Here is a 63,652-nt window from a genome sequence, read left to right as displayed (position 1 = left end):
CATCAAACAGTACATGTCCGGTGTGCACCGGACACTCAGGAGGGCCCACAAGTCAGAAGCTCCAACGGCTAGAATCCAACGGCAGTGATGACGTGGCAGGGGCACCGGACTGTCCGGTGTGCACCGGACTGTCCGGTGCGCCATCGAGCAGACGCCCCCAGCCAACGGTCAAGTTTGGTGGTTGGGGCTATAAATACCCCAACCACCCCACCATTCTTTGCATCCAAGTTTTTCCACTTCCCAACTACTACAAGAGCTCTAGCATTCAATTCTAGACACACCAAAGAGATCAAATCCTCTCCAAATTCCACATACGCCATAGTGACTAGAGAGAGTGATTTGCTTGTGTTCTTTCGAGCTCTTGCACTTGGATTGCTTCTTTTCTTTCTCACTTGTTCTTGAGATCACACTCCATTGTAATCAAGGCAAGAGGCACCAATTGTGTGGTGGCCCTTGCGGGGAAGTTTTGTTCCCGGCTTTGATTTGAGAAGAGAAGCTCACTCGGTCCGAGGGACCGTTTGAGAGAGGGAAGGGTTGAAAGAGACCCGGCCTTTGTGGCCTCCTCAACGGGGAGTAGGTTTGCAAGAACCGAACCTCGGTAAAACAAATCTCCGTGTCTCACTTGCTTATTCGCTTGGGATTTGTTTTGCGCCCTCTCTCGCGGACTCGTTTATATTTCTAACGCTAACCCGGCTTGTAGTTGTGTTTATATTTGTAAATTTCAGTTTCGCCCTATTCACCCCCCCTCTAGGCGACTATCAGTAAGCGCAGCAGCCACTGGATCTGAGATCCACGGCCAAGATTCGACCACGCCTGCGCCCACGCACAGCCCTCCGATTCAAAATTGACGGCCAGATTTTTATGCGATGAAGGGGTATGTTTACTCTAATCGCGGCCGTAGATCCAAACGCGTGCGGCCCAGATCTCGCTTGCACCCGATCAAATCCCAGCCCTCCAGTTTGGATCCGAGGACTCACGAGCTTCTTCTCCCCCCGGCCGACCCACAGGCGGGGCGCGCGCACACCACGCGACGGCGGCCATGGCAGGCACGCCTATCCCCCGCGCTCGCACCCAAGCTTTGATCCGAAGAGCGCTACACAAAGCAGGGGCCAAGGCGAACATGATAGGAACAGCTTACCGACGTTTTGGACTGACAGGAGACCCGACCATGGCACGGGGCGGTCCCGCGGCGATGCCACACGCCTGGCGAGCAATTCCAGCGCCACAAGCGTCCAATCCTTGGTGAAGCGGCCACGGCTGCCCTTCCCCGAGCCCGACGAAGATCCCAGGCACCCTCGACGGTGCGGACGACGATTGAATCGGAGATTCCCCCGCGACAGCGATGCTTCTCCCTTATCCGCCCCTGAGAAGCCAACCGGGTTTCGATGTTGGGTCAAGGGTGTCGCGGAGCTTGACTTTTATACACCACGGACAAGTCCGCGCGAGGGGGGGGGGAGTTCGACTGGCGAACCTATCGGCGAGGATCACGCGCGGAATTCTCCTGGTTGTTACGGCGGAGAAGACGGTCTGGCAAGGAGGCCCCACCAGCAATCACCCCAAAGGCGGACGCCATCACAGCTCTGGCGAATATGGCCCACCAGTCAGCGAGAAAAGAGAAAGAACCAGGCAGGCGGGGTGGGTGGAAATGGGTTGGGCCGACTGAGAGGTAGTTGGGCCGAGATAAGTAGAATTCGGCCCAGGCGCAGGGAAAATCTTTTCTCTTTTTTTTTATTATTTCTTTTTCAAGCTTTCAACTCCTATTTCAAATTCAAACACGATTTAACTTTGAATTTCAAACATCATTCTAATGTGAACCCAAATCCTAACTTCATGTTTACTATTATTTATATTATTATTATTATTTATCTTCCCCTCACCATTTAATTAAATGATTATCATAATTATCTTTCTCAATTCTTTTCAAATCCATGTTTTGATCTTCAAATTTCCAAGTGTCTAAATTCACACTAATGTGAATATAACTTATATCGTTTACAATGTTATTATTATTAGTTTTTTTTATTCTTCTCATTGTTATGTATTCATGTTCTTTTCTTCTTCTACTATTTATTATTTATTTTCTTCTGATGCAAATTTTGGGCTTTACAGGCTATAAAAGGGACCCCTAGGTGCATGGAGGAGGCACCCAAGCATTTACTAAGCATTCTAAGTCTCCCACACTCCGTCTCTGCACACTTGATCGATTGTGTTAGTGATTTGAGCTCCATTCTAGTTGTGAACTCTTTGTGCCTCATTTTGAGCTCAAGTGTTGGCTTGTGTGCGTGTGTGTGCTGCGGATTTGTGTGTGTTGGTCCCCACCTTACTCTTGTACTTACATTGTGATCTTTGTTGTAAGGGCGAGAGACTCCAACTTGTGGAGATTCCTCGCAAACGGGAAAAAGAGATAAGGAAGAAAAGTCGTGGTATTCAAGTTGATCATTGGATCACTTGAAAGGGGTTGAGTGCAACCCTCGTCCATTGGGACGCCACAACGTGGAAGTAGGCAAGTGTTACTTGGCCGAACCACGGGATAAAATTGTGTGTCTCTTGTGATTGTTCCTTCTTTGATTGTTTGTGTTCGCAAGAGCTCGTCTCATTAACTTGATTAACCCGCACTAATATTTTTATAATCAAGGTTGTTGGAATTTAGTGTTGAATTCTACAGGATCCCCTATTCACCCCCTCTAGGTGCTCTCACAAATGCGCGGAGGCGGAGTGTGGGAGTCTTAGAATGCTTAGTGAATGCTTAGGTGGCTCCTCCATGCTGAAAGGGAAATAGGCTTACACCTTTTCCTAATTGATTTTGGTGGTTGAATTGTCCAACACAAATAATTGGACTAACTAGTTTGCTCTAGATTATGAGTTCTACAGGTGCCAAAGGTTCACAACAAACCAATAAAAATACCGAGAAAGGATTCAAAGATAGAGAGCAAAAGTCAGCCTAAGTGTGCCCTGGTCTGGCGCACCGGACTGTCTGGTGTGCCACCGGACAGTGTCCGGTGCACCAGGGACTCTAACTCCGAACTGCTCACCTTCGGGATTTCTGGGAGCCACTCCGCTATAATTCACCGGACTGTCCGGTGGCGCACCGGACAGTGTCCGGTGGCGCACCGGACTGTCCGGTGTGCCAGCGGAGCAACGGCTACTTCAGCGCCAACGGTCGCCTGCAACAGCATTAAATGCGCTACAGTGCGCGTAGAAGTCAGGCACGTGCCAGAAGGCGCACCAGACAGTCTACAGGACCTGTCCGGTGCACCACCGGACTGTCCGGTGGCCCAGAAGACAGAAGCTCCAACGGTCAGAATCCAACGGGTGGGTGACATGACAGGCGCACCGGACTGTCCGGTGCGCCATGCGACAGCAGCCTTCACCAAACGGCTAGTTTGGTGGTTGGGGCTATAAATACCCCCAACCACCCGCCATTCATGACATCCAAGTTTTCAGACTTCCTACACCTTACAAGAGCTATAGCATTCAATACAAGACACACCAAAAAGATCAAACCCTCTCCCAAGTCCAAAGATCATTCCCAATCAAATAGTGACTAGTGAGAGAGTGACTTGTGTTCATTTGAGCTCTTGCGCTTGGATTGCTTCTTTTCTTCATTCTTTCTTGTGATCAACTCAATTGTAACCGAGACAAGAGACACCAATTGTGTGGTGGTCCTTGCGGGGACTTAGTGTCCCGTTTGATTGAGAAGAGAAGCTCATTCGGTCTAAGTGACCGTTTGAGAGAGGGAAAGGGTTGAAAGAGACCCGGTCTTTGTGACCACCTCAACGGGGAGTAGGTTTGCAAGAACTGAACCTCGGTAAAACAAATCCTTGTGTCTCACTCTTTATTTTCTTGCAATTTGTTTTTCGCCCTCTCTCTCGGACTCGTTTATATTTCTAACACTAACCATGCTTGTAGTTGTGCTTAAGTTTATAAATTTCAGATTCGCCCTATTCACCCCCCATCTAGGCGACTTTCACATGCGCCTAGGGGTCCCTTTTATAGCCCCATGGCAGCTAGGAGCCGTTGGAGATCAACATGAAAGGCTATCCTTGCCTTCTGTCGAGTGGCACACCGGACAGTCCGGTGCGCCACCGGACAGGTCCTGTAGACTGTCTGATGCGCGATCTCCTTCCAAATTTGGCGTATCCGACCGTTGCTCCTCTGGGCTGATTGGCGCACCGGACACTGTCTGGTGCACCAACTGACCATTGGAGCAATCCACGTGTCGCGCGAAGATTGCACGGCCGACCGTTGCTCAGGCGACCGTTGGCTCACCGGACAGTCCGGTAAATTATAGCCATGTCGCCCCGATGCTTTTCCCGAGAGCGACAAGTTCGCCGCGGACAACTCACCGGACAGTCCGATGCACCACCGGACAGTCCGGTGATTGTTAGTCGTACGCCGCCGTCGAATCCCGAGACCAGCACTTTCACCGGAGACCAGCCTGGCGCACAGGACACTGTCCGGTGCACCACCGGACAGTCCGGTGTGCCTAGTCAGTGTTGTTGTTGGCTGAACCTTTACCAACTCTTTTTCCTTCTTTTCTCTTCTTTTGTTGGCTCTGTTTCTAGCACTTAGATAACCATGTTAGTACATAAAACAATATACTAAGTCTAGAACCATACCTTTGTCTTTGATTTGCACTTCTCACATATTTTGCTCATAAGGACTTATTCAATGTGTTGGGCACTTAATCACCAAAATATTATAGAAATTGCCCAAGGGCACATTTCCCTTTCAATCGCCCCCTTTTTGGTGATTTATGCCAACACATCAAAAAGCAACCAAAATAAGTGCAACATCAATGCAAATGAGGACCAAATCATTTTTGCACAAGATTTGACATATTTGGATCATTCTTTGCCACCACTTGGTTTGTTTTTGCTAATCAAATTTATTTTCCTATTTCTAAGTCAAACACGCTTGTTTGGGCACAAAGAGAGATAATCCAAGAGTGAAATTGATCAAGTGTCAAAAACTCCCCCTTTTCCCATAATCAAAATTCTCCCCCACAAGAGACCAAATTTTTCAATAAGAGCATTTTGGACAAATCAAAATTTCTAACTCTATTATTTTTGAAATTCACAGGTGGTAGCTGATCCATTTGCTTTGGCCTTAATTTCTCCCCCTTTGGCATTAAGCACCAAAACGGGATCATTATTGGCCCTTTAACCTCATTGCCTCACCAAAAATGTCAATTTAGAGCAAAAGGCAATTAGAGCATAAGAATGAACTTGGAATTAATTACACTAATACCGGAGTGCAGTGGAAGTCTTTGCATCGTCCAACTCCACATTTTCCTTTCAATGCACCTTTTAGACTACATCAAGTATACTCAAACAACCAGATTAGTCTCAAAAGGTCAAGTTGTAGCACATCTCCCCTTTAATATGTGCATCACTTGCTAATGGACTTGTGAGGTCCGGGGATCACGTGTACAACTTGAGCACCACAATAATGGATTTAAATGTATAAAGTAACATGATCAAAGGCATAGAGCACATGTATGCTATAGATCAATCCAAGTTACGTGAATCTAAGACATTTAGCTCACTACGCAACCTACAAAAAGTTTTCTCATCCAATGGCTTTGGTAAAGATATCAGCTAGCTGGTTCTCGGTGCTAATATGGTACACCTCGATATCTCCCTTTTGCTGGTGGTCTCTCAGGAAGTGATGCTGGATGTCTATGTGCTTAGTGCGACTGTGTTCAACAGGATTATCCGCCCTGCGGATAGCACTCTCATTGTCACATAGGAGTGGGACTTTGCTCAGATTGTAGCCAAAGTCTCGCAGGGTTTGCCTCATCCAAAGTAGTTGCACGCAACACTGTCCTGCGGCAACGTACTCGGCCTCAGCGGTGGATAGGGCAACAGATGTTTGTTTCTTTGAACTCCAGGACACTAGGGACCTTCCTAGAAATTGGCACGTCCCTGATGTGCTCTGCTTATCAACCTTGCACCCGGCATAATCGGAGTCTAAGTATCCAATCAAGTCAAAGGTAGACCCCTTTGGATACCAGATCCCGAACCAAGGCGTAGAAACTAAATATCTAAGAATTCGCTTAACGACCACAAGGTGACATTCCTTGGGTCAGATTGATATCTAGCACACATGCATACACTTAGCATAATGTCTGGTCTACTAGCATATAAATAAAGCAATGCACCTATCATGGACCGATATGCCTTTTGATCAACTGACTTACCTCCTTTGTTGAGGTCAACATGCCCGTCGGTTCCCATCGGTGTCTTCGCGGGCTTGGCGTCCTTCATCCCAAACCGCTTGAGAAGATCTTGTGTGTACTTCGTTTGGGAGATGAAGGTGTCGTCCTTGAGTTGCTTCACTTGGAACCCAAGGAAGTAGGTCAACTCGCCTATCATCGACATCTCAAACTTTTGTGTCATCACCTTGCATGCTCTTGGGGCTTGCTTAAGTCCATAGAGTGCCTTAGAGAGCTTAAACCCATGGTCGGGGTACCTATCATCCTCAAAGACAGGGGGTTGTTCCACGTATACCTCCTCCTTTATTGGCCCATTGAGGAAAGCGCTCTTCACATCCATTTGAAATAGCCTGAAAGAGTGGTGAGCGGCATAGGCTTATAGAATGCGAATAGACTTTAGCCTAGCCACAGGAGCAAAAGTCTCCTCGAAATCCAAACCTGTGACTTGGGCATAACCTTTTGCCACATGTCGAGCCTTGTTTCTTGTCACCACCCCGTGCTCGTCTTGCTTGTTGCGGAACACCCACTTGGTTCCCACAACATTTTGTTTTGGACGTGACACCAGACTCCAAACTTCATTTCTCTTAAAGTTGTTGAGCTCTTCCTGCATGGCCAACACCCAACCCGGATCCTGCAAGGCCTCTTCTACCCTGAAAGGCTCAATAGAAGAGACAAACGAGTAATGCTCACAAAAGTTAGCTAATCTTGAGCGAGTAGTTACTCCCTTGCTTATGTCACCCAAAATCTGGTCAACGGGGTGATGTCTTTGGATCGTCGCTCGGACTTGAGTTCGAGGGACTCGTGGTGCTTCTTCCTCCATAACTTGTTCTTCTCGTGCTCCCCCTTGATCACGCTCCTCTCCTTGAGGTACCTGTCCATCATCTTGAGTTGGGGGATGCACCAGCGTTGAGGAAGAAGGCTGATCTTGTTCCTGTAGTTCTTGTGGTCGCACATCACCTATCGCCATCGTGCGCATTGTGGCCGTTGGAACTTCATCTTCATCTATATCATCAAGATCAACTTGCTCTCTTGGAGAGCCATCAGTCTCATCAAATACAACGTCGCTAGAGACTTCAACTAATCTGGATGATTTGTTGAAGACCCTATACGCCTTTGTATTTGATTCATACCCTAGTAAAAACCCTTCTACTGCCTTGGGAGCAAATTTAGAATGTCTACCTTTCTTCACCAAAATGTAGCATTTGCTCCCAAATACACAAAAGTAGGAGACATTGGGTTTGTTACGGGTAAGGAGTTCGTAGGAGGTCCTCATGAGGAGGCGATGTAGATAGAGCCGGTTTATGGCGTGGCAAGCTGTGTTCACAGCTTCCGACCAAAACCGCTCGGGCGTCTTGAACTCTCCAAGCATCGTTCTCGCCATGTCGATAAGCGTCATGTTCTTCCTTTCTACCACACCGTTTTGCTGTGGTGTGTAGGGAGCGGAGAACTCGTGCTTGATGCCTTCCTCCTCAAGAAACTCTTCAACTTGTAGATTCTTGAACTCGGACCCATTGTCGCTTCTTATCTTTTTCACCTTTTGCTCAAATTCATTTTGAGCCCTCCTTAGAAAGCGCTTTAGGGTCCCTTGGGTTTCTGATTTGTGCTGCAAAAAGAATACCCAAGTGTAGCGGGAAAAATCATCAACAATTACAAGACCATAATTACTTCCCTCGATGCTAAGGTAGGCAACGGGTCCAAAGAGGTCCATGTGAAGAAGCTCCAATGGTCTTGATGTCGTCATCACATTCTTGCTATGATGAGTACTTCCCACCTGTTTCCCTGCCTGACATGCTGCACAAGGTCTGTCTTTCTCAAAACAGACATCGGTTAGTCCTAACACATGATCTCCCTTTATAAGCTTATGAAGGTTCTTCATCCCAACATGTGCTAGACGGCGATGCCAAAGCCAGCCCATATTAGTCTTAGCTATTAAGCATGCATCTAGATCGGCCTTCTCTTTCGAGAAATCAACTAAGTAGAGTTTCTCGTCTAATACACCCTTAAAAGCTAATGAACCATCACTCCTTCTAAAGATAGATACATCAATGTTTGAAAAAAGACAATTGTAACCCATGTGACACAATTGACTTACAGACAGAAGGTTGTAACCAAGCGACTCTACTAGAAATACATTCGATATGGAGTGCTCGTTAGTGATGGCTATCTTGCCCAAGCCTTTGACCTTGCCTTGGTTCCCATCTCCAAATATGATTGTATCCTGGGAGTCCTTGTTCTTGACGAAGGAGGTGAACATCTTCTCCCCCCGTCATGTGGTTTGTGCATCTGCTGTCGATAATCTAGCTTGAGCCCCCGGATGCATAAACCTGCAATGAATTTAAGCTTGGGTTTTAGGTACCCAACTCTTGTTGGGTCCTACAAGGTTAGTTACAATAATTTTTGGAACCCAAATACAAGTCTTGTCTCCCTTGCATTTGGATCCCAACTTCCTAGCAACCACTTTATCATTCTTACATGAAAGTACAAACGAAGTGTTGCAAGCATGAAAAACGGTAGTAGGTTTATTACACATTTTCCTAGGCACATGATGCACAACATGATTTTTCCTAGGCCTACTTCTACCATGCACAAAAGTAGAGCTAGAGGCAAACATAGCATGTGAATCATTGTAGGCAGTATGAACATACCTCTTACTATGACTAGCAATTTTCCTATCATAAATAAAAGCATGATTCCTTTGAGGACTACTAGCCATAGGGACCTTCCCTTTCTCCTTGTTGAGAACGGGAGCCTTTTGGCTTGTTAAGTTCTTGGTTTCCTTTCGAAAACCAAGTCCATCCTTAATTGAGGGGTGTCTACCAATAGTGTAGGCATCCCTAGAAAATTTTAATTTATCAAAATCAATTTTGCAAGTCTTAAGTTGAGCATTAAGTCTTGCCACCTCATCTTTTAATTTAGTAATAGAAGCAATATGTTCATTACAGGCATCAACATCAAAATCCTTACATCTATTACAAATAACAACATGCTCTACACATGAACTAGATTTATTAAATTCCTCTAGCTTAGCATTTAATTCTTCATTTAAACTCCTTAAACTAGAAACAGATTCATGGCAAGCAGACAACTCAGAGGATAACATTTCATTTCTTTTAATTTCTAGAGCAAGAGATTTTTGAACACTAATAAATTTGTCATGCTCTTCATACAAAATATCTTCTCGCTTCTCTAGCAATCTATCTTTTTCATTTAGAGCATCAATCAATTCATTAATTTTCTCTACTTTGGCTCTATCTAAACCTTTAAATAAACTAGTGTAATCTACTTCATCGTCGGAGGATTCTTCATCACTAGATGAAGTGTACTTGGGTGTGTCCCGAACACATACCTTTTTCTCCTTGGTCATAAGACATGTATGGCGTTCGTTGGGAAAGAGTGAGGATTTGTTGAAAGCTGAGGTAGCAAGTCCTTCGTCGTTAGAGTCGGAAGAGGAGCAGTCCGAGTCCCATTCCTTTCCAAGGTGCGCCTCGCCCTTTGCCTTCATGTAGTTCTTCTTTTTCTCCTTCTTCCCACTCTTTTCTTGTCCCTGGTCACTATCATTATCGGGACAGTTTGCAATAAAGTGACCAGCCTTACCGCATTTGTAGCAGGAGCATTTTCCCTGTTGTTTTATTTCTGTTGGGGTACTCCTTGCGTCCTTTGAGTGCGGTCTTGAAACGCTTGATGGTAAGCGGCATCTCATCTTCATTGAGTCCGGCAGCCTCCACTTGAGCTACCTTGCTTGGTAGTGCCTTCTTGCTGCTTGTTGCTTTGAGAGCAACGGGATGCGGCTCGTAGATGGGTAGTGGACCGTTCAAAGCGTCATCCACGTATCGTGCCTCCTTCACCATCATGCGCCCGCTCACAAATTTTCCAACGATCTCTTCGGGCGTCATCTTGGTGTACCTTAGCATGAGTCGGACGACATCATGATCCGTCCATCTTGTGCTTCCGTAGCTTCGGATCTTGTTGGGTCTTGAGCCTATTGTAGGTCTGAGTTGGCTTCTCTCCCCTGATTATCGCGAACCTCCCCATCTCGACTTCCACTAGTTCCATCTTTGTGATCATAGTGGCATCATTTCCCTCATGTGATATCTTGAGGGTATCCCAGATTTTTGGCATTGTCCAAGCCAGTCACTTTGTTATACTCGTCCCTGCAAAGAGATGCTAACAACACAGTAGTAGCTTTGGCATTTTTATGGATTTGCTCATTAATAATCATAGGATTATCAGTGTTGTCAAAGTGCATCCCATTTTCTACAATTTCCCATATGCTAGGATGGAGAGAGAATAAATGACTACGCATTTTATGACTCCAAAACGAATAGTCCTCTCCATCAAAGTGTGGAGATTTTCCAAGGGGAATTGAAAGTAGATGCGCATTTGAATTGTATGGCATGTGGGAATAATCAAAAGAATAGTTTTGATTAACCGTCTTTTTCTTTGACGAAGAATCGTCATCGTCGTCATCTCTTGGTGAAGAAGAAGATGCATCACTGTCGTAGTAGATGATCTTCTTGATGCACCTCTTCTTCTTCTCATCCTTCTTCTTGTGACTCGAGCCTGAGTCAGTAGGCTTGTCTTCTCTTGGCTCGTTGAAGATGGACTCCTTTTCCTTGTCGTTGACCACCATCCCCTTTCCCTTAGGATCCATCTCTTCGGGCGGTTAGTCCCTTAGATGAAGAGTACGACTCTGATACCAATTGAGAGCACCTAGAGGGGGTGAATAGGTGATCCTGTAAAAGCAAATTTTAAATAGCCACAAAACTTAGATATTATAGCGTTAGCGTGACTAAGTAGTTTTGGAGCAATTTCTTGTGAGCACAACAATCACTGAGAATCCAACACAAGAGACACGCGATTTTTATCCCGTGGTTCAGCCAAGTAACACTTGCCTACTTCCACATTGTGGCGTCCCAATGGACGAGGGTTGCACTCAACCCCTTTCAAGTGATCCAATGATCAACTTGAATACCACGATCTTTTTGTTTACAGTTTCTTCCCGTTTGCGAGGAATCTCCACAATTTGGAGTCTCTCGCCCTTACAATAAGAATCACAAAGAAAGCACAGAGTAAGGTTTGGAGAAGCAACACACACACAACACAAATCCGCAGCACACACATGCACACAAGCCAAGACTTGAGCTCGAAACGTAGCACAGAGAGTTCACAACTCGAACGGAGCTCAAATCACTAACACAATCTATCAAATGCGCGGAGGCGGAGTGTGGGAGTCTTAGAATGCTTAGTGAATGCTTAGGTGGCTCCTCCATGCGCCTAGGGGTCCCTTTTATAGCCCCAATGCAGCTAGGAGCCGTTGGAGATCAACATGGAAGACTATCCTTGCCTTCTATCGAGTGGCGCACCGGACAGTCTGGTGCGCCACCGGACAGGTCCTGTAGACTGTCCGATGCGCGATCTCCTTCCAAATTTGGCGTATCCGACCGTTGCTCCTCTGGGCTGATTGGCGCACCGGACAGTCCGGTGCACCAACTGACCGTTGGAGCAATCCACGTGTCGCGCGAAGATTGTGCGGCCGACCGTTGCTCAAGCGACCGTTGGCTCACCGGACAGTACGGTGCACCACCGGACAGTCCAGTGAATTATAGCCACGTCGCCCCGATGCTTTTCCTGAGAGCGACGAGTTCGCCGCGGATGACTCACCAGACAGTCTGGTGCACCACCGGACAGTCCGGTGATTTTTAGTCGTACGCCGCCGTCGAATCCCGAGACCAGCACTTTCACCGGAGACCAGTCTGGCGCACCAGACAGTCTGATGTGCCTGGTCAGTGTTGTTGTTGTTTGAACCTTTGCCAACTCTTTTTCCTTCTTTTCTCTTCTTTTGTTGGCTCTGTTTCTAGCACTTAGATAACCATGTTAGTACATAAAATAATATACTAAGTCTAGAACCATACCTTTGTCTTTGATTTACACTTCTCACACATTTTTCTCATAAGGACTTATTCAATGTGTTGGGCACTTAATCACCAAAACATTATAGAAATTGCCTAAGGGCACATTTCCCTTTCAGTAATAACAACCTACTAGAGCTATCAACCTCTCACATTGACTCGGTGTTTACATTTATAATTGAGGGATTTTATGTTCAAAACTTAAGATTTTTACGCTCCAACCTGGAGATGCGTCCACCAGTGAACAATATGCCAGATTTTTTACGCAGTGTACCGCATTGTATAGATACTTACATCGTGTAGCATAATTTGTATAAGTATATATTATAAACTGGTCTAACGAGCCTAGTTGCATGGTTGTTGGAGCAATCTCATATTTATGGAGAAAATAAAGCATTTAAATAAGTTTTTTGTTTCCATGCATACCAATCGATTTCCTTTCAGCGCAAATCTTGTCATCCTAAATTTGTGCGCATGCAGCAGAAAACAAATTTTTACACAGTGTACCGAATTGCATAAATACCTACACCGTAAACTAGTTCTAACGTGTTTAGCTGCATGGCTGTTGGAGGGATCCTATATTTATGAAGAAAATAAAACATTAAATACAATTTTTTGTTTCTATGCATGCAAATTTATTTTCTTTCATTGCATATTCTTTCTATCATAAATTCGTGCGCATGCAGCTGTTAATAGCTTTTTACGCAGTATACCGAATTACATAATTATCTACACAACGTAGTATATTTAGTATCAGTATATATCATAAAATGATCCTTACGAGTTTAGCTGCATGGCCGTTACAGCGATCCTAAATTTATGGAGGAAATAAAGCATTTAAAAATAGATACTGCCACACATATCTTTTCTAAATTTACGCGCATGCAAGGGAACATGTTTGACTCACGCACACATTTCTTTTTTACGCGCACAGACGTGGGGCGGGTGGCACACCCGACAACCTGCTTGAGTCGACACGCTGGGCTGAACCAGGTTGCAGGGGTGGTCGGTCTTGGCTTCCTTTAACTATTGGAAGTCCAGGGCTCCCGTTATACCTGCCCTATATACACGTACGTTGCGACGGCTTACAATAATACTCACGTAAACTATCCACCAAAAATGTCTTAAGATCCTAGGAAGATGAACAAAACGTCCAACGACGGCGAAAGCGATGGCACGATCATGTTGTGAAACGTTTTCGTGGACGTGCAATAACCTCTACACGAGTCAGTGTCAGTGATGGTGTCAGACGAATACGGAGAGGATGCGCCTGCTCCCACGCCCTCTGTCGATAATGGGGGTGGCGCGGAGGCGGAGGCATGAGGGAAGAGAGAAAAGAAGCAGGATGACGAACGAGGTGGCGACAACTAAGGCGAGAATCATCATTATCGTTTGGAGGTATAGATGGCTAAATAGACCGTGTTTGGCGGGCTGGCCCGGGGCATGACCAATTTAATATTGTCTAGGCCAGCCCGGCACGAGCGTTGTGTCGTGCTTGGGCCGTAGCCTCGACCTGTAGTGCTGGCCTGACCCGGCACGATTATATTTTTTTATTTTACAAAAAATCGTATATATATGTACAATTTATATTCACTATTAAAAACACATGAGCATGATGTTCTACTGGTTAAACAACTTTACCCAGTGCCTCCTGCCCTTCTTTCATTAGAGCGTGGATTCGAACCCCATCTTTTGCATCGTTTTTTAACATTTTACGCTGATTTAACCAAATGGTCTGACGGGCTAACGGGTCGATGTGGCGTGCCTGGGCTGGAGCTGTGTCGGGCCGCCCATTTGACCATCTGCAGATGTGTGGTTTGGGACATAGAGGTTGGTTACGTGGAGGGGGTGGTTTGGGACATAGAGGTTGGTTACGTGGAGGGGACGCGTATGTAGCAGTTTATTTTTAAATAGATGTGAAGAGTTATTTATAAAAAGATGGCACAGAACGATCGTTTAAACTGATTTGTTAATATATATATATATATATTAATTGTAAAAGTGCTAACTATTATATACATCGATAAAATAGACTGCAAAAATCTTTATAGCCAGCAAACTATATTATTAAACTTGTTCTAATATTGCTCATGCCTTATGCTCTCCCATCTCCAGCCAGGGATGACATGGGAAGAGCACTTCGACATCGAAAAAAGATTTATGTTTCTGGGATTTTTTTAGAAAGTACGTTCTTTTTTATTTCTTCCCAGCGATTAGATCATCAAGGAAAATCCAAACAGAAGTTCATAACTTTTTCTAGGCATCCGAAACAGAAAAGTTGTACTCTATTTCTTGCAAGCGATTAGATAAAGGAAAAATCCAAGCAGAAGTTCATAACTTTTCTAGGCATCCGAAACAGAAAAGTTGTGGCCCTGTGAGAGAAAGCTTCGCTTCAAGAATTTTAAATCTATTTTAGTTTTTCTTATCAAACAGATCCAGCTCCACGTGCTCTAATTAAAAAAATAAAATTAGAAACTAATTTTACGAAAATTGTGAAGCTTCTTAAAGAGTACTTTAAAAACACTGTTTTCATAATTTCTCATAAAGTTGTACAAAAAATAACCATCATATTATTGGTTACATAACCTATCTATTCAGGTCTCTTTCTCCACCCGTTAATCATCAAAGTTAATTAAGAAAAATCATATAAATTAATTGTATTATAGAAGCGAGAGTCTGTATGAAAGTCAAATACTCTTAAACACCGTTTTATTAATTTATTGAAGTTGTTTTACAGTGAAGCTGAAAAAACAAAACTATAATTTTTAAAGTGCTTCCCAACAGAGCCGAGAGCAGTGACCAAGCACAGAAAGAGATCATGAGAAATAGAAAAAAGAGCAACACTACCAAGACTTAGGCCCCGTTTCAATCTCACGGGATAAACTTTAGCTTCCTGCTAAACTTTAGCTATATGAATTGAAGTGCTAAAGTTTAGCTTAAATTATCATCATTAGCTCTCCTGTTTAGATTATAAATGACTAAAAGTAGCTAAAATAAGCTGCTAAAGTTTATCTCGCGAGATTGGAACGGGGCCTTATCCATCCACACCACAGCCGTCGTGGGCCACCGTCCGGCTCCCCCGGTATACGGCCACCACCTGTCCTTCCGCACGTCCCCGTCGGCCATCGTCCACGGATCCTATCGGTCTCTCCTGTGTCCTCTTCAGTCTCCACGCCGTTCCAGAAGTCGCCAACCTTCCCTCGCCGCCGCGCCGCAACAGCCGCCTCCCCTCCAAGGTAGCCCAATCGAAACCACTCGCCCGGCCACCATGGCCTTTGCCAGCTCGCTGCTTCCCGTGCCGCCCTACCGCGTCTGCGCGACCCCCGCGTCGGAGGTCGCCGCCTTCTCGCCGGCCAAGAAGAGCGTCTCGCTCGCCGCTGCGCGCCAGCGCCGAGGATCCCGTCACGGAGGTAATCCCTGTTTGTGTTGCCCCAATACTCTTAGCTTAAGCCCGCACTTTCTTTCCGCTCCCGCTCGGTGCGCGTGCCCGAGACCTGCTTTAGTGTAGGGAGTAGGGTCTCTTTAGGCCTCGCCGCTCTTGATCATGCCAAATGTCTATTGAAATGCCAGAACGTAGGGCCATCTGGGGGGGGGGGTCATCCGAGTTCATTTGTCAAATTGAAGTTCATTCTAAGAACTTTTTGTCAGATTGGAAGTGGTGAAAGATCAGAATAGTAAAACAGGTTCTCTCTTAGTTCGGGTCATGTTGAACTGTGAAACTGAAAAACATGATTCTATTTAATTTCACAAAACTACAAATATTCGTGTCTAACTATCAAGGAACTGCAACTTTCTGAGATCAGTTTCCCAATCCTAAAACTATTTGTGCCCTTAGTGTCACACAAACTAAGGCTCTGTTTGTTTCCTTCCAGCATTATATAATCCAACTTATGGATTATATAAGCACCTATTGACCTGCTTATGAATTATCATAATCTAGTTATCTAGATTACATAATCCACCTAATAATATGTGTTGTTTGTTTACCTTTCAACTTATTTAAGTTGGATTATATAATCTAGTGGGTAAACAAATAGGGCCTAAGTCGGCATGCATGTCGATCACTCGGTCCACACTTGTGTGGCTGTAATATATGGGTCCACACAAAATGTCATAGGTCTGTGAACGTGATGGCACAAAGTGATTGTATTTCTGTGAAATTGGTTACGGAAGTTGTAGACTTGTAGCTCTCAAATAGCTAAGCACAGAAATTTAGTTCTGTGAAATTAACTACCTTTTAACTGTTCTTGTCTTGTCCAAGTTCAAATGAGCACCGATTTCATTGCCAGTTGTAGGATCATGCTCCTGTAGTCCCTAGATGAATATAGAGTTATGATTGTCATTTTTTATCTTCTGCATCATAATCATTTCTTCAGTAAAGCTGGCCTAATTTGATAACAGGAGTTCCATAAGTCAAATTGATTATTGCATGAATAAGTGCTGTTGAGTTGCTTTCGAGGAGACAATTGTAATAGTGGCCTAAATTTAGCTCATTTATGAATTGTTTTCTTTGCACACACATTGGGGAATATATGGGTCACTTTTCTTAGTTTAGATTTATTTGGGGATTAGAGGAAATCTGTTTGATTTCAGATTGTAGATTGCTTACAACGTGGACAAACAACAAACTTGAATTCCATATGGAGCTTGAGTGCCATGTGCCTGTGCGTCCTTAAGCCAAAGACAGTTTAAGGTAAATGTGGGAGGGCCAGACAAAAAAAACAGGGATAAATTTTGGCTCTTTAAATTAGGTATAGAAATTAGAGTGTTCCTTTATAATTTATTTTACTTGGTACTGTGAACCATTCATCAAGCCAAAGATACTACTGCTTAATACTTTTTTTTCTTCTGTTTGGATATTATCAGTGAGGGCAGAAGTAAATGAATCTGGAAGTGTTTTGGCTGTTGATGCACTCTCGCAAGTTAAACATGTTCTGCTTCCAGTCCTTGATCGCAACCCTTACCTTTCTGAAGGCACAAGACAGGTTCGTCTTTATCTTGAAAATCCTTAAACTGGTGAATAGTGTTCTAAATAATTTGTAAGGAGTTTGTAATGAATATGTATGGGATACATAATTGCAACTTCTTAATGTAGACACGGCTGCAAGATACTTCCTATTATTTGTTATAATCTTATTTGCATCGTTTAATATGGAACATCAGGCAAGCTTGACTCTAGGTCTCTCGCCACTTCTGATTTAGACTGACAGTCACTGTAAGGAAGATAGGTTGGAAAACCTTTTTCCTTTAGGGCTGGTTGTTTATGTTGATAATGTCCTATATCCACAACTTACTCTTCCATCGCTGGCAAATAGTTGCTTTGCCCGTAACGGTTTGTATGGCACAACAGGCTGCAGCAACAACCGCTTCCCTCGCAAAGAAGTATGGAGCAGATATTACTGTAGTTGGTACGTTCACAATCTGAAATGTTGTTATATATGTGGTTCATGTATTTCACATTTATTCTTACTTAAGAAATTAGACCTATTGTATGGTAGTATTCTAATGTCTAACTACGTCGTTAATTGTAGTTATTGACGATAAACCAAAGGAGTCTGTCCCAGAGCATGATACTCAAATGTCAAGCATTAGATGGCATCTCTCAGAAGGTTTTGTGGTGCCATTTGACTCATCAACACCGCCTTTTGTGTTATTTCTTTATACGGCAGTGCTGATATTCATTGCACATGTGCAGGCGGATTTTCGGAGTTTAGATTGATGGAGCGTCTTGGGGAAGGGCAGAAACCAACAGTTATCATCGGGGAAGTTGCTGATGAGTGGGACTTAGACCTGGTTGTGCTAAGCATGGAGGCAATCCACTCCAAGCATGTCGATGGGAATTTGCTCGCTGAATTCATCCCTTGCCCTGTTCTACTGCTCCCGCTCTGACATAGAGCTGATTTGCATCTGTCATGTTTTTTTGAGACAAATGATCTGTTTGTCCTTGAAGATGTAACTCCCGCATGTTCCCTGGATACGAGGGGTTTGCGTCAGCTGATGATTCTATTATGTTGATGCAGTTTTTTTCGAATTTGTGTGCCTGTGAATATTGCTAAGAAAATTATGTTACTCTTTTCTTTATTTCTTCTGAATGAGCAGTTTCAGGTATATGCTGCTGCTGTGGTTGGGTTAGGATGCGTTTTTTGGGGTGTTTAAAAGAACCAGCATGTTTAAAAGAATAAATCAGTATTAATGTCAGACAAACAGAGAAAACAAATAATAAAAACATTTGGAGATGCGGGGTATCGATCCCCGTACCTCTCGCATGCTAAGCGAGCGCTCTACCATCTGAGCTACATCCCCATTTGTTTACTAATAAGTTATAGTTTATATTAGTGGCATACCACTCTCCAAACTCAGGGTACAATGGCCCATCAAGGTGTGTGAGTAGAGGGCTTAGGCTATCCGCACTCATACTACTCTATTTCTCTACCTTAAAAAGGATATTCTATCCTGATCAGCGAGATTCTCTACTCTATCCAACAATTCTCCGCGGTCACAATTACCCTATATATCTACTCTATACCAACTACCATTTATTATATCATATTTTTACCATACTCTACACCTGCAGTGCATCAATATATATCAAACACATCTGCTGTGGGCCCCACCACCCACACCTGCAGTGCAGCACACCTGTCGCCATTGTGCACTATTGGAGTAGGAGCGAGTGAACTTCACAGATGAGGTTTCCTTTGCCACTCTAAATTTAGAGTATCATATAACGTACATGGCTGCACCATTTTTTCAACTGGATGTTCGTAGCGTTACCTGTGCAGTTCATCACTGCGGTCAGCGGTCAGCCTTAACGTGGATGGACCGAATCAATGGTGAAGAGCAACCTAAACCGATTGCACTAGATTAGCAAGCGGCATTGTTTTCCATACAAGCTACTTATATACTAGTCACTAGGTATAGACACATGATTAAAACTATATCTGAAAAGCCAAAAGTACAATTTAACGGAGGGAGTATTGGAGTATTAAACGATGAATGTGAGGCTACCCACCTCGTAATAGCCTCCATCCTGCCACAGCCCCCTGAAATCCATTGCCCATACCCACATCAGCATAGTCATTGTACCCGTTTCTTGAAACATAATATGTAAGGAACAATTGAACATGTGATGAACTTATGTTTTACTCAACCTCACGGCCTGCCCACGACCCCGACCCCTTCCTTGGCCAACAGGTGAGTGTAGAGATGGCAACAGGGACCCGATCCCCGATTCCCCGCGGGGAATTCCTCCATTAGGGGATGGAGATGGGGAAGAAACTTCCCCCGCGGGGATATAAACGGGGAAAATTTATCCCCCGACGGGTAAACGGGGATGAGGACGGGGAAGCATTCACCATCCCTGTTCCCCGCGGGGACCCGTTAAACTTGTACGTGACTATGTTTTGTGTACTAGTTAACGACAAAAATAAGTAATTACCTTATCAAGAGATCACTAATTGTACAAATGTGTTCATTTTGATGTATGCATAATGATTTCTTATATCTAACAATGTGTATAAGTGACAATATTTAACTTTAATAGCAAAGTACGTATGTATTAATTGTAATTTAAACTGGGATGGGGATCCCCGTTGGGGATTTATCCCCGCGGGGAACGGGGATGAGGAAGAAATGCTCCCCGCAAGCGTTCGTGGGATCCCCGCGAGGAAGTTTTTCGTCGCGGGGACGGAGATGGGGAGCTATTCCCCGGCAGGGAATTCCCCGTTGCCATCCCTAGGTGAGTGTGCATCTACATTGAATTAAATGAATCATGAGGCCATACAGAACTAGTAAAACATTAAGAATAATTAACATAAGTGAATCTCACACAATACCATTATCATTATCATATTCAACCAAAGGTTTCATTTCATCAGCAAGCAAAGGAGATTGATACCTACCTATCGGCCTTAGCCTCGGAGCAAACTCCGCCTCGCCCGAGCTCGGCCTCGGCCAATTGCCCTCGTGAATCTCGCAGAAGGCCACTGCTTCAACTGTTTCCTGCACGACCGCAAGCTCCAGAGCAGGCTCGACCATGGTCTCAGGAAGACTTCCGTCTCGCCCGAGTGTGGCTTCAACCTTGATAGTATCGACAAAAGGACACTCGACGTCACCAGAAGCTACAGAGCTGACGTCAGATACTCTACGGATTGCCAAGAGCTTTTTGCCATACTTATCACTACTTCAACGACTATGACTAGGACAACACGATCACCAGACAGGCTCGGGCACACGACCGAGCCCCAGACCTCGGCCTCAACTCTCTGAATTGTCAAAGATGCAAATACATGAACCAGACATCCTCTTCCCGGCTCAAGTCAACAACAAGTACAAAGACCATGCCGATGCCATGCTGGCTACAGGGGCTCGGACACGCCTCCTATCCCATATGCGACAAACTCCGACGCTCCTGGTAGCCCTCCTTGAGGCTATAAATAGAGGAGCCCAGGGCTTCAAGCTGAGGAGGACTTCACGGTTCTCACCTCCACGCAGATATTGTCACTTGCCTCAATCAACCTCAGGGACTTGGGATCCTCTCCCTCTCCCGACTAGCTTGTATTCCATACTACAAGCACTTAGGTGCAAATAATATAAGTCGCATCCCCTCTGTTGGAAGTAGGGACTTCTTTTGCCCGAACCAGGATAAAGACTTCTTTCTCTTTGCATTATTCATCTAGGCCTGGGCACGCAACACTAATTCATTAGTTGGTAGGATCCTCGGGTCAAAGCACTAACAGTTGGAGTGTCAGGTAGGGGCTCGCTACGTGCAGACACCACGTTCCCATCAAGGCTTCAGACGGCTAACCCCAGCACCCTTTGCGGCTCGACGTGGTGATCCGATTTGGGAGTCTTGAGTTCATGTCACTTGGAGTACACTACGACATGGTGCTCTTACCACATAGACACCCGGCTGATGCTGACTACCGCTTTTCCCAGCCACGGGGAGCGAGGCCACTCCTGCTCCCCTGGCCCATGGAGGAACGACCAGACTTCCGCCCCCGTCCTCCTCGTCACAGGAGACAGAGATGAAACAACCGCAACCGCGCCACAGGCAGCGCTCCACGCCCAGTCGACGCTCCCAGGCCAACTGACAATGCAGACTCCCTTGCGAGGGACTTATAGGGTGTTTGGTTTGAGGAATGACATATTTCATCATCTTCTCACTCCTCACTATTTTTGTTTGGTTTGTGTAATGGAATGAGTTGATTTATCATCACCTCATTCATCATAGTTACTTTGTTAGTACTAATATGAGGAATGAAGTCATCCCACCAAATTTGAGGAATGAACCCATGATGCATCACCTCAATTTAGATATAGTGATTCCTTAAACCAAATAACCCTTAACGAGTGTTAGCCTCACGCCCAAAGCATCGACATCAATATGTGTCGCCCCAACGCCGACTCCACTGGCTCGTTCCTCTCACTAGTACAGATAAGCTCTATACTGACGGTCCTAAACATATTTACAGTGACGTTTTTCGTAACCGCCAGTGCTAGAGGTCAGTAGAAATCACCATTTTTACAGGCGGGTAACTGAAGACCGCCAGTGAAAATCGATTTTCACTGGCGGTCGACGTAATAAAACCGCCAGTGCAAATCGTTTCCAGAAACAGATTTTAAACCGCCAGTGCAAGTCGCAAGTCGCGGCATTTTTCGCGCAAAATTCGCGCGCTACGCGGTTGTTAGTAGCGTACCCTCCACTACCACTCTGTCTATGACATGACTTGTGTCTAGTTTGTAGTTGTTTTCTCCACATATTACAAAGCATTTGAGTGTAAATTGCATATTTGAGACCCTAAACGAATTCAAATAAAAAAGTTGTCAACTACAAAGATAAATAACTTTTGAAGTTCTACAACTTTTATTTTGACACTTTTTTCATCCGAGGTAGTTTGCAAAATTTGAATTTTAAATTTGACATACTTAGATTCAATTTTTGAGAACCGAAATGAGTTCAAATAAAAAAGTTGTCAACTAAAAAGTTTCATAACTTTTAGAGATCTAGAACTTTTATTTTGGTGGTTTTATGATACGAGGTCGTTTGAAAAACTCGAAAAATTAAGGATAAAAATGATTTCTAGTGGCGGTTCCTTAAGAAAACCGCCACTAGAAATCGTATTTCTACTGGCGGTTCCTTAAGAAAACCGCCAGTAGAAATCCATGATTTGTAGTGGCGGTTTTCTTAAGGAACCGCCAGTAGAAATACGATTTCTAGTGGCGGTTTTCTTAAGGAACCGCCACTAGAATTAGCACAGTCGGTGGATAACCGGATCCGTCTGTAAAAATATATGGGTGCCGCAGGCTTTGAGCTTTTTTCTACTAGTGTCTGCAGCGTGGGAGGCGCTGGCCCCACTCTCCCTCCCATGGGTCGAGTGACGCCAGCTTCGTCGGCTCCCCCACCTGTGGGTCGCGAGGCACCAGCTTCACTAACTCCTCCTATGGATTGGGAGGCACCAGCTTCGCCGACTCCCCCTCCTACGGACCAGGAGGTACAGGCTCCACCATTTGCCAGGGGAGAACCATCGGTGTTCAATCCCATCCCCTTTCAAGCAAGCTTCGACATAAACACCTGCACCAGCATGTATGCTGATCTCCACTTCCCCTCGAGGTACCTAGACTCCGAGGAGGAAGACGGTCTCGGTCCTGGCTTGGACTTCTCTGGGTCCGTGATCCTGAGGCCACTCTGCGAGCTACACGCCAAGTTTGGATAGAGCAGCAATGGCTACAACAGCTTCGGCAAGTTCTTGAGCGGGAGGCAGCAGGTAGAGCTCTTGACGAGGGAGGTCGCGCCAAGGCACGCAATGTCCACCGCCGCATCATGGAAGATGCCGAGGTCGAAGTGTGATGTCCGTGGCGAGAAAGCTCTGGCGATCTCTGGAATAAGGAAGAAGAATAAAAGGGAGGCAGCGGGAGGAAGCAGAAGCGGGAAGGAGACAGGAGAGAAGCAGAGGTAGGCGGTAGAAATGTTTCTGTATTTTCTTTTCATTCCCTTTCTTCTAGTTTCAGTTCAGTATTTATACAGCCTAACCTTGGGCCAATCACTAGTTACAAGGCCGTATATGGCCCAACAACAAATCAAATCACCACACTTATCTTCTGTTAATCTCCAATCCTGTCACGCACCCTGGGTCATGACATTTTCCCCCCCTCGAGCAGCATCTGGACTCCAGATGATGGCATCAGGAAATCGATCTTTCAGCACTGTATAGTCTTCCCAAGATGACATCTCTGCTGGAAGACCGACCCATTTGATAAGTACTTGAACCACAGCGGCTGCGCCCTTTTGCACCAACCGACGATCCAGAATGACTTCAGGTTCAGGTGACACTCCTTCAGCAAAAGCAGCAGATGGCAATTGGGAGTACACTGGGGTATTGTTGGGAACATGAGTCTTCAGCTGTGATACATGGAAAACAGGATGAACAGCTGCTGATTCAGGCATATTGAGTTTGTAAGCAGCGGAACCAATGCGAGATAAAATCTGAAATGGTCCAAAGTATTTAAAGGACAGCTTGGCACAAGGTCTATGAGCAACAGAGGACTGAGCAAATGGTTGCAGCTTGACATAGACCATGTCTCCTTCTTGGTACTGCCGGAATGATCTGTTCTGGTCAGCATAATATTTCATCTTATTTTGTGCTGCCGCCAAATGTGCCTTGATCATCTCCAAGTAATGATGTCTATTCTGAAAAGTAATAGAAGCATCATTCTCCCTTTCCCCCATCTCGAATGGCATCATGCCCACATTAGGATCAACACCGTATAATGCTTTAAATGGGGAGCATTTCAGAGAAGTGTGGTAACTACTGTTATACCACAATTCAGCTGAATCCAACCACTTTGCCCACTGAGAAGGGGTGTCATGAACTGCACAGCGGAGAAACATTTCCAAACACTGATTAACGCGTTCCGTTTGTCCATCAGTTTGGGGGTGGTAGGCAGAGCTTAGATGAAGTTGGGTGCCAGTCAACTTGAACAATTCTTGCCAAAACAAACTTGTAAAAATTTTGTCTCGATCGGAAACTATGGACTTTGGCAACCCATGTAACTTGACCACATTTGAAAAGAATGTGTGAGCTATGCTGTGGGCTGTGTAGGGATGCTTGATAGGGATGAAATGAGCATACTTGGTAAGTCTGTCCACCACCACCATAATGACAGAATAACCACTAGATTTGGGCAACCCCTCTATGAAATCCATAGAAATGTCCTGCCAACAGTTTTGAGGAATAGGAAGAGGCTGTAATAATCCTGGGTACTTACAGTGCTCATGTTTAGCTCTTTGGCAGACTTGGCATTGTTTGACAAATGTTTCCACGTCGTTTTTTATGCCTTGCCAGTAAAACAACCTCTTAATTCTCTGATAAGTTGCTTGTATCCCAGAATGACCTCCCACAGCTGATGAGTGGAAAGCAGCAATCAACTTAGTCTGTAAGCCCACATTCTGTCCCACCATCAATTGATGATTCTTATAGATTAGCCCATCCTTAAGTCTGAAACCCTGAGAATTTGGGCTTTGCACTGCCAGCTCTCTCAACAGATTCTGAGACTGAACATCCAACTCATAGGACTTCACTATCTCTTGAATCCAGACTGGAGTGCCTACAGATATGGCAGTTAATTCCATGTTTGGAGCCACCCTGGATAAAGCATCAGCAACCTTATTTTCAGCTCCCTTTTTGTATTGAATCTTGAATTGCAGTCCAGCTAGCTTAGCCATTGCCTTCTTTTGCAGCTCAGTTGCTAGAGTTTGATCTTGCAAATGAGTTAAGCTCTTGTGGTCAGTCTTAATAATGAAGAGCCCCCTTTGTAAGTAGCACCTCCACTTGTCCACTGCCATCAATATAGCTAAAAACTCCTTCTCATATATAGAAAGTTTACTATTCTGGACTCCCAATGCCTTGCTGTAATAAGCTATAGGGTGTCCTTTCTGAGACAGCACAGCTCCAACGCCCTTATCACAGGCATCAGTTTCCACCACAAATGTTTCTGCAAAATTGGGAAGAGCTAATACCGGTGTAGTAGCCATAGCAGCCTTCAATGCCTCAAAAGCCTCTTGAGCAGCAGGTGGCCAAACAAACTGTTTTTGCTGCAGAACCATTGTAAGTGGTTTTGCCAATATCCCATAATGTTGCACAAATTTCCTGTAATAGCCTGTGAGTCCCAAAAAACCCCTAAGATCTGTGTGAGATGTAGGGATTGGCCATTTCTGCATCACTGCTGTTTTGGAGGGATCAGTGGAAACACCATTTTCAGAAATTACATGCCCCAGGTATTCAATATGCTTCACTGCAAAAGAGCATTTACTCCTCTTGGCATACAACTGATGCTTCTGCAACACACTAAAAACTTCCTGTAAATGATTAACATGTTGCTCCAAGCTAGAACTATACACCAAAATATCATCCATGAAAATGAGGACAAACTTTCTCATGCAATGCTGAAAAATGGCATTCATCAAACATTGGAACGTAGCTGGAGCATTAGTGAGCCCAAAAGGCATGACTCGAAATTGAAAATGCCCATGATGAGTTTTGAATGCTGTCTTCTCCTCATCACCTGCAGCCATTCTAATCTGATGAAATCCAGAGGCCATGTCTAGTTTAGAAAAACAGGTAGCTCCAGCCAACTCATCAAGAAACTCATCAATAATTGGCATTGGAAATTTGTTTTTAACTGTAATGTCATTCAGTTTCCTATAGTCCACACAAAATCTCCAGCTACCATCCTTTTTCTTTACCAGAAGTACAGGGGAAGCAAACGGACTCACACTTCTAGTAATCAGGCCAGTTTGCAACATCTCTTTAACTTGCCTTTCGATCTCATCCTTTTGCAATGGAGAATATCTATAAGGTCTGCAATTCACTGGAGCTGACCCTGGAAGTAGAGAAATAGCATGATCATAATCTCTGTAGGGTGGAAGAGAGTTTGGTACTTTAAACACCCCTGAGAATTGTTCCAATAGATCTTCAACCACAGGAGGAACTGTCTCAGCATCTTTTTTCTCTTCCACCTCCACCTTTTGTAATAAGGCCATGGCCCATATATCATTTCTTTTAGTCCAACCTTGAATCTGGTCTCCAGAAACTTCCAATATCTCCTTGTTTCTTTTGTCTTTCTCTCCTTGCAACCTAATTATACTTCCTTCATAATAGAATTCCACCCACTTCTGGTCCCATGCACACAACATAGGGCTGTACTGCTCTAGCCAGTCCATTCCCAACACCATATCATAAGCAGCTACTGGAATAACAAAAGCATCAGCATGGAAAGTTCTGCCACAACTCCACCACTCAAGTTGTATTGCCTTCTGGGTGCAACGCAAAACTTGTCCATTAGCCACCTTAACATCCACTGGTTCAATTTGTTGTAGCTCACAATGTAGTCTGGCTAAAGTCAGATTACTGACAAATGTATTGGAACTCCCCGAATCCAGCAACTGCAGTATCACTTGGTTGTTGATTAGTGCTCTGAGCTTAATGCACTTAGAATTATCTGTTCCTCTCATAGCATTGAGAGATAGAGTCACCTCATCCCCATCTTGGTGAATACCAGTTTCCAAATAGTCCAACACTTCATCATCCAGAATTGGACCCCCATCACCCCCTTCCTCTATGGCAATAACATTCAGCTGTGGTTGGACTGCAGTTTTACACTTGTGGCCTGGCACAAACTTTTCACCACACTTGTAACATAGTCCATTAACTCTCCTATACTCCTTCAACTGTTTGGCCTTCCAAACCTCTCCATGCAAATCAGATGATTCCCTGTTGTTCACATGAGAAACAAATGCAGGTTTCACCAGGCCAAACCTCTTGTTCCCTGTTCCCTGTCTAGACTGAAATGCCTCATGTTTCAGTGCAAGTTGTGTTGCCATAGAGACCGACTTGGGAAATTGTACTTCAACACAAGCCCTTAATTCCATTTTGAGACCCAACACGAACTGTGTGACCAAGAATGTCTCGCTAATGGATTTGTCAAACAGCCTGATGTGATACACCAACTTTTCGAATTGAATCTTATATTCCAATGCAGTTCCAGTCTGTTTCAGAGTGAGTAACTCCAACATCTTATCTGCATGTGTAGATACTTCAAACTCATTAAGAACAGCCAGCCTAAACTGGAACCATTCAAACAACTCTACACTCTCTCTACAAGACTGGAACCAATGTGCTGCTCTCCCTTTCAAGTGCAAATAAGCAGCACTAACTTTAAACTCCTCAGGAATCGAATATAATGCAAAATAAGCCTCGCAATGATCAATCCATACTCTAGCATCCTCTCCTTCAAATATGGGAAAATCCATTTTAGGTAGCCACACCCTCTTGTTTGCAGAATCCACTTCCCCAATATTCCCATGATCTTCCACCCTTTTAAATCCTCCTTCCACATTGAGTGTCTGCTTGGGTGGAACATTCTGCCATACCTGAGGGCCTGTGGGATGAGCTCCCATCAATCCGTCTCCAGCGGGGGATTTCGAGGTCGACGCCATTCCTCTTGCAGCATTAGTCACCATATTCGCCAACTTGGTCTGCTCCTGCGACACCTGAGCCAAGGACTTCATAGAGAGGTCCATCTTTGCCTGTAGATACTGCACCATCTTGTCGCTCTCCATTTGTCGACTCTCGATTTCTCCCAACTTGCTTGCCGGCACTCCAATGTCGTCCATCTTCTTAGATAGTTCCATCAAAGTTGTCGCTGAGGAATCCAGTGCTTGCTGGAACTTCTCGGCCAGGCGTTTCTCTACATCTTCCATCGCGGCAACCAGATGTCGCGCCTGCGCGGATGGCTTGTTAGGAGCCGTGTCTGCAACTTCTCTCCAACGCTTGACAGCAACCGAGCCACCCGCCTGGATCCAAGAACGAGAAGGATGGCGACGAGCCTCTGATACCAATTGTGATGTCCGTGGCGAGAAAGCTCTGGCGATCTCTGGAATAAGGAAGAAGAATAAAAGGGAGGCAGCGGGAGGAAGCAGAAGCGGGAAGGAGACAGGAGAGAAGCAGAGGTAGGCGGTAGAAATGTTTCTGTATTTTCTTTTCATTCCCTTTCTTCTAGTTTCAGTTCAGTATTTATACAGCCTAACCTTGGGCCAATCACTAGTTACAAGGCCGTATATGGCCCAACAACAAATCAAATCACCACACTTATCTTCTGTTAATCTCCAATCCTGTCACGCACCCTGGGTCATGACACGAAGCCCCTCCGACCTTTAACAAGGCCAGCCAGAACCTTACTGCGGCAACAATCTTGCTCCGAACAATGCCAGAATCATCCACCACCGAGGAACACCGAATCTACGGTGAAATCAGGGGTCTCCTAGAGTGCGCTGCGATCCAGCAGGCCGAGAGCTTTGCCTCTCGGCTTCGGGAGCCTGCCTCGGAACAACGAGCGGGGCCCTCTCACCAACGAGAGAGAAGCAATGCGAAGTATATATATCTGTGTATGCGAGCATCGTTATTCAATTATTCTATAAAATCAATACATCCTGAAGTCATATCTAATATGTACACAGTACATCCACCAGGTACATTATGAACGTGCAAAAAAAAAGGGCTATGGACTCATCCCGTGTTCTATCCTAACTCCTACTGGAACTGTGGACACAGGCCAAAAGAATGTGATACTATCACACTATACGTAACTCAATACATACAACGTAAACCAAGTTTAACTAAAATCTATCATATCTGTCGATTTGGTTTCTGAAAAGATTGTCATGGGGAGTTGAGGTGATCAAAGGATCACGAGGAACAGCAGAGCAGCGGCGACGAGGACGTTTCTGTTGCAACGCAGCTTCGGCGAAAAACTTGCAGAAGGCTGCAAGACATTGACTTGGGTGCCATTGGGCGAGGCGCCCTTGGTAGCTTCAGGAGTGTAGCTGTTAGGTCCCAAGGCAGGTTTAGGGGGAACACCAGAAGGATTTGGGTTCACTGGAAGGTTGCTTCTTGAGTTGCCCACACTGTAACCTGGCATGGCATGTCAGCAGCCACAACATGTAACGGCATTGCTCTAGTTTGAAGCTCTTGTAAATTTAATCTGTAAAAAAACGTCTAGATGGATATGATGGTGCTTACAATCAAAGTTTTTCCAGCCCAAGACCTTCCTCTCTCGATCAAACACGACCTTCAGCCCAGACATAAAATTCTCTGCATATAAAATGACCAGCCAAGGTACGAATGTTGAAGAGTTTAGTTGAAACAGAAGGTTGAAGAGTTTGAATGCAGAAGGCGCTTACCCCCTATTAAGTTAACACCTTCGCTCTTCATAACAGCCAAGCAATATGCCATCGGATTCTGAGAGAGATAGAGAGAGAGAGGTAGTTGCAAATTAACAAAATCATGTACATGGATAGCGATATAACCAAATAGCATAGAGTGACAGTTGTATCTTACAGATACAGAGTCCGTAATGGTAATTATTGGATCATTGACAGGAAACACGCTTCCACCTTCCGCCGTGAAGCTTATGTTCGGAGGATTGGTAGAAGCCTTTGGACTGGAGTGTGCAGCAACGAATCCATTGGGTACAGCATACAGTAAGTGTAGATATAACTATGAGAGGCTGTTAGTTAATAGATGAAGATACCTTATAGAGTAGCAAAATTCAAAGGGCAGAGAAGAGTCAAGCTGGCTTGGCTTATCCTGGACTTGTGAGTTGAACTGATCAAAAGAATGAACATGTGTAAGAAGAAAAGCAGAGCGAGAGATCATTTATAAATCCTTTTGCACACTTACGCTGCTAGTGATTTGAGTGTACATCGGATCAGACAGAGCTGTGAAAGAGGTGCCAGAGTCAACAATAGCGTTGAACTTGGTGTGAATGGATTTACTCCCCACCGTAGCACCAGTGATGCTTATGTTGTAGTATGGACTGCAGATGGAAGAACGTACATATGAGGTTGACGACGAGAAGAAAGGGAACACGTACGTACGTACTTACTTTTGTTTATACATGTTTAACGGGGTTTCCTGCTGATCTGAGCTTCCAGTGTCCCCAAAATTGATTCTACCATGGCCATCTTGTGCGAAGCACATGGAGAAGGAATTGGCAGCAGCAACTCCCTGACTTGCTAGCAAACTGGGGACCGATATGGTGTCCATGCCCAGGCCAAGTAGACCATTGGGTGCAGCAGTGCCCAGAAATGAACCCGTCTGAGTCCGTCCACAGCCGAACGTTATGGGGGCCGTAACGATTTTGGGTTGCCGCCCATACTCCGTGACCAGGTACAGGACATCCTCAACCAGCACACCGGTGGATGATGTGTTATCAGACAGGTATTGGATGCTGTAGGGGCAGCTGCTGCTTGCTGACCGGCATGCACTCTGTTCATCGCACAAATTGCTGCTGCATGGGACCTTTCGGCTAGTGCTCGACTTCTGAGGGCTGTAAGTGTCGAACTTGAGATCCTGTGCAAATTTACACAATGAAAATTTGGTGGTAGTACAGTCCATGGATTACAGACAATTTGGTTTGGTGGTAGTACCCTGTAGTTGGGTGAGACTAGTGGCGCGCAGTTGATGCAGTCGCAGGGCACCCAGAAGAGGTCGCTGCCGGTGTCCAGCGCCACCAGGAACGTCACGTTCGGCGTCCCCAGCGCCACCACCGCGTAATGCAAGCTGCGCAACCACCGCCCGCTTTAGGCTTCTTTAGCCGGTTAGCCCCCCAAAAAGCCAAAAGGAACAGCAGAGCAGCATGCTAATGATTCCATCCCTCTCCCCGATCCCAAGCCAAGCCAACTGAGAGGATTATAGATTGACGAGGACGGCAAGCGAGCGAGTCTGAGCAGAGTAGTAGTGGCTCTCACAATCCCAGTTCGTTGAGCCGGTACGTGTCGTTGCCGTCGGCGAAGGCCACCTCCCCCCCTCCCGCCAGCGAGCGCCGGCGGAGGTCGTGCCCGGCGAGCGCCGCGTAGTACTCCGCCGTCCCGGCTGGCGGCGCGCGGTGCCCCGCCCACTCCCGCACGGTGGCCGAGTAGCGGTGGTGGACGTCCAGGCTCAGCGCCTCCGCCGCGGACGCAGCCACGGCGGCCGCCTGCAACGCCACCCACACCCACGGCGCCATGGGAAGCGAAGGGGTAAAAGGGAAGCCTTGGAACTCTGGAAATGGAAAGGTCTCGGCTGTGTCCGCGGCCTGCTATTTATCCAGAGGGGGAGGAGAGGATGGAAGGAGGAAGGAGGAAACCCAACCTGCCTACCTGCCGCCTCCGAGTGCTGCGACTGCGAGGTGGGTTTCCGCGGGAAGGGTGGGTGGTGGGGCCCACGGAGCAGAGAGAGAGAGGGAAGGTTGAGGGCCCCGTCGGGGTCAGACGTCACGCGTCAGTGCGCTGGAAGTTTCGCTTTGGACTCCCTGCCGCCTGTCGCCTTTTCTTTTGTCTGTCTGTGTGATTTCGATTTTGCCTTGAAAAAAGATCTTGCCTTGTGTTTTTTCATCAAATTTGAGTTTTCATCATGACATGACACACACCCGTGGTGGTGGCTGAATGACCGCGATGGGTTTTTCTTTTCTTTCCATTTTCTTACATAGGATGGATATATTAAAGTCAGATCGGCCTGCTATATATATAATATATTACGTGTTCAATCAATCTGGGTTGCACCTGCGACGTGACATCGTCATCGTCACTGCCGGGGGTTGAGGCGGCTGCCGCCTGCGTTTTTGACTCTTGTTCAATCTAGCTTCTACAGCCGTTCCGTTGACAGGACGTCATGCGTGCTTAACCTGGCCCAATCCAAGTTACGCTGGATTGGAATCCGCGTCGTGAGCCTAGACTTCTTTCATGGTGATGGACCACCGGACGGTCCGTGGTGGCGATATAAATGGTTCGACCCTACACAAAATCAATTAGAATTCTGAATTTATAGCGTGATTTATTAGCAACCTCCATAGTCGATCTAATAACTCTACTTATCGTTTTTACCCTTATGCATTAGGAGTAGCCTTAGTTTAGCCTCCCTCTACTCAAATCTTCACCTCTTTTCAGCTCTATGTTGACTAGAAGCGTCTTGGGTGGCTTGACGACGCCAATACACACTAGGATCTCTACGCCCCGACGGGGTCCCTCCCGAGAGTCGAGATCTATGTCTACAAGCCGGTTGTTGAAAGCATGACGGTCGATGGGCAACAACAATACAAAGACTACATGCATGTTTGGTTTGTGGCTAAATGTGCCACACTTTGCCTAAGGTTAGTCATCCAAATTGAATAACTAACCTTAGACAAAAAAGTTAGGCAAAGTGTGGCAATTGAGGTAAGGAACCAAACATGCCCTACATGCGTCAAGCGAAGGAGAAATTCTTCTCACAATACACGGTGGATCGCCACCAGAAGGTTGTCGAACATGGAGAGACTGATGTCGCATCTCTTGTATCTTCGCTTCAAATCATCAACGTAAGTAAACCCGACGACATCCAATCTACTAAACAGTATGTAGATCAGCAGCAGAATCAAATGAAAAAATAGATTGGATGGTTAGAAGAATCAATTAGAAAATTAACACGTTCGTTGGAGAAATCCGTTGCTCCTAATTTTCCATTATTTGAAAATGGTAATAAGATGTCTATGTCTAATACGTCGTCAACAAATGGGGATTCGCAACACTGGCCAGTTACTAGCACACCTAGGCGATTTGGCTGATGGGGAAGTCTTTCGTGTTCGTTTATTTTTTTTATCCTTTATTGGTACCGCTTTTGCATGGTAAGTCATCCAGCCTCCTAATTCCATTAATTCCTGGAATGATTTGAAAAGTAAGTTTTATGAGCATTTCTTTTCTGGTGAATATGAATTAGGGTTGGTTGATTTGGCCTCAGTCCTACAAGGATGCGAAGAGTTGGTTAACGGTTATATCCGGAGGTTCCGGGACACTAGAAACCGACGCTTTGAAATCCATGTCGCGGACAAAGAGCTAGCTGGGCTGGCCTTTAATGAGTTGCTATCCTACTTGAGAGATAAATTGGATGGCACCCAGTTCTTTTCGATAGCTCAGCTACATCAACGAGCTTTGGCCTATCGGTCGGATGTACTATACATTTAGTGGAGTGCGATAATTCGAATGACGAATCCATAAATATATGTAGCGCCGAACTTGTTTAGCCAACAAAGGTCAAACCTTCACCTTGTTCTTCTTTACAACTGGTTCAAAAGATTTGACAAGAAGTTAAATTTACTTTTAATGTTGCTAAGTGTCATAGAACATTTGATGAACTAGTGAAAACTGACAACATTAAAGTAACTCATACTTTTCCTTCTCTAGATGAATTAAAAAGATGTGCTTACTACAAGTGGTATAATTCTTTTTTCCATGCCAACAATGAGTGTAACGTTTTTCGTCGTTAGACACAATCAACCATAAATGAGGGTCGGTTGAGTTTTTACGAGATGCAAGTGGACACATAACCATTTCCTGTCAATATAATAGAACTATCAAGCAAAAAGATATTGGTTCGACCGAAGTGGCCAATAAAAACAAATGCAAAAACGTTGTTATTGGTCGGGGCTGCCGTCGGCGAGAGCGAGGAAGAGAGAGACGGTCGCCGAGATGAGGGGCTCGGTAGGCAGTAGGCACGGCTTTGGTCGCCAGGTCGGGGGCGACCGGGTGAGGCAGGCGGGGCTCCGAGCTGAATTTGATGAATGTTTCGGGTCCCCGGCGGAGCCTCCTGGTGCGAGGAAATGGTAGGAGCTTTTAATAAAGAGAGATTTATTAGTAGCAAGCAACAGATGGTCACTCAGCTGGTAATAATACAAATCACACTACAGGCACTATCCCCATCATCAGGATTCAGATCGTATCAACAGACTTATCAGGCTATCATGTTTTACAGAGTTGAGCACTTGAGCTGGACGCACAAGGATGCCATACACAGTCAACAACATCCATAAGCTCGTTCTCCCTACAACGAGCTAAAATCCTGCCTGAAATGCAACTCAAGTTCAGCATTGACTGTCAAGCCCCAGCCAAATAAATTCCAGGCAAGATGTGAATCTGCAGTATGTAGCACCCACCCTGGATAACTGAGACCGAGACGGAGATCTGAATGGACGAACTCCGAAAATACGCTTGGTATCCTGCATCTCGTCTCCCCTTGTTCAGACCAATGGCATCACAACTGTAGATGCGAAGGGCAGCAGCTCACAGTGCGAGAAGCTCCGACTCCTTTTCCTCCGCCAACGGTTCGTCAGGCAAATGGCGTGAACCATTATCCAATTGGTCCTCGCTTGTGTATATCTTGGAACCGGGAGCCGGCAGACGGGAGTTTGTCATGTCGACAAAACCAGCTGCAAGAGACCCATTTGAGGAGTCTACGGCCGACTGCAGCCTTTTTAGTTGGGACTTCAAGCATATGATTCGTCCCTTGTTCCATTTTGGAAAATGGAAGGACGCTGATAGTGTATCGTTTAGAAAGGAGTAGACGACTTTGGCGATTGGCAGTCCTCTTGTAACTGTGCTTTTCTCCATTTCTCCTCTCCTGGATATCGAAAAAAAAAACTATCAGACAGAACAAAGCAGGCTAGCACGAAAATATTCACTGAACTAGGTGATTATATGTGAGTGAAGGCAATATATTGTTCTATGAGAATACAATTGAAATAATGATTATGGAGTACTGTTATCCATGGAAAAGTTTGTGCCCTCTCTCTCTCTCCATGTAACGTCCAAACAGCAATATAGGCACTAGCTTAAAATCAAGTTGCACTTCTATGAGTATATCAAGCAAAACGACTGAACTATCTACTACAGAGCTAATTCAAGAATATACCATAAGAGAGCGACAGAAGATGATAATATGAAAGGAGCATTTGAGTATTAGGCTGGAAGCTTACAATACAACAACAGATGCTAACTGTGGAAGATCTTCATCTTCTACTAGTCTGTCATAAAGCTTATTGAGCCATACTGACACAGCCACCAGTGCTCCACCCATCGACATCCTGAAATGCAAACTGATACTAAGTATAGCCTGGCCGATAGAAGATAAGGTTGCTTAACACACATACTACCAATGAGACATATAGCATTACCTATGTACATCTAGTGACCAAACCAGTTTGGTGTCACGATATAACTCAGGGAACAGCCCAAATTTTACTGCTTGATCCAGAACTCTAGCAGCTCGGCCCTTCTGACCAAACCACCAAAGCACACCAAGGAGAGCATTAAAGAATCGGAAACTATAGTCACAGCCTTCCATGGTACTGTTTTCGAGGACATATTCAACCATTTGCCAGTTGGAGCTATCATCATATTCCCCTTTGATTAGGGAAGCAATTACTTGATGTGTACTACTAGCACGATTTGTTTTCATTTCTTCCAGCAGATCGTACGCGTCAGTCCACCTGAAACAATGAACACTGATCATGGTGTAGTCCAATCACATTGGGTAGAAATAGGGAATGTGGTCTGCACATCAATGTCATATCTGACACCAAACAAGATAATATATTCAGTGACTACTAAGTTATATAAACACAAATATGCTTTGCGTCCTATTGAAGTGTGAACCCTAACCCTAACAAGGGTTGGGTGGTGTATTAATAGACTTGAGTACTGGGCCAGGCCCATTACAGAGGGGCGAGACAGTAATTACATAGGGAAAACCCCAAACCCTAAACGGGTATTCTAACACCCCCCTGCAGTCACAACTCTATCCTGTACAGATGTTGAGACTGGAGCGAAAGTCTAAAAATACACTCGACGGTAACCCCTTGGTGAAGATGACAGCGAATTGCAGCGTGGTGGGGACGCTGAGAACCCGAACGTCACCGGCAGCGACACGCTCGCGGACGAAGTGCAGGTCAATCTCCACGTGCTTCGTGCGCTGATGCTGCACGGGATTAGTGGAGAGGTAGACCGCGCTGACGTTGTCGCAGTAGACGAGGGTGGCGCGCTGAAGGGGACTGTTGAGCTCGTGGAGTTGTCGTAGCCAGGAGGCCTCTGCCACGCCGTTGGCCACGGCGCGGTACTCGGCCTCAGCGCTGGAGCGAGAGACGACGGGCTGCCGTTTGGCGGCCCAAGAGACGAGGTTGGCGCCCAGGAACACGGCGTAACCGGAGGTGGACCGGCGCGTGTCGGGACAGCCAGCTCAGTCAGCATCGGTGTAGACCACAAGCTCCGACATCGGGGATGGTCGGAGTAGGAGGCCGTAGTCGAGGGAGCCGCGGAGGTAGCGCAGAATCCGCTTGAGCGCGGTGAGATGGGGCTCCCGCGGAGTGTGCATATGCAGGCACACCTGCTGGACGGCGTAAGCGATGTCGGGCCTGGAGAAGGTGAGGTACTGGAGCGCGCCGGTAAGGCTCCGGTAGGACGTCGCGTCGGCGACCGGAGGCCCGTCGTCCTCAGAGAGCTTGGCCTGGGTGTCGACAGGCGTGGAGCAAGGCTTACAATCAGACATGCCAGCCCGCTCCAGGATGTCGATGGCGTACTGGCGCTGGTGGAGGAAGAGACCCTGAGGCCGGCGCTCGGCGGTGATGTCAAGGAAGTGGTGTAGGGGCCCCAGGTCCTTCATGGCGAATTCCCGCTGAAGGGCGACGATCGTGCGGTGAAGAAGGTCGGCGGTGGATGCCGTGAGCACAATGTCGTCGACGTAGAGCAGGAGGTAGACGGTGTCGTCGCCGCGCCGGTAGATGAACAGGGACGTGTCCGACTTGGCCTCGACGAAGCCGATGGAGGCCAGGTAGGAGGCGAAGCGACTGTACCATGCCCATGGCGCCTGCTTGAGGCCGTACAGGGACCGGTTCAGCCGGCAGACCAGATCCGGACAGTCAGCGTCGATGAAGCCGGTGGGCTGGCTGCAGTAGACAGTCTCCGTCAGAGTGCCATGGAGGAAGGCATTCTTGACGTCGAGCTGGTGGATCACCCAGTCGCGGGAGAGGGCGAGGGAGAGGACGGCGCGAACAGTGGCGAACTTGACGACGGGGCTAAAGATCTCGTCGTATTCCACTCCGGGGCGCTGGGTGAAGCCCCGAAGGACCCAACGGGCCTTGTAGCGGTCGAGGGAGCCGTCCGAGGTCAGCTTGTGGCGAAATAGCCACTTGCTGGTGACCACGTTGGTGCCTGGCGGACGCGGCACCAGGTCCCAGGTGTGGTTGGCCAAGAGGGCCGCGTACTCCTCCTCCATAGCACCATCGGGTGGACGTGCCCGGGGTCGCGATGGATGGCGACCGGGTGGTACACTGACGACTCGGAGCGGGCCGCCGGAACGTTGGGAGCGGCGCGGGCCGCCGGAACGTCGGGAGCGGCGGGTATGGCCGGCTCGCGGCGGTGATAGACGACGGCGGGGTCGGCAAAGCGGGTCGTGCTCGTCGACGGGCCCGAGTCGGCAGGCGCCGAGGTGGCAGCGTGGCTGCGATGGTGGTAGACGAGCGCGGGGTCGGCGAAGCGAGTCGGGGTCGACGGGACCGCGCATGGCGCAGGCGTGATCGACGAGGCCGCGCGTGGCGCAGGCGGGGTCGCCGAGGCCGCGCGTGGCGCAGGCGTGATCAACGGGGCCGCGCGTGGCGCAGGCGGGGTCGTCGGGGCCGCGCGTGGCGCAGGCGTGATCGGTGGGGCCGCGCGTGGCGCAGGCGTGATCGACGGGGCCGCGCGTGGCGCGGGAATGGGCACGAGCGGTGGCGTCGTGGCCGCACGAGGTACGGGTAACGGCGCAAGGCGGGGCGCCGGGGGTGGGGGGGAACCGGATCAGACTCGAGGAGTGAGTCTAGATCGGTGGGTGGGGTGGAGCCTGCAAGGGGAAACACATCTTCGTCGAAGACGACGTGACGAGAGATGATGATGTGGTGGGAGGTGAGGTCCAGGCACCGAGACCCCTTGTGGTCAGGGGAGTAGCCGAGGAAGAGGCATCGAGTGGAGCGAGGAGAAAGCTTGTTAGGGGCGGTAGCGGAAGTGTTAGGGTAGCAGGCACAGCCGAACACGCGCAGGTGGTCGTAGGAAGGGACTGTGCCGTACAGGGCAAAATGAGGTGTAGGGTGGCTCACCGCCTTCGAGGGAAGACTGTTGAGGAGATGCGTGGCAGTATGAAGGGCCTCTGCCCAGTAGGTGGCAGGGAGAGACGCCTGAAAGAGAAGGCAGCGGATCATGTTGGTGGTGGTGCGAATCATGCGCTCGGCCCGGCCGTTCTGAGCAGAGGTGTAGGGACACGAGAGACGCAACTGGACGCCGTGAGTGAGGAAGAAAGAACGGGAGGCGTTGTTGTCGAACTCGCGGCCATTGTCGCACTGCAGGGCACGAACCGGGCGCCAAAACTGGGTGGATACCCAGGCGAAGAAGTGAGTGAGGGTGGTAAACGTGTCGGACTTCAGCCGAAGGGGGAAAGTCCAAAGGAAATGGGAGTAGTCGTCCAGAATGACCAGGTAGTATTTGTAGCCGGAGAGGCTAAGGACAGGAGATGTCCAGAGATCACAGTGGACAAGATCAAAGGCCTGAACAGCCCTGGACGTGGAAGTGGAAAAAGGAAGACGGGAGTGACGACCGAGCTGACAAGCATGACAGAGGCGCTCAGAATAGGCCCGAGTATAGGATATGTCGGAGTGGCCGGAAAGCTGGGACATGACGTCAGGTCCAGGGTGCCCGAGGCGACGGTGCCAAATGGCGGAGGAGGTGGTGGTAGTAGTAAGAGCATGTGATGTGGTGGTAGTAGTAAGTACAGGAGAGGAGGCTACTCTGGTGTGGGGAGTGTAGGGCAAGTGAAGAGAATAGAGGGGGCCGGAGCTGTCACAGCGAGCGAGCACAGCATGTGTGGGAAGGTGGCGTATGGTGAGGCCCCAGGGGTCGAACTCCATAGAGCACTGGTTGTCACTAGTGAAGCGACGAACCGAGAGGAGGGGATGAGTCAGTCCGGGAGCAACAAGGACGTCGTTAAGGCAGAATGGTCCTGGAAGAACCGATGTACCTACTGAGGTGACCGGGAGGGTGGAACCGTTGCCGACGACGATGGAGGTAGGATGTGAGGGGTGGGGTGGATGGGAGTGGAGTAACGAATTAGTGGTGGGGGTAGTGTGGAAGGAGGCCCCGGAGTCAACCACCCAATCGGTGGTGGTTCGGGGAGGTGGAAGTGGCGAAGGTACGGTGTGAGCGGAGAGGGCCAGAGAAGGTGCCCCGATAAAGGCACTAGGAAGGGAGGGAGATGACACGGGCTCAACTGCTAGGGAGGCGATCGCAGCACGTGGGAAGACAAGCGGTCCAGGCACGTGACAGCCCGCCTGAGGGTGGACCTCGACGTAGTCCCGAAGAATAGGGTTCCAGACTGGATCGAAGGACACGAACATGCCCCGGATGAGCTGGCCGTCGTGGAGGAGGACACGCACAGTCACGAGAGCGGCGGGCGAGGTAAAGCTCATGGCGACCGGTGTGGGAGGGTCGTGTCACTGCTGGGCCGGGGCGCGGTCACCCAGCGCAGGGAGGCGCGGACTGGACAACCGGGCGCGAAACAGGAAGGGCGCGAGCAGGAAGGGCGCGGCTGGCGGTGGGGAGAGGTTGGTCGGCCACAAACCCTAGATCGAGATGATGAGTGACGCGACGGAGGTGAAGAACAGCAGGACAAAGGACGCGCCGACGAGCCCCAGCAGCGACTCGCGGACGGAGAAGGCTCGGCCGAAGAGGGCGACAGGGCGGCTCTGTCGCGACGCTGGGCGCGCGCGGGTGCAGGGCTCCTAGCGCGGTCGGGTCTTGGCGCGGGGAAGGAGCGTCGGGGTCGCGCGGGGCTGCTCGACTCCTGGCGCGAGAGCGGCCGGGGTCGCGTCCTGGCGGCGGCCGTCCAAGGCGCGCCTGGGCGTGGGTCCGATGGGCTGCGCGGACGGCGGCTCGGCCGCAGCCTGGGCGGGTCGCGGGGCAGAGAGCGGCGCCGGGCGCGGCTGCTGCACCTGGCGGCGCGTCGGGCCGCGAGCTTGGGGACGGGCGGCTCGGTCGCGGTTGCTGCACGGGGCCGAGGCCGGTCGGTGCGGCGGCGCGGGCTGAGCGGCGTTGGGCGCGCGGCGTCGGGAGTGGCGGGGCTTGGCGCAGGTGGCCGGGCGGCTCTGGCAGGGCGCCTGGGCGCGCGACCGGATGAGCAGGGGCGCGCGCGGTCTTGGTTGCAGGCTGGGGCGCTGCTCCTCGCGGCTCCTGGCGGATGAGCAGGAGAGAGAAAGAGAGCTGGAGTCAGGTGGGAGAGAGAGATGGGTGGGGGAGAGGCGTCGGGGGCGCGGCTCCGGCAGCCCTGGCGGCGCTCGGCGGTGGGGAGAGGTGCTGTCGGTTGGGGGGCGGCGGCTGGGAGGGAGTAGAGTGGGAAAAACCTAATCTGATACCATATTGAAGTGTGAACCCTAACCCTAACAAGGGTTGGGTGGTGTATTAATAGACTTGAGTACTGGGCCAAGCCCATTACAGAGGGGCGAGACAGTAATTACATAGGGAAAACCCCAAACCCTAAACGGGTATTCTAACACGTCCAAAGCATTGATCCTCTCCTTGACAATTGTTCGGTTTAAACTGATAATCGCAACTATAGGCATTGTGCCTTGTCCATTACTAATGTTTCCAGAAATCCTCAATAACATAGGACATACCAGATCAGTATTCGTGGCCAACGTAAGAATAAGATTGATAAGCCCAAGAAGGAGCACACAAAATAACAGAAGAAATTTATTCCACCACAAAGCATACAATCAATATGAATTCATACCTAATAGTACCATAGTGAGAACAGGTGGTGCCTTAATGACAAGCACATCAATGCACTTACCAGCATGCTTAATCAATACTCAACACACCATGAAACAATTGCTTCTGAAATTGAGTGCTTAATTGTAACGGTAAGGGTGAACAAGGCTCAAGATCTCTGATCTGAAAAACTATTACCTAAATTCCATTAGCGCGTACCAGCATGCTGTTTGGTGCTCCAACTTCTTTTTGGAGGCTGAGGGACAGTTGTTTTTGGCAATTTATGTTACAATTGCTTGTTACATGTTGTTAATTTAGCCTAAGTTTCAATCAAGAACATGCAATGCGCTGTTTGTTAGCACCAGTATTTCTATCATAAAACCATGAGCAACCTTTCAGAGGGAATATCTGACAGATTAAGACAATGAGTCCTTCACTGTTACCTGTCATTCCTGGCATATAGTGACAGCATCATGCAATAGGCAATAACGCTGGGCATAGTCACACTAGATTGAAGTTCTTCAAACTGTTCTTTACTCTCATCTATGACCCCTGCTATGCAGTAGGCATTAAGTACTCCCTCAAGGGACCGCTCATCTGGATTAAACCTGGATTTACGCATCTCCATGTACGCCTTCACTGCATCATCCAATCGGGAGCCCTGGCAATATGCTTCGATGAGGGCGTCAAATGAGTCTTTGCTTTTCTGAATGCCAGCATTGTTACTCATCCGAGAAAAGATGGCCTCAGCCTCCTGGAAGAGCCCACCCCTAGCATATGCAAATGCAAGAGCATTGTAGGTCTCAAGAGTTGGCAAGCTACCGATTTCAGTCATCATGTTGAAAGCAACATAGGCTTCCTGCATACCGAGAAGGTCACAAATAAATCATTTTATCACAAGTGGGATTACTCATAAGATTTTAGGATTCGTTTCCTGACCTCATACATAGCTGCGTGGCCAAGGGCCTCAACCAGGCCAGTGTAGGCATCTGCAGTAGGCACCATTCCTTCTCTGGTCATATATTCAAGAACTTCTCTTGCATCCCCATGGAGGCCACCGTGACCACAGGCAGCCATGACATTTTCGCAGGTCACCATATCAGGCTGTACCCCAGTTTTAAGCATATCATGGAAGAGCTCCACCACCTCCTTGAAGAAGCCACCATCTCCGAATACACGGAAAAGCACATTATATGTGGCCGTGTCTGGCGGTACAGCAGTTCTCATCTCACGGAAGAGTTGGCGCACTCCATCAAACCGCCCCTGCCTTCCATAAAGATCGAGCAGGACACGGTAAGTGGCAGCTGTTGGCGCACATCCATCAGCCTGCATCTGTCGCAGCACAGCCACCGCATCAGCAGTGGCGCCAACACGCGTGTGTGCTTCCATGAGTCCCAAATAAGCAGAGGCATCCGCCGTGTGCCCCGTGGCTGCCATTTCGGAGAATAGCTCGGCTGCACGGGAGAGGTTGCCGGCACTGGCAAAGGCATCCACAATGTGACGATAAGAAACAGTGTCCGGGGAGACGCCGGCCTCAAGCATAGTGTGCAGCAGCATTTCAGACTGATCAGCCAGAGAGCGCACGGCGGCGGCGGCAAGGAGGGTGTTGTAGGTGGTAAGGTCGGGGCGCACGGAGGGGGACGCGTCGTGCCGCATCTCAGCGAACAGGCCGAGGAGCATGTCGAAGGGGACGGGTGGGTCGGTGGCGCGGGCGCAGGCGGCGAGCACGGTGTTGTAGGTGGCGGCGGTGGGCGCGACCCCCGTGGCCTTCATCTGGTCGAGCAGCGCGCGGGCCTCCTCGTGCAGCGCGTTGCGCGCGTAGGCGGCGATGAGGGAGGTATAGGAGAGCGCAGTGCGCGACTCGGCGGGGAGGTCGTGGAACACCTCGAGGCACTTGTCGAGCAGCGCGGGGCCCTGGCGCCCGAGCACGCCGATGACGATGGCGTGTATGTGCTCGTCGGGGCGGCACCACGACTGGCGCTGCATGTACTTGAAGAGCCGGAGCGAGCGCTGCCAGTCCCCGCGGCGGGAGAACTCGCGGTACACCGCCGCGAAGTCCTGCAGCGTCAGCCGGTGCCGCGCTGTCTCAAGGCAGCGCGCGATGGAGCCCCGCGGCGGCAGGTTGCTCAGCCGGTCGATCAGTGACTCCACCTCGTACGAGTTCCTCGCATTCCCCGAGGGCACCAGCTCCTCCCTCCTCGCCGCGGCCGCCGCGGCGCCCCCCGCCCGCTCTAGCACCGCGGACCCCGCACCCGCGCCCGCTCGCTCCAGCACCGCGAGCCCGCCGCCGCCCGCACGCTGCAGCACCGCTAGCCTCGCGCCCGCGCCGCCGCGGCTCCACCTCGGCTCGCGCCAGCTCCTCCTGGCCCCTGGGAAGAGGTGGGGGTCGCAGTGGTAGGACGACGACGCGACGGTGGCGGTGGACACGAGCGCCATCGCCGCCCGCGGAGCGGGTTTAGGATTTCACCACGCCTAGGATTTTGGGGGAGGGGAGATTTTTGCCTCCGGTCTCCGGGGGAAGTGGATAGAGTCGCAGCGCGCACTCTCCTGCGGGCTGACCCTGACCAACCTGTCCAAATGAATTTCTTTTTTATGTTAAATTAAACTATTTAAATTTTTATCAACAATATATATATGGTTAAATTATTTTAAATTAAAAGATTAAATCATTTTTAGGATTCCAACTCGTCTGGGTCGTCACATTTGGCTTCGCCAGATAAACATCAAGACTCGTGGCTTCGCTGGTATAAAACCAAAACAGAACCTCTTTCACTCGTTTGGCACTTGTCCCCATCAGCTCTACATTAATTTTTTTTTGCAATAGTTGTTCATTGGCTTGGAAACAACAGTCATGTTTGGTTCGTGGCTAACTGCGTTACATTTTGCCTAATGTTAGTTGTTCGAATTGAAAAACTAACTGAAAGTCACCTAGAGGGAGGGTGAATAGACAAATCTGAAATTTATAAAGTTTAAGCACAACTACAAGCCGGGTTTAGCGTTAGAAATATAAACGAGTCCGAAAGAGAGGGAAAACAAATCACCAAAGAAATAAAGCGGATGAACACGGTGATTTGTTTTACCGAGGTTCGGTTCTTGCAAACCTACTCCTCGTTGAGGTGGTCACAAAGACCGGGTCTCTTTCAACCCTTTCCCTCTCTCAAACGGTCACTTAGACCGAGTGAGCTTCTCTTCTCAATCAATCGGGACACTAAGTCCCCACAAGGACCACCACACAATTGGTGTCTCTTGCCTTGATTACAATTGAGTTGGAAACAAGAATAGAAGGAAGAAGAAAAGCGATCCAAGCGCAAGAACTCAAATGAACACAATTGTCTCTCTCACTAGTCACTATTTGATTGGAATGATCTTTGGACTTGGGAGAGGATTTGATCTCTTGTTTGTGTCTTTGAATGAAGTCTAGAGCTCTTGTATGAAATTTGATGGCTGAAAACTTGGATGCATTGAAGTGTGGTGGTTGGGGGGTATTTATAGCCCCAACCACCAAAAGAACCGTTGGTGGAGGCGGCTGTCGTATGGCGCACCGGACAGTCTGGTGCGCCAGCCACGTCACCAGACCGTTGGGTTCTAACCGTTGGAGCTTCTAACAACTGGGTCACCGGACAGTCCGGTGGTGCACCAGACAGGTCCTGTTCACTGTCTGGTGTGCCTTCTGACGCCTGCTCTTACTTCTGCACGCGCAGTGAACACTGTTCACTGTTCCTGTACCGTTGCAGACGACCGTTGGCGCTTGGAGCCATTGCTCCGCCTGGCACATTGGACACTGTCCGGTGGCACACCGGACAGTCCGGTGGGCCAGACCAGGGCAGCCTTCGGTTGCTTTGCTCCTTTCTTTTTAAACCCTTTCTTCTAACTTTGTATTGGTTTATTGTGAACCTTTGGCACCTGTAAAACTTATACTCTAGAGCAAAACTAGTTAGTCCAATTATTTGTGTTGGACAATTCAACCACCAAAATCAATTAGGAAAAGGTGTAAGCCAATTTCCCTTTCAATCTCCCCCTTTTTGGTGATTGATGCCAACACAAACCAAAGCAAATAAATGAGTGCGGAATTGAACTAGTTTGCTTAATGTAAGTGCAAAGGTTACTTGGAATTAAACCAGTATACATTTCATAAGATATGCATGGATGCTTTCTTCTAATTTTAATATTTTGGACCACGCTTGCACCACTTGTTTTGTTTTTGCAAATTCTTTTGGAAATTCTTTTCAAAGTCTTTTTGCAAATAGTCAAAGGTAAATGAATAAGATTTTGAGAAGCATTTTCAAGATTTGAAATTTTCTCCCCCTGTTTCAAATGCTTTTCCTTTGACTAAACAAAACTCCCCCTTAATAAAATCCTCCTCTTAGTGTTCAAGAGGGTTTTAGATATTAATTTTGAAGAGGATATACCAATTTGAAATTCTATCAAAACTAAGATACCAATTAGAAAATCTTTTGAAGAACTTCTTTTATTACACATTGAAAGACTAAATTTTTGAAATTGGTGGTGGTGCGGTCCTTTTGCTTTGGGCTAATATTTTCTCCCCCTTTGGCATGAATCGCCAAAAACGGATATTTGTGAGTGAAATATAAGCCCTTTGGTCAAACTTTCTCCCCCTTTGGTAAATAATATAGGAGTGAATATTATACCAAATTGGAGAGCGTTGTGGAGCGACGACAAAGGATGAATAATTCGATGGAGTGGAGTGGAAGCCTTTTGTCTTCGTCGAGGACTCCATTCCCTTTCAATCTATGACTTAGCATAATATTCACTTGAAAACACATTTGTCGGCGTTTCGAGACCGGGGGGTCCCTGAGCCGACGAGTGAATGTCGCCGCGTGCCCCAGCCCAGATGGGTCGACGCGAGGCCGAGCGCGAAGGGGGGAAGTGAGGTGGCCGGAGACAGGCGTGAGAGAGGTGGAAATCCCGCGGCCTTCGTGTTCGACTCGCGCCCAGGTCGGGTGCGCTTGCAGTAGGGGGTTACAAGCGTCCACACGGGAGAGGGAGCGAGCGGCTTCAAGCGAGCGCCTGTCTCGTCCTCGTCCCCGCGCAGCCAACCCTCTCTAAGAGGGCCCTGGTCCTTCCTTTTATAGGCGTAAGGAGAGGATCCAGGTGTACAATGGGGGGTGTAGCAGAGTGCTACGTGTCTAGCGGAGGAGAGCTAGCACCCTAAGTACATGCCGTTGTGGCAGCCAGAGAGATTTTGGCACCCAGCTGGTGTGATGTCGTGGCCGTCGGAGGAGTGCCGGAGCCTGGCGGAGGGACAGCTGTCGGAGCTGTTGAGTCCTTGCTGACGTCCTCTTGCTTCCGTAAGGGGGCTGAGAGCCGCCGTCGTCACAGAGTATGCGGGGCGCCATCATTGCCTATCTGGCGGAGCGAGTCGGATGGGACGCCGGTCTTGTTCCCGTGGCCCGAGTCAGCTCGGGGTAGGGTGATGATGGCGCCTCCTGTTGACGTGGCTGGTCTGCGCCCTAGGTTGGGTGATGTGTAAGTGAAAGGGAATTAGGCTTACACCTAGTTCCTAAATAATTTTGGTGGTTGAATTGCCCAACACAAATATTGGACTGACTAGTTTGCTCTAGTGTATAAGTTATACAGGTGCAAAAGGTTCACACTCAGCCAATAAAAAGACCAAGTTTGGATTCAATAAAGGAGCAAAGGGGCAACCGAGGGCACCCCTGGTCTGGCGCACCGGACTGTCCGATGTGCCACCGGACAGTGAACAGTACCTGTCCGGTGCACCAGGGGACTCAGACTCCAACCCTTCGCCCTCGGGAATTCGTGGAGGCCGGCGCGCTATAATTCACCGGACTGTCCGGTGTGCACCGGACATGTCCGGTGCTCCAAGGAAGCTCGGCCTCCTGAACTCGCCAGCCTCGGGTTCGCGCGGCAGCCGCTCCGCTATAATTCACCGGACTGTCCGGTGTGCACCGGACTGTCCGGTGTGCCAGCGGAGCAACGGCTCCCTGCGGCGCCAACGGCTCCCTGCGGTGCATTAAATGCGCGCGCAGCGCGCGCAGACGTCAGGGCTGCCCATACCGGTGCACCCGACATCAAACAGTGCATGTCCGGTGTGTACCGGACACCCAGGCGGGCCCACAAGTCAGAAGCTCCAACGGTCAGAATCCAACGGCAACGATGACGTGGCAGGGGCACCGGACTGTCCGGTGTGCACCGGACTGTCCGGTGCGCCATCGAGCAGACGCCTCCAGCCAACGGTCACTTTTGGTGGTTGGGGCTATAAATACCCCAACCACCCCACATTCATTGCCATCCAAGTTTTCCAACTTCTAACCACTTACAAGAGCTAGGCATTCAATTTTAGACACAAACAAAGAGATCAAATCCTCTCCAATTCCACTCAAGCCTTTAGTGACTAGCGAGAGAAATTTGCCGTGTTCTTTTGAGCTCTTGCGCTTGGATCGCATTCTTTCTTTCTCTTTTGCTCTTGTGATCAACACTCAATTGTAACCGAGGCAAGAGGCACCGATTGTGTGGTGGCCCTTGCGGGGAAGTTTTGTTCCCGGTTGATTGAGAAGAAGGAAAACTCACTCGGTCCGAGGGACCGTTTGAGAGAGGGAAGGGTTGAAAGAGACCCGGCCTTTGTGGCCTCCTCAACGGGGAGTAGGTTTGCAAGAACCGAACCTCGGTAAAACAAATCCACGTGTCACTCTCCTTATTTGCTTGTGATTTGTTTTGCGCCATCTCTTGCGAACTCATTTATTATTACTAACGCTAACCCCGGCTTGTAGTTGTGTTTATATTTGTAAATTTCAGTTTCGCCCTATTCACCCCCCCTCTAGGCGACTATCAATTGGTATCGGAGCCCGGTGCTTCATTAGAGCCTAACCGCTCGAAGTGATGTCGGGAGATCACGCCAAGAAGGAGATGGAGACCGGCGAAAAGCCCACTACAAGCTACGGGAGCACTTCATCGGAAGAGTCCCGCACCAAAAGGAGGGAGAAGAAGAAGAGCTCCTCCAACAAAGGGAAGGAGAAGAAATCTTCTTCTCACCACAAAGAGAAGAAGGAAAAATCTTCTTCCCACAAGCCGCATCGGAAAGGCGATAAGCACAAGAGGATGAGGAAGGTGGTCTACTACGAGACCGACACTTCATCAACTTATACCTCCGACTCCGATGCGCCCTCCGTCACTTCTAAGCGCCAAGAGCGCAAGAAGTATAGTAAGATCCCCCTACGCTACCCTCGCATTCCTAAACATACACCTTTACTTTCCGTCCCATTAGGCAAACCACCAACTTTTAATGGTGAAGATTATGCTATGTGGAGTAATTTGATGCGATTTCATCTAACCTCTCTCCACAAAAGAATATGGGATGTTGTTGAGTATGGTGTACAGGTACCATCAATAGGGGATGAGGACTATGACACGGACGAAGTGGCCCAAATCGAGCACTTCAACTCCCAAGCCGCAACCATCCTCCTTGCCTCCCTAAGCAAGGAGGAATACAACAAAGTACAAGGATTGAAGAACGCCAAGGAGATTTGGGACCTACTCAAGACGGCGCACGAGGGTGATGAACTCACCAAGATCACCAAGCGGGAAACGATCGAGGGGGAGCTCGGCCGCTTCCGTCTTCGCCAAGGGGAGGAGCCACAAGACATGTACAACCGGCTCAAGACCTTGGTGAACCAAGTGCGCAACCTCGGGAGCACAAAATGGGATGACCACGAAGTGGTTAAGGTTATTCTAAGAGCTCTTATTTTCCTTAACCCCACTCAAGTACAATTAATTCGTGGGAATCCTAGATATCCACTAATGACCCCCGAGGAAGTTATCGGGAATTTTGTGAGTTTTGAATGCATGATTAAGGGCTCCAAGAAGATCAACGAGCTTGACGAGCCTTCCACCTCCGAGGCGCAACCAGTGGCCTTCAAGGCAACGGAGGAGAAGAAGGAGGAGTCTACAAGTAGACAACCAATTGACGCCTCCAAGCTCGACAACGAGGAGATGGCCCTAATCATCAAAAGCTTTCGGCAAATTCTCAAGCAACGGAAGGGGAAGGACTACAAACCCCGTTCCAAGAAGGTTTGCTACAAGTGTGGTAAGCCCGGTCACTTCATTGCAAAATGTCCTATGTCTAGTGACAGTGACAGGGGCGACGACAAGAAGGGAAGAAGAAAGGAGAAGAAGAAATACTACAAGAAGAAGGGCGGCGATGCCCATGTTTGTCGGGAGTGGGACTCCGACGAAAGCTCAAGCGACTCCTCCGACGACGAGGACGCCGCCAACATCGCCGTCACCAAGGGCCTTCTCTTCCCCAACGTCGGCCACAAGTGTCTCATGGCCAAGGACGGCAAAAAGAAGGTAAAATCAAGGTCCTCCACCAAATATGAAACATCTAGTGATGAGGATGATGATAAAAATGAGGAGGATAACTTGCGCATTCTTTTTGCTAACCTTAACATGGAACAAAAGGAAAAATTAAATGAACTAATTAGTGCCATCCATGAAAAGGATGATCTCTTGGACTCCCAAGAGGACTTCCTAATCAAGGAGAATAAGAAACATGTTAAGGTTAAAAATGCTTACACTCTACAAGTTGAAAAATGTGAAAAACTGTCTAGTGAGCTAAGCACTTGCCGTGAGATGATTGAAAACCTTAGAAATGAAAATGCTACTTTAAATGCTAAGGTTGATTCACATGTTTGTAATGTTTCAATTACCAATCTTAGAGATGATAACGCTGACTTGCTTGCTAAGATTGATGAATTGAATGCATCTCTTGCTAGCCTTAGATTAGAGAATGAAAATTTAATTGCTAAGGCTAAAGATTTTAATGTTTGCAATGCTACTATTTCCGACCTTAGAACTAAGAATGAAATGTTGCATGCTAAGGTTGTAGAACTTAAATCTTGCAAACCCTCTACATCTAATGTTGAGCATGTTTCTATTTGCACTAGATGTAGAGATATTAATGTTGATGCTATCCATGATCACCTAGCCTTAATTAAAAAACAAAATGATCATATAGCTAAACTAGATGCTAAAATTGCCGAGCACAACTTAGAAAATGAGAAATTTAAATTTGCTCGTAGCATGCTTTATAATGGGAGACGCCCTGGCATCAAGGATGGCATTGGCTTCCAAAGGGGAGACAATGTCAAACTTAATGCCCCTCCTAAGAACTTGTCTAACTTTGTTAAGGGCAAAGCTCCCATGCCTCAGGATAACGAGGGTTACATTTTATACCCTACAGGCTATCCTGAGAGCAAAATTAGGAAGATTCATTCTAGGAAGTCTCACTCTGGCCCTAACCATGCTTTCATGTATAAGGGTGAGACATCTAGTTCTAGGCAACCAACCCGTGCCAAGTTGCCTAAGAAGAAAATTCCTAATGCATCAAATGATCATGCCATTTCATTTAAAACTTTTGATGCATCTTATGTGCTTACTAGCAAATCCGGCAAAGTAGTTGCCAAATTTGTTGGGGGCAAACACAAGGGCTCCAAGACTTGTGTTTGGGTACCCAAAGTTCTTGTATCTGATGCCAAAGGACCCAAAACAGTTTGGGTACCTAAAGTCAAGAACTAAATTTGTTTTGTAGGTTTATGCATCCGGGGGCTCAAGTTGGATACTCGACAGCGGGTGCACAAACCACATGACCGGGGAGAAAAGGATGTTCTCCTCATATGAGAAAAACAAAGATCCCCAACGAGCTATCACATTTGGGGATGGAAATCAAGGGTTGGTCAAAGGTTTGGGTAAAATTGCTATTTCACCTGACCATTCCATTTCCAATGTTTTTCTTGTTGATTCATTAGATTACAACTTGCTTTCTGTTTCCCAATTATGTCAAATGGGCTACAACTGTCTTTTTACTGATATAGGTGTCACTGTCTTTAGAAGAAGTGATGATTCAATAGCATTTAAAGGTGTGTTAGAGGGTCAGCTATACTTAGTAGATTTTGATAGAGCTGAGCTCGACACATGTTTAATTGCTAAGACTAACATGGGTTGGCTCTGGCATCGCCGACTAGCCCATGTTGGGATGAAGAATCTTCATAAGCTTCTAAAGGGAGAGCACATTTTAGGACTAACCAATGTTCATTTTGAGAAAGACAGGATTTGTAGCGCATGCCAAGCAGGGAAGCAAGTTGGAGCCCATCATCCACACAAAAATGTCATGACTACCGACAGGCCGCTGGAGCTACTACACATGGACTTATTCGGCCCAATCGCTTACATAAGCATCGGCGGTAGTAAGTATTGCCTTGTAATTGTGGATGATTATTCTCGCTTCACTTGGGTATTCTTTTTACAGGAAAAATCTCAAACCCAAGATACTTTAAAAGGATTCTTGAGACGGGCTCAAAATGAGTTCGGCTTAAGGATCAAGAAAATAAGAAGCGACAATGGGACGGAGTTCAAGAACTCTCAAATTGAAAGCTTCCTTGAGGAGGAGGGCATCAAGCATGAGTTCTCTTCTCCCTACACGCCACAACAAAATGGTGTAGTGGAGAGGAAGAATCGAACTCTATTGGACATGGCAAGAACCATGCTTGATGAGTACAAGACACCGGACCGGTTTTGGGCCGAAGCGGTCAACACCGCCTGCTACGCCATCAACCGGTTATATCTTCACCGAATCCTCAAGAAGACATCATATGAACTCCTAACCGGTAAAAAGCCCAATATTTCATATTTTAGAGTTTTTGGTAGCAAATGCTTCATTCTTATTAAAAGAGGTAGAAAATCAAAATTTGCTCCTAAAACTGTAGAAGGCTTTTTACTTGGTTATGACTCAAACACAAGGGCATATAGGGTCTTTAACAAGTCCACTGGACTAGTTGAAGTCTCGTGTGACGTTGTGTTTGATGAAACTAACGGCTCTCAAGTAGAGCAAGTTGATCTTGATGAGATAGGTGAAGAACAGGCTCCATGTATCGCGCTAAGGAACATGTCCATCGGGGATGTGTGTCCTAAGGAATCCGAAGAGCCTCCAAGTACACAAGATCAACCATCCTCCTCCATGCAAGCATCTCCACCAACTCAAAATGAGGATGAGGCTCAAAATGATGAAGAGCAAAATCAAGAAGACGAGCCACCTCAAGATGATAGCAATGATCAAGGGGGAGATACAAATGATCAAGAAAAGGAGGATGAGGAAGAACCAAGACCGCCACACCCAAGAGTCCACCAAGCAATCCAACGAGATCACCCCGTCGACACCATCCTCGGCGACATTCATAAGGGGGTAACTACTCGATCTCGGGTTGCTCATTTTTGTGAACATTACTCTTTTGTTTCCTCTATTGAGCCACACAGGGTAGAGGAAGCTCTCCAAGATTCGGATTGGGTGGTGGCGATGCAAGAGGAGCTCAACAATTTCACGAGGAACGAGGTATGGCATTTAGTTCCACGTCCTAATCAAAATGTTGTAGGAACCAAATGGGTCTTCCGCAACAAGCAAGATGAGCATGGTGTGGTGACAAGGAACAAAGCTCGACTTGTGGCCAAAGGGTATTCACAAGTCGAAGGTTTGGATTTTGGTGAAACCTATGCACCCGTAGCTAGACTTGAGTCAATTCGCATATTATTGGCCTATGCTACTCACCATGGCTTTAAGCTCTATCAAATGGACGTGAAAAGTGCCTTCCTCAATGGACCAATCAAGGAAGAGGTCTATGTTGAGCAACCTCCCGGCTTTGAAGACAGTGAGTACCCTAACCATGTCTATAGGCTCTCTAAGGCGCTTTATGGGCTCAAGCAAGCCCCAAGAGCATGGTATGAATGCCTAAGAGATTTCCTTATTGCTAATGGCTTCAAAGTTGGCAAGGCCGATCCTACACTCTTTACTAAAACTCTTGAAAATGACTTGTTTGTATGCCAAATTTATGTTGATGATATTATTTTTGGGTCTACTAACGAGTCTACATGTGAAGAGTTTAGTAGGATCATGACACAGAAATTCGAGATGTCGATGATGGGGGAGTTGAAGTATTTTCTAGGATTCCAAGTCAAGCAACTCCAAGAGGGCACCTTCATTAGCCAAACGAAGTACACTCAAGACATTCTTGCTAAGTTTGGGATGAAGGATGCCAAACCCATCAAGACACCCATGGGAACTAATGGGCATCTCGACCTCGACATGGGAGGTAAGTCCGTGGATCAAAAGGTATACCGGTCGATGATTGGTTCATTGCTTTATTTATGTGCATCTCGACCAGACATCATGCTTTCCGTTTGCATGTGTGCAAGATTTCAAGCCGACCCTAAGGAATCACACCTTACGGCCGTAAAACGAATCTTGAGATATTTGGCTTATACACCTAAGTTTGGGCTTTGGTACCCTCGGGGATCCACATTTGATTTACTTGGTTATTCGGATGCCGATTGGGCGGGGTGCAAAATCAATAGGAAGAGCACATCGGGGACTTGCCAGTTCTTGGGAAGATCCTTGGTGTCTTGGGCTTCAAAGAAGCAAAATTCGGTCGCTCTTTCCACCGCCGAAGCCGAGTACATTGCCGCAGGACATTGTTGCGCGCAATTGCTTTGGATGAGGCAAACCCTGCGGGACTACGGTTACAAATTAACCAAAGTCCCTTTGCTATGTGATAATGAGAGTGCAATTAAGATGGCCGACAATCCCGTCGAGCATAGCCGCACTAAGCACATAGCCATTCGGTATCATTTTCTTAGGGATCACCAACAAAAGGGGGATATCGAGATTTCTTACATTAATACTAAAGATCAATTAGCCGATATCTTTACCAAACCACTTGATGAACAATCTTTTACCAGACTTAGGCATGAGCTAAATATTCTTGATTCTAGAAATTTCTTTTGCTAAGACTTGCACACATAGCTCTTTTGAATACCTTTGATCATATCTCTTTCATATGCTATGACTAATGTATTTTCAAGTTTGTTTCAAACCAAGTCATAGGTATATTGAAAGGAAATTGGAGTCTTCGGCGAAGACAAAGGCTTCCACTCCGTAACTCATACTTCGCCACCACTCCGAGCAACTCTCTCTTCTTTGGGGGAGAAATGAGCATCAAGGAAAAGGACTTCATCCTTGGGGGAGAGAGTAAAAAGCTCAAACGCAAAAGGACTTCGTCTTTGGTATAATCTTAACTCACTTATTTATGACCAAAGGGGAAGATTGCACTTCCAGGGCTCTAATGATTCCGTTTTTGGCGATTCATGCCAAAAAGGGGGAGAAATGAGCCCAAAGCAAAAGGACCGCACCACCACCACCAAATTTGAAAACTTAGTGCTTTCCAAAAGTCTTTATCATTTGGTATCCTATTGTGTTCAAAAGGGGGAGAAAGTAGTATTTCAAAAATGGTATATCAAAACCCTCTTGAACACTAAGAGGTGGATCTCTTTTAGGGGGAGTTTTGTTTAGTCAAAGGAAAAGCATTTGAAATAGGGAGAGACAATTTCAAATCTTGAAAATGCTTTGCAAACTCTTATTCATTTACCTTTGATTATTTGCAAAAGAACTTTGAAAAAGGATTTACAAAAGAATTTGCAAAAACAAAACTCGTGGTGCAAACGTGGTCCAAAATACTAAATAAAGAAAGAAACATTCCTTGCATATCTTGTAAGTAGTTATATTGGCTCAATTCCAAGTAACCTTTTCACTTACATTATGCAAACTAGTTCAATTATGCACTTCTTCATTTGCTTTGGTTTGTGTTGGCATCAATCACCAAAAAGGGGGAGATTGAAAGGGAATTAGGCTTACACCTAGTTCCTAAATAATTTTGGTGGTTGAATTGCCCAACACAAATATTGGACTGACTAGTTTGCTCTAGTGTATAAGTTATACAGGTGCAAAAGGTTCACACTCAGCCAATAAAAAGACCAAGTTTGGATTCAATAAAGGAGCAAAGGGGCAACCGAGGGCACCCCTGGTCTGGCGCACCGGACTGTCCGATGTGCCACCGGACAGTTAACAGTATCTGTCCGGTGCACCAGGGGACTCAGACTCCAACCCTTCGCCCTCGGGAATTCGTGGAGGCCGGCGCGCTATAATTCACCGGACTGTCCGGTGTGCACCGGACATGTCCGGTGCTCCAAGGAAGCTCGGCCTCCTGAACTCGCCAGCCTCGGGTTCGCGCGGCAGCCGCTCCGCTATAATTCACCGGACTGTCCGGTGTGCACCGGACTGTCCGGTGTGCCAGCGGAGCAACGGCTCCCTGCGGCGCCAACGGCTCCCTGCGGTGCATTAAATGCGCGCGCAGCGCGCGCAGACGTCAGGGCTGCCCATACCGGTGCACCGGACATCAAACAGTGCATGTCCGGTGTGTACCGGACACCCAGGCGGGCCCACAAGTCAGAAGCTCCAACGGTCAGAATCCAACGGCAACGATGACGTGGCAGGGGCACCGGACTGTCCGGTGTGCACCGGACTGTCCGGTGCGCCATCGAGCAGACGCCTCCAGCCAACGGTCACTTTTGGTGGTTGGGGCTATAAATACCCCAACCACCCCACATTCATTGCCATCCAAGTTTTCCAACTTCTAACCACTTACAAGAGCTAGGCATTCAATTTTAGACACAAACAAAGAGATCAAATCCTCTCCAATTCCACTCAAGCCTTTAGTGACTAGCGAGAGAAATTTGCCGTGTTCTTTTGAGCTCTTGCGCTTGGATCGCATTCTTTCTTTCTCTTTTGCTCTTGTGATCAACACTCAATTGTAACCGAGGCAAGAGGCACCGATTGTGTGGTGGCCCTTGCGGGGAAGTTTTGTTCCCGGTTGATTGAGAAGAAGGAAAACTCACTCGGTCCGAGGGACCGTTTGAGAGAGGGAAGGGTTGAAAGAGACCCGACCTTTGTGGCCTCCTCAACGGGGAGTAGGTTTGCAAGAACCGAACCTCGGTAAAACAAATCCACGTGTCACTCTCCTTATTTGCTTGTGATTTGTTTTGCGCCATCTCTTGCGAACTCATTTATTATTACTAACGCTAACCCCGGCTTGTAGTTGTGTTTATATTTGTAAATTTCAGTTTCGCCCTATTCACCCCCCCTCTAGGCGACTATCAGTAAGCTCCTCCGAAGCCGAGGTCGAGTCTGTCTTCCATGGCCGAGGTCGAGTCCGAGCCCATGGGTCGGGCGAGGCGGAGACCGACGGCTGAGGCCAGGGCGGAGTCCGAGCCCCGGGGGTCGGGCGGAGCGGAGTTCGTCGTCTTCTGGGGCTGAGCCCAAGTCTGAGCCCTGGGTCGGGCGGAGCGGAGTTCGCCGTCTTCTGGGTCTTAGCCCGAGTCCGAGCCCTGGGTCGGGCGGAGCGGAGTTCGCCGTCTTCCGGGGCTTAGCCCGAGTCCGAGCCCTGGGTCGGGCGGAGCGGAGTTCGCCGTCTTCCGGGGCTTAGCCCGAGTCCGAGCCCTGGGTCGGGCGGAGCGGAGTTCGCCGTCTTCCGGGGCTTAGCCCGAGTCCGAGCCCTGGGTCGGGCAGAGCGGAGTTCGCCGTCTTCCGGGGCTTAGCCCGAGTCCGAGCCCTGGGTCGGGCGGAGCGGAGCTTCCTATGGTGCCTGCGGCCGGGCCTGACTGCCTGTCAGCCTCACTCTGTCAAGTGGCACCGCAGCCGGAGCGGCGCAGGCGGCGCTGTCTTTTTGTCAGGCCGGCCAGTGGAGCGGCGAAGTGACGGCGGTCACCTCGGCTCTGTCGGCTGAGGGGCGCGCGTCAGGATAAAGGTGTCAGGCCACCTTTGCATTAAATGCTCCTGCGATTTGGTCGGTCGGTGCGGCGATTTGGTCAGGGTTGCTTCTTGGCGAAGACAGGGCCTCGGGCGAGCCGGAAATATGTTCGCCGCTGGAGGAGGGCCTCGGGCGAGACGGAGATCCTTTGGGGTCGGCTGCCCTTGTCCGAGGCTAGGCTCGGGCGAGGCGTGATCGAGTCCCTCGAATGGACTGATCTCTGACTTAATCGCACCCATCAGGCCTTTGCAGCTTTATGCTGATGGGGGTTACCAGCTGAAAATTAGGAGCCTTGAGGGTACCCCTAATTATGGTCCCCGACAGTAGCCCCCGAGCCTCGAAGGGAGTGTTAGCACTCGCTTGGAGGCTTTCGTCGCACTTTTTTGCAAGGGGACCAGCCTTTCTCGGTTGCGTTTTGTTCCGGTGGGTGTGCGCGAACGCACCCGCCGGGTGTAGCCCCCGAGGCCTCGGAGGGGTGGTTTGACTCCTCCGAGGTCTTAATGCCTCGTGTAACGCTTCGGCTGGTCTGGTCGTTCCCTCATGCGAGCTGGCCGTAGCCCGGGTGTACGGTCGGGTCCCAAGTTCTCGGGCTGGTATGTTGACGCTATCAACGGTTCGGCCGGAGCTGGGTTTGCGAGAGCAGCCCCCGAGCCTCCGCACAGGGCGAGAGGGCGATCAGGGATAGACTCGACTTTTTTACATACGCCCCTTCGTCGCCTTTCCGCAAGGAGGAGGGGGGAAACGCCATGTTGCCCTCGGTGGGCGGCGAACACGGTGTCTCCGGTGAGCTGCAGGCGGGTAATCCGAGTGGACGTCCGTGCCCCATTCGTTAGGGGTCGACTAGAGGCCCAGAGGCACGCCCAAAAGTACCTGCGGGTGATCTGTCGGATCCGGTCCCCTGGCGACGGGGTCCGAGGGCTCGATGCCTCCCTCCGATGGGATTCCGTTACAAGATCGTTCCCGCTGGTCTCGGAAATGTCCTAGGGTACCTCGGGAGCGCAGCCCGAGCCTTGGTTATGTATCGAACGTACCCATGGTCATCCCTCGCTCTGTGTCTGAGGCGGCTGTGAACCCTTCGGGGGCCAGCCTTCGAACCCCTGATCAGTAGTGGGCGCGGAGCCCGAGTAGCCTGAGGCAGCCGTTGAACCCTTCCGAGGGGCCGGCCTTCGAACCTCTGACCAGTAGTGGGTGTGGAGCCCACGCGCTCTGAGGCGGCTGTTGAACCCTTCCGAGGGGCCAGCCTTCGAACCTCTGATCAGTAGGGAGGCTCGGGGCCTGGTTCCTTCATGGGGAAGGATCCTTTTCGGGGTATCCCCCTTTCCCGGTCCCTGTTGCAAGAGAGAGAAAGAGGAAAAAAGGAAAAGGATACGAAGTCGAATGACGTGGCGTACCTTTTTCGACGCGATCATTATGGTGAAGGCGAAGCGTCGCTCCCTTCTCCTGCCAGAGGCGCCGCCTTTCCCGCCGCGGAGTTAATGCGACGAGGCGTGCGGTTCGCGGGGCGGCCATTGCGTGTGCGCGAGCTGTTCGAGGAACGGCTGTTTCGCTTCGTGTTTTTGAATTCCGCGGCCGGTCCGGGCGGAACGTTGAACCGGTCTCGCCTTGATCTTTATATACTTGGAGGAGGGTCTGGCGATGGCTCTTTGCTCCGCTTCCTGCCTCCCTCTTAGGTTTTCGCAACCCGAGAGATTTAGCCAGAAAAGGAAACCGCCCACCCTGTCCTTTGCGCCGCCACCCCTTCTGCTCGGTGATGGCTGACCGGGTGACCATCGTCTCGCCGCGTGACCCATGGCCTTCCTCCACAGTGACGGCGGGCGATCTGGAGGATCTTGTTGCTGAGGGTTTACTTCGCCCTCTCTCTGATGAGACGCGGCCGGAATGGATCCCCCCCGTGGGCGAAGCCGCTCCGTCCCCACCGCTGGGGTACATCGTAAGCTTCGTCTCCACGAGCGGGGATTTGGTATGCCGGCGAGCCGCTTTATGCGGGCGATTCTGCACCACTACGGGGTGGAGTTGCACAACCTCAGCCCCAACTCCATCTCGCAGGCCGCCATCTTCGTAACGGTGTGTGAGGGGTACTTGGGGATCGCCCCCCACTGGGACTTGTGGACTCATCTCTTTTTCGCGGAGCTTTTTGCTTCGCCGACGGGGGAGAGAAAGGTCCGCGTGGCAGTGCGGGCCGGCGGCTGCATCCTTCAGCTGAGGCAGTCGTGGGCGTCGCTGTATATTCCCGCCATCCTTGCGTCTTCAAACAAAGGGTGGCAGCGCCGGTGGTTCTACCTCCGGAATGACGGCGAGTTGCTCCCGCCGTTCTCCCAGCGAGTAGTCACCGTCGCCGCCGACGCTTGGCGCCACGGGACCCCGCACGAAAGACAGAAGAACCTCAAACCCCTTATCAAGGCCTTGGATGCGTTGCGGAAAGAGGGACTCACCGCCGCGGGAGTGATTGCCGCCATCCACCGCCGGAGGGTGCTTCCCTTGGCGGAGCGTCGGTTGCCGCTTTGGGAGATGACACCGGAGGCTGACTTGGAGGGCTCGCGGATGTCCTCGGATCCTCTTCCCTTCGACGTCCTCCATGGGCGGGTGGCCGTCGCGTTGGGGAAACCGGACCCCAGTGCCTTCTCCCAGCCTTTGATGCGCCCTGACCAAGGGTGCGTGACTCTGGTGAGTGTCCGCTCCTTCCTTCTTCTTGCATCGGGTTGCTCCTGGTTCTTACGGTCGGGATTTCCCTCTGTCTTCAGGAGGTGGGGTGGCACAAGCCTTCCCTGCCACGGGTCCCGCAGGATGCGGTGGACCGAGCAGCGCGGCGGGTTGCCGCGGAGGAGAAGAAGAAAAAGAAGGACGCGGAGAAGGCCCGGGCCCACGAGCGGATGCGGGCTCGAGACGCCTTGGAAAAGCTTCGTCGTCGGCAGGAGAGGGAGGGGCTCCCGAGGGAGCCGTCGCCGGAAACGCCTGATGACGACGACGATGATGAAGATGATGACGAGGAAGATGACATGGCTGCCCGCCTTGGCCTCAGCTCTGGCTTGAGGTTAGGCCAGGAGCCGTCAAGCCAGCCCCCGAGCGGACTGATGCCGTCAGTCCCTGGAGTCGGGGCGCTGGGGTCCCGGCCCGAGGAGTGGGGGCAATCCGAGAGGGTACTTGACCCCTCGGCTGGGGGAGTCGAGGCGACCCCGGGGAGCCAGGCCGAGGTGTCTGCTCCCCGAGAGCCGTCGCCCACGCCGGCAGCGCAGGAGAGCGACCCTCAGGTCGCCGTGGCAGTGCCTGGGCAGTCCGCCCCCCGGGCGTTCAGAGCGCCCAAAGCAAGGGTGGTGCCGAAGCTACCGGCGAAGCGGACCTCGGCGGCGCCTTCGGGGGTCGAGATCCGAGAGACCTCCCCCCAGGCACGGTTGATCATGGCCAGGAGCGGGTAAGTATCTTGGAACGTCTTCGTCCTGGCTTTTCATTCGTATGTCCCGGCCGTGATTTTTCTTTTCCCCTCAGCAAGCGAAGCCATGGCCTGACCGACCTGGCTCCCCGAAAGGCCCTTAAGACGGCGTCGGCTTGCGCGGCTGGCGTCGCTCCAGGCCTTGCCATTCAGCTGACCTTTTCGCAAGGTGCTCCACAGCAGGGGGCTCAGGCGGCACCAGTCGCCGTGGAGCGAGTGCTCGAGGCCGGCTCTTCTGCCGAGGCGGCCATCGTGCTAGAGGAGGCGGCTGACGTGGACGTGGCCCCGGCCCCACCAGACGTGCCGGCGGTGCTGGCACCCGTCGCCACTGAATCTGTCGCTGTCCCAGTCGGGGAGCGACCGGTCGCTGCCGACGCTGAGACGGCCGAGGCGTCGGCGCTTGGTGCCCCGGAGGAGGGGGCGTGGAGACGCGATCCGCCCCGCCGGGCGGCAGCCTTGTCGCTGTGCGGCGGAGCTCCGAGGGTCGGCGCTAGTTGCTCCGGTTCCGGACCCGTGAGGCCTCGGATCCCGTCTTCGTTCTCGACGATGAACGGGAGGACCGGTCCTGGGACGAGCTCCGCGAGTGCGCCGAAGCAACGGTGGGGTCGCTCCGGTCGTCGCTGGAGGTTTTCTGCAGGGACGTCCCCAAAATCCTCCAGGTAACGGTTTCAGGCATACCTTTTCTCTTTTGTGACTAAGGCATCTTTCATGACGCCCCGCTTCCTTCCCTCAGGATCTGACGGATCTGAGCGCCGCCAAGTCGTCGTTTATCCGTCGTGAGGTCGACGTCTGGGGCTCGCTGCGATCCCTGAGGACCTCGCTCGCCGGGGCTACTACGCGCCTCTCTCAGCAGGGTGCCGAGGCGGCAGACCTTCGGTTGCTCTGCACCGATCTGAGAGCCGAGGCGGTAGCGGCACGCGCGGAGGCGGCCGCGGCGCGTGCAGAAGTGCAACGACAGCAGTCGGAGTTCGACCGGATTGTCAATGAGCGGGACCAATCTCGGGGTCGGGCTGCCGAGGCCGAAAGCCGGGCTGAAGCCCTTGCCGCCGACCTAGCTGTAGCCCAGGTCGTAGCCTCGGAGCAGCGTGCCCGAGCCGGAGGTACGCCTTGGCCATTTTCGGTTTTTGTTTCTGCTTGTTTCCTCCGCTTGTGTTTGAGATCTTTCTTCTGGTTGTTCGCAGAGCTCGAGTCCGCCCTTGATGAGTCCGCCAAGGCGCTTGCCGAGGCGCTTGCCGGGGCGGCCAAGCAGAGGGAGGCCGACCACGCGGCCATGTCCAAGGCCGTCTCAGACTTTTGTCGGGTCCTTGGCTCCGGCGACGTCCCCTCAGGAAGCTCCCCTCAAAGTCGCCTGCAGGTCTTGGGCGATCATGTGCGCGACAGACTCCGCGAGGCGCTTCACCATGGTGTCAGGCGGGCCTTCGCCGTGCTCGCTTCCCACTACGTCGTGGACCTGGAGCGGGTCAGCGAGGGGTATTGCCTTCCTGACGAAGATGAAGCCGCCCTGGCAGAAATCCAGAGGCTCGATGCGGCCGCCGCGGGTCCGAGCGCAGTGCTGGCGACCACCTTTGAGGCAGAGATCCTCCCGCCTGTGCCGTCGTCCGAAGCCGGGACAAACTTTGCCGAGGGCGGGGGCGAAGCCGAGGGCGCGGCTCCTTCCCGGGGCGACGCCTGACTCTGTCGGAGCAGTTTTTGTTGGATGCACGTGTGTCTTTCTGCGGCCGCTGAGGCCTGAACACTTTGTTACCGTTGCATGAAGTCATACTCCTTTCCCTTTCATTTTGCATGTCCGGCCCCGCCTGTCAGTAGCAGGGTGGCTTCCCCAAGTAGTGGTCACTTTTCGTGTCGGGTGACGAGTGAGGTGTCCGTAACCCGGAGGCGTAGGAGTCCCTTGGCTCATTCTGCCTTGCCACTTACATGCACCCGCGTTCGCTCCTTGGGGTCCTGCTTCCGACATAGCCGGGGGAACGCAAAAGCCTTTTCGATTGAAAATTTTGACGTGGAGGGGTCCCCCCCCCTTTTAGCCCCCGAGGGAGGGTCGGGCTCTGCCGAGGCAAGGCTGACCCTTCCTTGACGACTAAAACTTGCGCGGGGGCAAGGTAAGGGGACAACTTGAAAGCATCTTAAAGGTAGAAGCAACGTAGCTGTTAGACGTTCGAAGTGTTGGTGTAGGCCTTGCCTTGACTGTCGGCCAGCTCGTTTGTCCAGGGCTTCAGAACTTTGGCGATGACAAGCGGCCCTTCCCAGGGGTGCGTGTAGCCCCCGGGTGTCTCCAACAAGGGCTCGGGGTGCTGCGTGATGGTTGCGATCTTGTCCGGGTTGGCTTCGATGCCCCGCTTGGAGACAATGAACCCCCAAGAGCATGCCTCGGGGCACCCCGAAGACACACTTTTCGGGATTGAGCTTGACGCCTTTCGCCTTGAGACATCGGAATGTCACTTCAAGGTCGGAAAGGAGGTCGGAGGCTTTCCTCGTCTTGACTACGATGTCATTGACGTAGGCCTCGACCGTGCGGCCAATGTGTTTGTCGAACACATGGTTCATGCACCGCTGGTACGTTGCGCCCGTGTTCCTCAAGCCGAGCGGCATGATGACATAGCAGTACATGCCGAAGGGTGTGATGAAAGAAGTCGCGAGCTGGTCGGACTCTTTCATCCTGATTTGGTGATACCCTGAGTAGGCATCGAGGAAAGACATGGTTTCGCACCCAGGAGTGGAATCCACGATTTGATCGATGCGAGGCAGAGGGTAGGGAACCTTCGACATGCTTCGTTGAGACCAGTGTAGTCTACACACATCCGCCATTTCCCCCCTTTCTTTCCCACAAGCACAGGGTTGGCAAGCCATTCAGGATGGAATACCTCCTTGATGAACCCTGCCGCCATTAGCTTGTGGATCTCCTCGCCTATGGCTCTGCGCTTCTCCTTGTCGAATCGGCGCAGAGGCTGCTTGACGGGTCGGGCTCCAGCTCGGATGTCCAGCGAGTGCTCGGCGACATCCCTCGGTATGCCGGGCATGTCCGAGGGACTCCACGCGAAGACGTCGGCGTTCGCGCGGAGAAAGTCGACGAGCACTGCTTCCTATTTGGGATCGAGCTCGGAGCCGATCCGGACTTGCTTGGAGGCGTCACTGCTGGGGTCGAGGGGGACGGACTTAACCGTCTCCGCTGGCTCGAAGTTGCCGGCATGACGATTCACGTCTGGCGCCTCCTTAGAGAGGCTCTCCAGGTCGGCAATGAGGGCCTCGGACTCGGCGAGGGCCTCGGACTCAGCGAGGGCCTCGGCGTACTCCACGCACTCCACGTCGCATTTGAACGCGTGTTTGTACGTGGGGCCGACGGTGATGACCCCGTTGGGACCCGACATCTTGAGCTTCAGGTAGGTGTAGTTGGGGACGGCCATGAACTTCGTGTAGTATGGCCTCCCCAGTACCGCGTGGTAGGTTCCTCGGAACCCGACCACCTCGAACGTCAGGGTCTCCCTTCGGAAGTTGGAGGGTGTTCCAAAGCAGACGGGAAGGTCGAGCTGTTCGAGGGGCTGGACGCGCTTCCCGGGAATGATCCCATGGAAGGGCGCAGCGCCTGCCCGGACGGAGGACAGATCGACACGCAGGAGCCCGAGGGTCTCGGCGTAGATGATGTTGAGGTTGCTATCTCCGTCCATGAGGACCTTGGTGAGCCTGACGTCGCCGATGACGGGGTCGACGACGAGCGGGTATTTCCCCGGGCTCGGCACATGGTCGGGGTGGTCAGCTTGGTCGAAGGTGATGGGCTTGTCGGACCAGTCTAGGTAGACTGGCGCCGCC

At 49.5% G+C, this 63,652-nt stretch overlaps 3 protein-coding genes and 1 non-coding gene across 4 annotated transcripts; 1 reads left to right on the top strand and 3 right to left on the bottom strand.

Annotated features, from left to right (window-relative positions):
- Positions 1 to 15,252: 15,252 nt before the first annotated feature.
- LOC100193714 (universal stress family protein) lies at positions 15,253 to 18,199 on the top strand. Its single transcript, NM_001358895.1, has 5 exons — positions 15,253 to 15,536; positions 16,993 to 17,111; positions 17,477 to 17,534; positions 17,658 to 17,735; positions 17,822 to 18,199. Exons 1-5 carry the CDS (start codon positions 15,395 to 15,397, stop codon positions 18,013 to 18,015), a joined length of 591 nt encoding a protein of 196 aa, NP_001345824.1. The 5' UTR covers positions 15,253 to 15,394; the 3' UTR covers positions 18,016 to 18,199.
- A 157-nt stretch (positions 18,200 to 18,356) lies between these two features.
- TRNAA-AGC (transfer RNA alanine (anticodon AGC)) lies at positions 18,357 to 18,429 on the bottom strand. The gene has a single exon. It is a non-coding gene; the product is annotated as a tRNA-Ala (tRNA).
- Positions 18,430 to 28,559: 10,130 nt separating this feature from the next.
- Positions 28,560 to 31,709, bottom strand: LOC103633615 (aspartyl protease family protein 1). The gene is made up of 9 exons (XM_008655333.4): positions 30,935 to 31,709; positions 30,614 to 30,746; positions 30,070 to 30,536; positions 29,865 to 30,000; positions 29,716 to 29,789; positions 29,523 to 29,625; positions 29,366 to 29,423; positions 29,205 to 29,276; positions 28,560 to 29,096 (listed from the first exon to the last, which is right to left on the bottom strand). The coding sequence occupies exons 1-9, from the start codon at positions 31,189 to 31,191 to the stop codon at positions 28,864 to 28,866; spliced, it is 1,533 nt and encodes a 510-aa protein (XP_008653555.1). The 5' UTR covers positions 31,192 to 31,709; the 3' UTR covers positions 28,560 to 28,863.
- A 2,196-nt stretch (positions 31,710 to 33,905) lies between these two features.
- On the bottom strand, positions 33,906 to 43,315 carry LOC103633614 (pentatricopeptide repeat-containing protein At1g74850, chloroplastic-like). Its single transcript, NM_001328386.1, has 5 exons — positions 41,696 to 43,315; positions 41,200 to 41,615; positions 35,146 to 35,460; positions 34,948 to 35,055; positions 33,906 to 34,592 (listed from the first exon to the last, which is right to left on the bottom strand). Exons 1-5 carry the CDS (start codon positions 43,190 to 43,192, stop codon positions 34,256 to 34,258), a joined length of 2,673 nt encoding a protein of 890 aa, NP_001315315.1. The 5' UTR covers positions 43,193 to 43,315; the 3' UTR covers positions 33,906 to 34,255.
- Positions 43,316 to 63,652: the final 20,337 nt, after the last annotated feature.

This window comes from Zea mays, chromosome 7, assembly GCF_902167145.1.
Source record: "Zea mays cultivar B73 chromosome 7, Zm-B73-REFERENCE-NAM-5.0, whole genome shotgun sequence".
Classification (NCBI taxonomy): Eukaryota; Viridiplantae; Streptophyta; class Magnoliopsida; order Poales; family Poaceae; genus Zea; species Zea mays.
Note: the sequence above shows the minus strand (reverse complement) of the source record. Positions and strands in the feature narration are given on the sequence as shown.

What these genes read in the sequence shown, in the direction of transcription:
- LOC100193714 (NM_001358895.1), top strand. Translation starts at nt 15,395, where the DNA reads ATGGCCTTTGCCAGCTCGCTGCTTCCCGTGCCGCCCTACCGCGTCTGC. An exon ending in CCGAGGATCCCGTCACGGAG is followed by an intron (nt 15,537 to 16,992) that starts GTAATCCCTGTT and finishes GGATATTATCAG; the next exon opens with TGAGGGCAGAAGTAAATGAA. An exon ending in TAGATGGCATCTCTCAGAAG is followed by an intron (nt 17,736 to 17,821) that starts GTTTTGTGGTGC and finishes GCACATGTGCAG; the next exon opens with GCGGATTTTCGGAGTTTAGA.
- LOC103633615 (XM_008655333.4), bottom strand. Translation starts at nt 31,191, where the DNA reads ATGGCGCCGTGGGTGTGGGTGGCGTTGCAGGCGGCCGCCGTGGCTGCG. An exon ending in TTAAACATGTATAAACAAAA is followed by an intron (nt 30,001 to 30,069) that starts GTAAGTACGTAC and finishes TTCCATCTGCAG; the next exon opens with TCCATACTACAACATAAGCA. An exon ending in CCATTACGGACTCTGTATCT is followed by an intron (nt 29,424 to 29,522) that starts GTAAGATACAAC and finishes TATCTCTCTCAG; the next exon opens with AATCCGATGGCATATTGCTT.
- LOC103633614 (NM_001328386.1), bottom strand. Translation starts at nt 43,192, where the DNA reads ATGGCGCTCGTGTCCACCGCCACCGTCGCGTCGTCGTCCTACCACTGC. An exon ending in GCCACGCAGCTATGTATGAG is followed by an intron (nt 41,616 to 41,695) that starts GTCAGGAAACGA and finishes CTCGGTATGCAG; the next exon opens with GAAGCCTATGTTGCTTTCAA. An exon ending in TGGTCACTAGATGTACATAG is followed by an intron (nt 35,056 to 35,145) that starts GTAATGCTATAT and finishes TTTGCATTTCAG; the next exon opens with GATGTCGATGGGTGGAGCAC.